Here is a 60,948-nt window from a genome sequence, read left to right as displayed (position 1 = left end):
TTCATTAATCATCCTTCTCCTTTTTGAGTGAAAAATCGATCAGCATTTTGAAGATATATTTTAGAAATAACAGAATACACTGTACTTTACTTCATCAAAATATCAGTTTCTAAAGAAATTTACTATTAAATCTGATAGAATCTTCCAAGTTGGTATATTTGATACTCTTTAAGCTGAACAATAAACATTTGGAATCTCACTAGAAGTACAATATCATGTAAAAATATATCAGTCTAAATAGAGTTGTGAATTACAAATGGAAACTAGGTAGTTCAACTGTACATGTATAAATGATTTAGGGACACATTTGATATTATTCAACGTCAAAAGTGAACAATTCACTTAGATTGAATAGATATGAAATAGAAAGACATTTTTTTTTCTATTGCATATGTGCTGCAGAATATTTTTCCACAAATTATTTTCCATTTTGAAGATTAAGAATAAGTCACATTAAGTACCAGTCGATAGCATGTAGTCATAATATCCAATAGAAGAAAAGGCCACTCACAACCCTAACATTAATGCTGAATTAGAGGCAAGATACACGTAAATGGCGATTGATTTCCAAGATCGAGAAATAATCAATTCAATATCACACTGAGCTTGAATTAATTTCCTTTTTTCCTCCTGAAACTAAGAACTGATTCATCACTGAACTCAGTGTACAATGATGTGTATACTGAAAAAACAATCTTTGTGGTTACTTTATATAAAAAATCTTAAAACCTTTTAAATACAATAGCTTTATATTTCTTCATCTTACAACATACATGTAAGAGCTTATTAAGATAAGATAGGATAAGAAAGGGCCCCTTTTTCCTTCTTGTGCATTTCTGCGGACAATTTTTGCAAAAAAGTCATGGGGCAGTGAGTGTATATGTTGCAACGATATATTATGCCATAGCCTGGTAACTCCAAACTTTACCTTCCCCCCCCCTCCCCAAAAAGTTGTTCTTGAATAATCCTAAGCCGCTAGTTAGGTCTTCTCATGGGTCTCACCACTGACAAGACCTAACTGTATAAGCCTTGCTTGCTAGTCTTTTACATACAAAACAGTTAAAATGAGATTTCATCAATCAAAATCTACAAACACCATGCTTTATGTAATAAATCACATTTACCCATATAGATGTATTACTAGTTATATCTCTCTGCATTTTCCTTATTGTTTTATTATACCACTAATAAATTCTACTTTTGTTCTCAACAAAAAGGAACATTTACCTCAATTTTTTTTGGCCATGTTCTAGCTATTCATCGATTGATATCTCCTACAAACACAAACAGACTTCATGATCATATATACTATTGTTGCTCTATACATACCTTCTACCACATATATACACATAGAATCATGCTACACTATATTTACCTAATAACTGCATAATAAAAGTTTGAATAAATCCATCTCGTCTTCTATAAATATATGAAAAACATGCATTAAACTCTTATCTGTAAGCTTTTCAATAATAGACAAGTAACTTCATATTTGACACAAAGGCTTCTAAAAATATGATCTTAAAGTTTATATTCTCTTCATCCTCAATAGCACAAATGCAATTATCTTAATTTTAACCTTGAAAAACTAAGTCATTGTCCTTTGTATCTATTGGTGAATCATTTGTATACAAGTCTTTAAGATATCGGTAACAAAAATATCTGACGCAACTCTGAAATGTATACAACACTTAATATGTGTGGTAAGTTTCATTATTCAATTTGCATGATTGGATATAATTCTTACAATATTTCAAACCACTCAAATCCTCATTTTATTGATTCCACCTCCAAATATTCAAAGAAACAAACACAACTTTAATACAAAATATACACCCAACAGACAATACGATTATTACACAGATTTACACAGGCATTTAAAAAAAGTAGAAAATATAGTAATGATAAATGTCAGTTTTGCACAATTTATGATTCAGCTTATATAGGTCCCACATCTATAACCCTCATTTTGTTATGACAATGATATGTTCAAATAGAAAAAGATCTCACTACATGTATTCAATATATATTTTGTATATTTCTAGTAATAACACTTCTATTCTCCTCCGATGAGAGCGAGTAGAATTTTCCTGTAGTCACCAGAGGTATCACCCTAAAGGAAGGAAAACAAAGAGAAGGTGTAATAATCAGCATTAGTCTAGAAAACTTGAATTTCCATGGCGACTCCAACAAAAGTTTACAAACTTAGTATTGTTTGAAAATCTCTTTTTCATTCAAATTTTTAATCAGCGAAATAGTATTTTTTCCCAAACCGACCCACAGCATTTACTTTTGGAAATGCACTTCCCATAAACATATTATTTCTCTAAAAGCAAGCCAGAGGGATTCAGTCACGGCAAGGATTTATACTACCTTCTGATTTCTTTTATCAACATTTAGGATTATCTCAACTCCTTAACATTGGACATACATTAGTACATGGTTTTGAATTTTTCTTTGATGTTCATGGCATACTTACAATCTGTGTAGTGTAATTCATGCTTTTATATAAATATATATATCACAGGGGGTGTGAGAGGTCACAAATAAAAAGATCTGAAAAAAGCTTGAAGAGTGTTGAAAAAATCTGAAATAGAAAGAGCTCCCATATTTTTGTACAGAGGAAAACAAAAAATGAGCTGAAATTAAGCTGAAAATCAAAACAAAAAAAATCTGAAATCAGCTAAAAATCTGAACTCTCACACCCCTGATATCAGTGATAGTTTCTTAATATTAAAAAAAAACTCAGATTCTCTCTGCGACCCTCAAGTAATCTCCCTAGGCATAATTGGAGAGAAAACTAACCAAATAAAACATGATTTTGGAATCGGGAGGAGACAAATCGGTATACTGGAGAGAGAGAGAAGGGGGGGGGGTAGTCATTGGAGGAATTGGATGGGTGTGGTAGGGGCATGCAGGGAATAATTTCGCTTTACAAATTTGAATAGCATCTTTGGTCAAAAGAGAACAGCTCTCAACTATGTAATGTACAGTCCTATGTAAAAATATGCTATACAAAAGACTTAATGCATAGCAGTCTTTCAAAAATGTGGAGCAAAATGCGATGCGATACCAGGAAAATTATTCACTGGGCATGGCAATGGCAAGAGTACTATTTCTTACCCTCATAAATCTAACCAAGCACTGGTTACGTACTCTCTAGAATTTTATTTTTAGCATCTATCTGAATATTAGAATTGGGTGTAGAGGTTCATAAAGAGGGTACACTGCAAAAACTCCGGTGTTGATTTAACACCAGCCCGGAATCTATATATGTCCACATCAGAGAAGTATTGAAACAACACCACTTTGGAATCAGACCGATGCTGCTTTAATACTAATTGGTGTTGTATTAGTACCTTTCTAGTGTTAGACCAAAACGAAACTGGTGTTGTTCAACACTTTTCTGGTGTGGACATGTATAGATTCCGGGCTGGTGTTAAATCAACACCGGAGTTTTTGCAGTATAAAAGCATGGGAAGAATGTGATGGATGTGGTAGGACAATGACAAGGGTACCTCTTTCTTACCTTAATAAATCTACCCAGACTCTGGTTATAAGCCTTCTGGAACTCTTGTTTGATCTCAACCATGTCAATCTCCACTCTCGAGATGATCACTCTCATCAACGTATCATCATCGGTACCAAGACCCTAAAGAAAGAACAGAGAGAATACCAGTACAAGGTCAATAACAATAAAAGATATGCAACATGTATCTGAGATTTGACCTTTGAGCTATGGATACCAAGTTCAAACTAGACCTTTATTTTAATGTTACACCTGTATGTTAATTTTTTGTTTTTATTTCTTACATACTATATATAACAATCAATTCATAATCCGTTATAATTTTTAAAGTAAATGAAGATGCGATGAATTAAAGTAGATGATATCTGTGAAGTATGTGCCAATTTTTTAAAACAAACTAGTGGTTGGCAACTAAGATCTCCAGTTCACTACGTCTCCTGCCATGAGACATGTCCAAATAACCCATTTTTATTACTGGTATTATAACAGATTAACCTTAATTTGAGAAGTTTTATGGACATGGCATCAAACAGAGATATTTCTAAAATTTGCAAAAGTCTCTTGGCTGTGTGGTCATGAATACGTAGGCCGTTTATTCCCGTTCAAACTATTAAGAAAAAAAAGATTACCTGATCCGAGCCCATTTGGTATTGAAATAAACATAAGGATAGAATGTATGTATAACAAATACATACAAAAAGGAAGTGGCAGATTTGTAATTTCCTAATAAAGAGTAAAATGTGCCTGATATTTACACAGATGCCAATTCAATATCATGAATATCAACAAGCCATATCTTATAGCAGTGTCATTTTATTTCTATGAAACCTGGCCTAGAAATAGACATCCCTTTTGTGAAATGTAAATACATTAAAAAGTCTATTTTGATTAATATATCACTAGCTTCCGTATGTCACAGGAAGGCATTCAAATATTATCAATACAATCATGTAGAAAATAAAAGATAAGGTATTGTTAGTGATCCACTGAGTAATTCATTGAACATACCTTCATTGACTTGTACAGTTTCTCTGCGAAGTATGCTGGTGTGTTGCGTACACATTGCACTGGAATAGAATAACAGAATGAAAAATTTAATGTATACCATACACATAACGACAATTATGACAAAACTAGATTTAAAACGAACTACTCAAAGACTGATTAAAGGTATTGTTTAACTTTGTGAGCAGCCGATTTAAAAAATTCTCAAACCAAGATGAAACATGTGTACAAGTGCATGTATTAGAACTAATAAACCCTGAAAACAACCATTATTGAGAATGAAAAGCTAAAACTACAAGCCAAACCCCGATTTTGTAAATAGGCGTCTTATAGACGCCTAAATAGTACACATAAGTGTATGGGATGAAATTAAGATGGTGTTTCCGGTCACTTTATATTTCAATTTTTGAAGCACTAAATAATCATTTTTGAACGCAATTTTTTCTGGGCTTCATTTTTGTAACATATCACAGACACAGGTGACAAGTGTGACCTTCTAGCTCAGATTTTTAAAAAGTCAAACCAATGTTAACCAATCACTTTAACTGAATGATGACTGTGTGGAGAATTGCATTCATGTTGTACATAGATTAGAAATGCCATCAAGTGTGGTATTATTTTTTTTGGCAGTTGTTTCTGCATTCATTGGTAATTCGATATAATAACAATAATCATAATGTATATAAATTACAAAAATAATGAATGAATGACAAATTGTGATGATTACATAATAGAGGGATAATTTACATAATAGACATGTAAGCAATAACAAATAAAACAAAATGCAGTGGCCAGCTATCATAAGCAATATGCTTGAGAATAGCAGCCAGGAGGGATGGGGTCCTATTTAAAAAAAAAACAATTTTAGTACTTCTTCATAAAAAGATGATTGAGATTGGCCAAATTGATCACATTTTCAATTTCTAGATTTTCAAGGTTTTAAGACTTATTCAAGTAGGCCTACCAATTAAAATGATGGAATAAGGAGTAGCAAAAAGGAAGGGGAAATTAAGGCAACAATTTTGTAAATAGAGGTTTGATACATGATTTATCACTGAAGGTTGCTGTATTGTATTTTATCTGTACTTGCTGCTCTTTATTCAATTATTTTCTTTGTTCTTGCTATGTTTCGCTTTAAGTTAAAAAAAAAAGAGATAAATTTGAATTTTGTTTTCTTTAGATCAAAGAGGGGCAGTGAAATGTTCAAATGCTGTGAAAATTCTTACCTATCGTAAGCATGCCTTTCTCGAGGTCACCTGACATCTCTCTCTTAATCGATTGTTCCATGGTGTATTTGACCTGCTTGCTGTACTCGTCAAACATCGCCCTCAACTGTGGGTAGCTACGACTGGCCAGGACTGCGTTGAACGTCGACTCGTCCGTCCCCCACCTTGCCTCACCGGCAGTGACTAGAGCCTGTATTGATATATTGAAGACGAATGTTTGCATGTTGGAGATTTTCATTGCCATTGTCAGCAGCATTCAGAGTTTGTTTATCTTACTAATTACACTGTGCATCCCAGAAAAAAGGGAAACCGGGATTCCCATGTCTTTATTCTACAAAGGCAAATGAATTATGATATTTCATTTACATAATCATAATCACTTCACGCATTAATGAGCAAGATAATTTTGAAATTTTAATGTCAAAACAAGGTTGCGCAGAAAAATTGGACAAGATTGGTTCATGATACGACGATCATGCTTACTCAACGACTGGCTGATTAGCATTTCTTTTGTATTCTGTGTTAAGATTCTCTCACTGATCCTGAAATGAGAGTGGATTCAGATTCACACATGAATTTCTGCGCGAATTGTTTCTGATATGTCTCAATATTTATTGTTTGTTATCTGCCATGCGTGAACAATTTGCTAAGCTGTTGGTTTCAAATTTGAGATGAGATTCCAATCTTGCCATGAGTATTCAAATTTATAGTAAAACCAGATTTAATAATTGTGAAATCTATCTCTGAAAACTGGTTTAATTGTTTGTGGGATGCACTATATACCATTTATTTCTTTGTTGGTCACCTGCAATCTTATAAATCTTACAGTGCTGGACATCTTTTTCAAGAGGTATAATATCTCTCCTGCATGTCCACGTGAATACTTTTGAATATTCTCACTCCAAAATTATCCAAACACTTCTTCAAAATCTTCAAAAGTATGTTTTAAACATGATGCGGGATATGTAGTGCATCATTATTGCAGTCAAATCTATTTTTTGCAATAATCCTGTACAAAAAAACACCTGTCTGTAAAGCCCACAGGTTTGGTTGACTCTAAAACATACTTCTTCATGACACATTGTATTACAGGAACCGGTCTGTAAAGACAACCTGCTCATAAAGACCACTTTTCTTGTCTCCCTGGAGTGGTCTTTATATACAGGTCTAGCTCCATAACAGGAACCTTTCTATTGAGACAACCTGCTCATAAAGACCACTTTTCTTGTCTCCCTGGAGTGGTCTTTATATACAGGTCTAGCTCCATAACAGGAACCTTACTATTGAGACCAACTGCTCATAAAGACCGATTTTCTTGTCTCCCTGGAGTGGTCTTTATTTACAAGTCTATATGTAGCTCCATCACAGGAACCTTTCTATCGAGACCAACTGCTTATAAAGACCTGCTTTTCTTGTCTCCATTGTGTGGTCTTTATAAAATCATTCCACTGCATTACAGGAACCTTTCTATAGAGACAACCTGCTCATAAAGACCGCTTTTCTCATCGCCAAGCATTGTAGAGTGCACCTATACTTCAAGCTATGTAGGTGGGGGGTTCTTACAAATTGATGTAGAGGCTCAAAGTTCAAACCTTTATCACGTCTATCGGAAGGTGATGTTAAATATCCGTCTCAGACATAAATAATAATATCTGATTGAAACATGTCTGTAAAAAGCACCATTACACACACTCTCTTGGGTAGTCTCTATAGAGGGGTCCACACAATACAAGTACTGCTTTTAAGTGGATCCCTCCATTTTCTCAGAATTTTATTCTATTTCATAATGTTTATGATATTTTGCTTATACATAATATTCTGTTTTGTTCTAATTTAACTTATAGATAAATATCATACACTGTACATGCCTCAATTTTTTTGTCTGTAAAAGTTCATTGTAATTATTTCGACCACATGTTCTGTTGAAAATTCAATAAAATAAATTGAATTTAATTATATGCAGATTTAATAATACTGACCTTTGCATCTGCTTTGGCCTTTTCTACGTCCACTCTCTGATCTTCTGACCTGGAACCCTGTAGCATGGAGACCAGGAGACGCTTGAAGTGACCCGACGTCTCGGAAATCACGTCCTTCTCAAGGTCTCGGGAGAATTCTGAAAATTCAATCAAATTTAAAAAATAATGATATAGGGTATTAATATTGCGCACATATCCAGGTGCTCAAGGCGCTCCTGCATTACCCGGCTAAGCTAGGCGTTCATAGCGCACACAACTTTTTAAGGAATTACTTCCTACCGGTACCCATTTACCTCACCTGGGTTGAGTGAGTGCGGCACACTGTGGATCAGTTTCTTGCTGAAAGAAATTACGCCATGGCTGGGATTCGCACCCACAACCCTCTGTTTCAAAGTCTGATCCATTGGGCCACGACGCTCCACATGTGCCATTTCATTTGCTTTGTTGTCTGTTTGAAAATGCAATCGACATTTTTGCCCATTTTGTGACAGTGGTTGGAAGTTTGGAACTGTCTTCAATCACGAGACAGGGTCTAGATTAATAACCTGTTTAGATTATTATTATGATCGATATCATATTCAAATATTTGTCCTACCTTTCTTGTAAGCAACTTTGATGGCCTGGATCTCATCGTTGGTTCTCGTACACAGGATTTCAACTAGAGTAGCTTCGTCTGTTCCCAGACCCTACACAGCACCAGAAAAAAGTAACAGTGAGGATACCATAACTTTTATTCATCTAATCGTTTAGAAAGGGTGAGAAAAGGGAGGCCATGAAGGAATATTTTGTTGGCCTTGGTCTTGCCATCGTGAATGCATGCAGAGTCGCTGGAAGGAAAAGAATTCTGTTGGCCTTGCTGTTGGATAGTTTTTTTTTTTTTCAATATCTCTGCACAAGCGGTGGGTGGCTCAGTGGGTAAATTTCTGGACTTTAATTGAACCAAAGGGTATAGGGTTCAAATACTATTGCATCAGGCATTTTCAGTGTAATAATTTGTATCACTCATATCAAACTAGAAATTGTAACAGTAACTATCCTCCTTTGCCACGTATGGCTTTAACTACACAATCTGTTTTTTTTTATTTTGGACACTTGTAATATATCTTTTTATGTCAATGATTTGTATATTTGTATATTTTTAACTGTGGAAATAAATTTGAATTGAATTGAAATAGGAACTCAATAAGAATGAATGAAAGTACAGAATAAAGAGACTCACCTTCATTGCTTTCCTGAGCATATGTGCATCAAACTCTGCGGGTAGGTGGAAGAGATTGAGGACAATTGTCTCAAGTTTTCCTTTGAGTTCTCCCTTTAAGTTCTTCTCAAGATCCTTGCCATACATTGTCTTGAAGTCTAGCGCGATCTGCCGCCTCTGTGCTGCGTTACATGTTGTTACTACTGATATGACTGCTGTCTCATCGCAACCTGCAAGTTGTCATATTCAAATCAAAATTCATTTTGATATTCCAGATCTCTTTTAAAAAGTACAAATTACAATATATTAGATATCAAATGGTTACATAGTAGTAAATTCAACAAACGACAAATAAAGAAATAATACATAAATGATGATATGGATGTGAAGGAGTAGCAACAACCAATTGGCTATCCCAGGTGGGTGTTTCATAAAGCTGTTCGTAAGATAAGAATGACTGGTGAACCGTTCTTTTGGTAAATGGTATACACCATAGCGATGGTTTAGCGCGTAAGAAAGGATCACCAGTCGTTCTTAAAGTTGCTCTTAACTTACGAACAGCTTTATGAAACACCCACTAGTTTCTCTGTGTTAAGACATCCATCACTATAAAGAGATTAGAATATGAACAACTGCTGGCTAAGCTCCAAAATCCGTAACTACTCATGTACTCTAACTGATCATTAAAAGTAATTTTCATTGTTTTAGGAACAATTATTCTTCACATGCAACCAAACAAGACAGAAATGACTCCCAAATTTATTGTTACTAGTGGTGGGAAATGTAGATCATCCATCCAAGGGATAAAAACAGGTCGGTTTTCAAAGGGTGATGGAAATGTCTGATCAAGGATCATTGTATGATATTTCTATTTGAATTGTACAGAAAATTGTTTGAATAAAAACAAATATCAAATAAAAATTAAGAATTTTAAATCTAATTATACTAAACTATCAAAAGTTCCCAAGATTGAAGAATATTGAGAGGATCACATTAGATTGTCCATATTTCCATTTATCAGTGTTAGGTCATAGCTCTTGATTTATGTACCCCTCCCCAACAGTATCTGTGCATTTATTTACTAACCAATTCCTTTCATTGCTTTCCTCAAGATTTCTGCTTCCTTCTGCCCACTGAAGTTTGCCTTGGGTTTCACTGTGCCTGTACCCTGAGAAAGAGAGAGAGAGGAAGAGAGATGGTGAGTAGGGGAAAGAGAAGAAGAGTAACAGAAAGAGATGGAGAGTAAGGGAAATAGACAAAGAGTAAGGGAAAGAGATGGAGAGTAAAGGAGAGAGATGGAGAGTAAGGGAAAGAGGAGAGTAAGGGAAAGAGATGGAGAGTAAGGGAAAGAGACAAAGAGTAAGGGAGAGAGATGGAGAGTGAGGGAAAGTGATGAAGAGTATGGGAGAGTAATGAACAAATCAATTATCACCCAACTCAAGTGAAAAATGGGTAAATGGGTACCTGGCAGGAATTAATTTATTCACATGATTACTTGCTGTAATAGGCTGCCAAACTAAAGTAAGTGTTACTTGTATGATATCCACATTACTTTGAAGCATAGAGACATGATAACACGATATCTGCTGTACAAGGAGTCAAGATCAGAATACCGGTATTATCATTATTATTAATCAATTCATGTACATGTATTTCCTGCAGAGAAATATGACAGGTAGTTAGAAGGAAAAGAATGGTAAAATCTAACAGCAACAGTACAGTGTGAAGAGAAAGAGAAAAAGAGCAAGAGAGAAAATAAGAGAAATAAAGATATGAAAAAATATGAGAAAACATAGGGTTTTAACAAGAGGGGTATCATCAGGACAGTGGGTTCAAGAGGTAGAAATAAAGCATCTAAAATTGTATTTATAACTTTGGATATATAAATATTTTTTTCTATTTTTTTAGCATAAACTTACCCTCACAATAGCTCCTGCTGATAGTGACATACTGGCCATTTGTTGCGTTGGTGCACTGGACTTTGCTACAGCCGGTTCCTGAAAATCAAGATTTTATTAAAAGTAAAATAAGAAATAAAGAATGAAATGATACAATCAAAATACAAAATGGCAGCAATATCTTGTTCAAATTATGATGAATTCCATTTGCAAATTTTGTAAATACTAAAACATATGTGATCCTTAATACCAACACTGCAGAAAATATAATCAGTATCCAATTCAAGTATGTGTATTGTTCCAATTCATATTTCAATACAGCGGTGTATCTCAGATGCTCGACTGTAGTATGCATGAGAGAGTGTCCTTATATTATACATTTCATCAATAGCACAGATGGTTTTAATTAGTATTAAACACAAATCAAATAGCATATGTAAATGTATATTAAACAGGTAATTTCATTACACAGACTTGAAACACAACTGGGTCAACATGAACCTGAATAGTCATTAACTACTGGGTAGTGACTAATAATAGCAATGCTTTATCACCTTCAATTGTTTAATATGGAATGAATGATGTACAATACACATTTTGATTGTATTGAAAACAATAATTTATATCTAAAGTATATTAGCATTAACTATACATGTGGGGACAAAAGTTCAAGAGGCTGTCGTAACTTTTGATTTGAACAGTATTCTAGAAATATTGCAAAGTGGTGAACTTAGACCAAAACTATCTTCAATAACATTTTTTCATATAAATTGTTGATGCTACATCAAAGCTTTGAGATGTATCTTTTCCATTAGTGGTATTGAATTAAACATGATATGAATTAAATTGAAATGAATGAAATTCAATGAAATACATTGAAGGTTTCTAAGGAAACTCAGAAGGCCCATATTCTGAAGTCAGGTTTAATTTACACTTTGGCTTTAAGTTGTGGTTGAACTATGGATAGCCAATAGAGGCATGAATATCTCTAGTAGAATTTCAATGTATCGGCTCATTTTTCGCTACAATCATTCTTAACTGTTTCGTAAGGATAAATAAGATATCGTTCTTCACCATTCATGAGTTAAAAAAGAGCGCAATAAATGTGAAACATACAAAGTACGGAAAACTTTGACATTTTGGCTTTCCATAATTTTAGCTCAGATTTAGACCATGGTCAAAGTTAAACCTGACTTAAGAATACGGGCCTTAAGGTTTGAATAAAATGCATGGGACAACAACCACAAAATAACAAATCCGAAGAATTAAAACAAAAACATAGCAATATATGATAAAGGAAAAAAAACTTATTCTTCAATTTGAAACTAACTATACAATCAATTTAGCACTAAAATTGTAAAGAATTTTGTCTCAAGGGTTACTGAATGTATCACTAATGACACTCAGTATTAAACCATTTCACATAATAACACCCCCCCCCAGATTTGAACTTATCTTGACCTCTATAAGTACATGTACTATGAAAATAATAAAGCAAAATCCATTTTGCAAAGTCCATAAGTTTATAAAAAACATGGGACAGAATAGAACAGGCTCTAAAGGTCACGTATATCATCAGGGTGTTACGAATAAAAAGGATATATGAATTCGGTTTAAAAATAACATACTTTGTACACCTCATATAGAACTAAAACATGATAAAATCTTTACAAGTAGATCTTTTATTACCTTAAAATCTGCTAATATTCAATAAGTATTTAATAGTCAGTAGAAATGGTAATTATGTCCAGATTAAGAAACTGCTTGATGATTACAAGTTTCTACTTCTTAATTTATTTACTTTAAAAAAGTTTGACGTAAACAAGGTATAAGAGCCCAAAAATAAACTTAGATAGAAATCAAAGTCTGAACAAACTAATTTGCTGATTAACAAATAACAAGAGCAAATATATCCTAGTCAAGGGCAGACTTCCTGAGGCCTCTAAAATTAGTTCTTTCTTAATTTGACGTCATGTGAAACTTGACGTTTTTCCTTTATCAGACAGATCTGTAATAAAAGAATTGCATTGCAACAGGACACACCATAATCTAATTGTAATTAACTATATGACAAAGTAGAAACTCTAATCTAAGATTTTAATATATAACTTTATATTGTGATATTGAAAATGCCAAACACTTTTAAAGATGATAATAACCATGATAGTGATTATGAAACTTACTGACGTATATATCAAATAAAAAAACTGACATCCTACACATGTTAATAGGTCAAATTGGTCAATATACAAGTAGGAATTCAATGTATGCCACCATTTTTCACTTTGAAGAGAAAAAAAAAATGATAAAAAAGCTGCAATGCATAGAACTGGAGAATTTTGATTCATAAAAATTTCAACAAAAAAATGACATTACCCTGAAAAATTTGAAAAACTTTCTCACATAAGGTTGTAAATACCAGTTGTGGTAACGATCTCAAAATGAGACTGAATGGAATCCAATGATAACTACCACCAGTGTATGTATGTATAGATAAAAAATACGTGTCAAAAAGCTCTAGAAAAAAATGCATAATTGCTGTGCTGAGAAATCAGCAAAATAAGCATGGAATTTCATCAAATGTTGGGTAGGATATTATTTGAAGCAATATTAATACACTGTCCCACTCCCACATGCATTTCTAAGTTAGTGGTCATCAGAATTATCGATTTTGAGGTAAGATTTCATGATTTTACAAAGATAAGTTTTATTAATGATAATGAACCAGATCTAGATGTATTTTTTGACAATTATCCTTAATCTAAAAGATTTTCTCACTACATAATTGCTTGCTACAACAACTGACTTTTACGTTTAATATCCATATATGATACAAGATCACTGGCACAATGTAAAAACGCAAAAGGTTTGACTTCTACATCCTAAAATCACCAAGAACAGAGAGGCCTTTCAAAAGTTTTGTTATTTTCCTGGCAGAAAATAAATACATTGTAACAAGAAAATCGTTTTACTACTACAGCCTGCAACCTTAAATCACAAAATAAAAACAAAGAGAAGACAGGCAAAAGTTTCTTTTTTACAAATACCAACTACAATGTAGAAGAAAACTGGTTTGATTTCTTTACCTTATCACCAAAAAAAAACCCAGCAGAAAGGACATTTAAAACTTTCTTCTCTAGTACCTCTGTGCGGAACAGACTCACTTTACGATAATTGAGATCGACATCTATTCCCAACTTACAAGCAATAACCCATCTCAATAAGATCACAACTATGACTGGACACCTGTACAAGGAAAGAGGAACAACTTCTCCCAATTTCCTCAAATCCCCTCCTTCAACATATCACAGGCAAGATCTTTACACCCAAAGAAACCAAGTATTCTGCTTTCAGTAAGATATCACATCATCGAGGGAAGGTATATATTACCGATAAAAAACCACAACTACAAACAAGCAACTTTCCCCTCACCTGGCTCATGATCTGCCAAAAATCTTTATATCTCAGATCCTAAACAAGATGGCAACTATATGAGGATACCTCTAATTAAAGAACTCCTTTCAAAGTCTTTCTTTCTTGCACTCCAAATCTTGATATGAAGCTGAAAGTCTCGAATGTCCCAGAAAATATGATCGCTTTTGCCGAACTTGGTTTCCTCCAAAACAATCGAAAATACAACCACCCCTCGGCTGGACTGATAACGAGCTGCGAGTTGACTGCTGTATTTATATTCGGGGAGATCGTGGAAATCTTGGCATGTGACTCAAATGGCAGGTCCCTGCACACCCGATGACGTACAAACATGCAACTCCTGTGACGTCGAATGAGCGCGATTCCTCGCAAATTTGTTGGAACAGGATGGTGCGATTCCGAGTGCTAGCCGGTGATTCATGCAGACCCGAGTCATAACATTGAAAGGATGTCTATTAATAGATAGTGATGTAATGGAAATAACCTAATTCATCCTTAATGTTCCCAATAGTATCTTGGTAATACTAGACAATTGATGGATGTGGTCCATTTCCTATACTGTGTCAGAAACCAAACTACACTACATTTATTGTTAATTTTACGATTTAAAAAATCTATGGATAAATAAATCAATATTCACTCTTTGCACGTGTTATAAATATCAAGAGTCCAATCTAGTGCAAAAAAGTATTAATGCTGAAGACAGTAGAGTATGATACAGACTTCTGATATCAAAAGTAAGTATTATGTGTTACATGTTTTAAGCAAGTGTAATTTGAAAAAAAAACCTTGAATGAATACTATCATAAAAAGATCAACCATTTTTCTTTTCAATCATCAGTTTTCTTCACTCTTATTTTCTTTCTCCTCCTTCTGTCTTCCTTTTTTTTAAGGAAAAGAACAGTTTCCTTTCAGAAGATAGGTTACCCATATTTCTAAACAAACAATTCCCTTTTAATAATACTCCTCCCTTTAAAAACTTACTTTTCCTTGTATTGATAACTGACTTTCTATCCTCTCACTATATACTATTCCTCACATGTTTAAGAAGATGCCCACAAGAATCTACATTTATACTCAAGTTCCAAAAGAAAACAGACAACAAAACAGAATTCCATTTCCAATATATTGGACAGGATTTTAGTAAAAAAAAATATTGGAGAGAATGATTTTGCAATTTCCTGACAGAGACAAATCTGCCCATGGATGTCAACATTTCTACGAATCCCAAATCCCACAAAAGCTCAGAAACAAAGGATTTGTAACTGTAATTGCAGCATGTATATTATAAACTTCCACTAATGTTTAGTCAGGGATAGTTATGCAACACCTGGTTTAGTGATGCAACATAATTATACACCTTTGTATTTTTCTTTAGAATTATCATAAAAAGTAATAATCCTTATGCTTCACTTCAGTTGTGAATCTAGACACATAAGTGACACAGAGATGCCAAGTTAAAAAAATGTTATGCGTGAGATTTTCATGACTCGGCGTATCTGCGCGCGCGCAGCCAGTACTTAAACTTGTACGTTTCAAAAATTGATGATATCGATCCATACTACAAAACCATGCGATGCACGCATGCGATTCATCGTACTACATGTAGCTGTGTGCTGACTGCACTCTCGATTCATCTCACGTGCCGGGGTAGACACGACGGTCGGCCAGTGCATATAATCTAGCGAATAATGCAACTTTTTCTCTTTTTTTTCTGTCGGGTCCCGATGCTTGAGAAAAATGGGTGCCATGCGTGAGATCGTGAGACGGACCCTGGATGCGTGTGTCTCACGCTCAATGCATGAGACTTGGTAGCTCTGCTGACAGCGTATGTATGGAGAGGAATGTAGAAAGTTAACGCTTATTTTTGACATGAAAAAGAGTGTTTATCGTCTGCAGCACAAGCAACAGATACATTCCATTGTGTGTTTAACCACAAATTTCTGTTCCTGAATGACTTTAAGGTTCAAATAAGGCCATTGCTGGTCTGTCCTTTTTTCTGACGACCACAATCAATGGTTTGTCAAAACCACAGCGTTTGTCAGAATAAATCCATATTTGAACTATTTACAAAGGATTATAATTCATCAATTCAAAAGTCCTATTCATAAACATGACATACATGTAGCATGTTTCTATGTGAAAGAGAGAGTCCAATCTAGGGACCGTTTCATCAACATTTTTGTCCGACAAGTTGTCAGATCTGACATCTTTCCTTGATTCTGATTGGCTGAGAGGCACTGTTACGTTAGTAACTGTCGGATAAAATGGGACTTGTCGGATCAAACGTCCGACAAGTCCTTTCATGAAACGATCCCCTGATTCATAAAGTTGGTTTGAAAGAAAAAAAAACAGAAAAAAAATTATACCATCAAGAATCGTACATGAAAAAACACCAAAGAATATATTCAGAGAACTACTTGTAATATTATAGCATCACATGCAAGCAGCCAATGTCATTTCATAAAATCAACATTTAAAAAAAAATATTAAAGTGATGCTTTAAAGGTCAAGTCCACCCCAGAAAAATGTAGACTTGAATGAATAGAGAAAAATCCAACTAGCAAAATGCTGAAAATTTCATCAAAATCGGATGTAAAATAAGAAAGTTATGGCATTTTCAAGTTTTGCTTACGGTATTTTTCATAAAACAGTGATATGCACAAATCCAATGAGACACTCCATGTCCCTCACTCACTATTTCTTTTGTTTTTTATTGTTTGAATTATATAATATTTCATTTCATATAGATTAGACAATATGGACCAACTTGACTGAATCATATAGTAGTAAACAATGCTCATTCCATATGTTCAGGGAGTAATTAATCGTTGTTTCACTTGACAATGAGGAGAAAAATAGAATATTTTATTTATAATTTTTTTTATTAAAATTATTTTTTTATAATAGAATATTAGGGGAGACCGGGGTTAGTTGGAACATGGGGTAAGTTGAAACATTGTAATTTTATCTAAAGCCTGTAAAATAAATTTATGCAATACTGCCCTCAATTTATTGCAATAATAATTCAACAATGTTGTAATATTAATTAGATAACATTACAATGTTTCAACTTACCCCATGTTCCAACTAACCCCGGTCTCCCCTACAATAAAATACGAAAGAAATAGTGAGTGGATGACATCATCAATCTCATTTGCATACCCACCTGGATGTGCACATAAATGTTTTGTGAAATATCAAGGAGAACTTTAAAATGCCATAATTTTCTTGTTTTACGTCCGATTCTGATGAAATTTTCAGTGTAATGCTTGTTGGATATTTTCATTCAAATCAAACTTTTGTTGGTTTGGACTTGTCCCACATTGTTTCAAACAATCTTCTTAGAAAAAAAGTTATTAAATCATCAAAATCCCTCATACATATTTAGCTACTCATAAATACAGGATAATGATTTAGTATTGCTCCGTTATTACTATTTTTTTTATTTGTCAGGTTAAACATGCTGTCGGGGTAGACTTCTCCTTAAAAAAATTCTGCTACATGTAATAGGAGGAGAACACAGCAAGAAAAGTGACATTGAATAAAAAGGAAGGAAAAAATAAGCAGAACTGTAGCAAAGAAGAAAAGACTATAGACTTGTAGAATATAATGTGCACCTTTTAATCATAAAAAAATACAAGCACACTTACAGTGTACATAACATTCAAGTCAGTATTTATGGTTAAAATATACTACAGATTATTATTCTTCATTGTTTTTCCCTATTAAGCACATTTTTTTTGTCCTACATGTACCATAATTATTTCACCATGAGATAATACTCTGCTATATATATAACCTGCATGATGATCCAGCCATATGTCCCTTAATTTATAAATGTAATCATAAACAATAGAGGATGAAAGGTTTAGCAGCGCCAGTGTTACATTGGCATATTAATAACTTCATATCCAAATCAGGTAAAAAACAACAAGCAAACTTTTTTGTAAATATTAACATGCTGTGAAGAAAAGTATTGAAACTACAGCAAGTAATTCCTTGAGAATTTATTTTTCTGAATTTCAATGTATTTACTGTGTGAATACAAATTCTTTATTAATCTTTTTTTACAGAGTAACACTGTACTTGTATAGAGTACAGTGGAGTACCACCTTTTGAAATGCACTCATGGATGACTGAGAGCTATTTCCCACCAAATGAATTCCACTACTTTTCTTTGGCCGCTTTGCTCTCGTTAGCATGAGTGAATTACATTCAGCAATGGACTTCATTCACAATTTAGGCAATACTGTATGTGGATCAAAGATGTGCATTGGATGATACAGTTATCACAATCTATTCAAATCCAAATTGGCAACTTCTTCCTTTTTTCTTTATACTGCTTAATACTATTGTCATTAAAAAATATAAATGAATATTATTTTTTATAGATGAATGCAGGATGAACTTCACAAGGAAGCTCAGAGAAATATGGCAAAGCACATTATTGAAAAATCAATTTTTAGTCATGCAAAAATGTTGAAGCAGATCTTTTGTTTAAATCTCACTGATTATAACATATGTACTGAAACTGTAAGTCTAAGTGCAAATACACATGTACACTGTACAGAAACAATTCAATTCAATTCAAAATTTATTTGAATCAATCAATCAATCATAAAAATAGAGGTATATACAAATTAGGTAAAAACATGGGATTGGGAGCCCCTAGAAGTTTTCTTTAAAAAAAACCTTGTGGGTGGGGCACCACCATGATACAATTATTAATATAACACACACATAAATAGTGAACAACAAATAACATTGAAATACAATATAAAAAAAAACAAAAAAAAAACAATGGGCTAATATAGGGGAAATGAACAAACGATAAAGAATTAAACAAGGGATATGATCTAGAAAACCATATTTCCATCTTGGACATACATGAATATAAATCTTTTTTTTTCATTTATGTTTTTTATTGATAAATCATCAACATACAAATCATTTAAATATAAATCTTTATTTTGTGAGTCAAACTAGAGAAAGTAATTGCAAACCTTTTGGTATACTCACAGTTACAGGTTTCTGCTGGGGCGGAGCTTGTGCGGGCCGGGCCTGTGCGGGTGGGGCTTGTGCGGGGATGGCCGCTGCTGCTGCATGGGCTGCCTGAGGAGTAGGCATGCCCGGTCCACCAGGGACGGGGGCGGCTTGGGCAGAGGGTGGTCTGAAGGCTGTGGCTGCCATAGCTGCACCCTGGTGATAAAAAAAAATATGTACTCACATGTATTACAAAGCAATAGGGCTATTAGGACTAAATTGAATTCTAAAGGAGAATTATATTCATATATTTTGTGGCAAGGTCTTTCAAATAAAAAAAGATAATGCAAATAATATTGAATTAGGAAAAAATGGTTGTGGATACATCTGTTGAAAGAAATAAGATTGTGGATAAAGTGTGGTTTATACAAATTGCATAAATTAACATTGTCTATACATGTACATGTAAGGAATGATTCAAACAATTTCAGTATGGGAGAACTGGAAATTATTAATCCATGCCACGGTCCATCATTGCAAGATGCAGTATCTGTTATAAAATGAGTTAACATACTTTGCTCTGTGAATAAAATCAATTAATTGCACGATACTATTAATATTAGAATAACACTTTTTACCCATATTTTCATGAACCAAAGTATACTGTACATACATTTCTTTCACATAGTAAATGGCCCAATGATGTCCTATGTACACACTACGCAAGTTTATACATGTAGTTCTATTTATAGCTATGATTGTGAAACTTGAAACTGGAAATTGTGCCTTGCAGTATGAGAAGAAATACAATCCAGGGAGCTGTTTCCAACAGAAATTTTGACTTAAAATGAAAGTTGAAATTGATCTGTAAATCCCAGTTGTAAAGACATCACCTTATTCATCAGAATATGAGTTAATAAATGATCTTAAGCACTAAGAATAAATGTAATAAAAAAAATTTTATTGCATGATCGTGCCAACCAATCACACTCTAAATTTCAGGGATATGGAATAAATCCTGATAAGCTGTGCTTAATGACTACCATGCTATTCATTAAATTTTTATTTAATTCTTAAAGATTTGATTTAAATAATTTGCAATCTACATCTAGGAATACATTTATTAAAATTTATTAAAACCCTGTAATTTTGAACTAATACCAACAATAGGAGCCGGAGCAGAGGATTATCTTTTGTGTTTGGGGGACGCATCAATAGCCGTCCCCCCCCCAAACACAAAAGATAATCCGCTGCTCCGCCACCAATAAAACTGACTATATCCAGTCATCCACTCAATATGCAAACATGCTTAAAAATAAACAGGAGACCTTAAAAAAAATTTCAATGCCACTTCAATCCCCTTAATGGAGCAAACATATTGTATGTGCCAAATTTTTAAAATGAACAATTGCACTGACATTCAAACAACGAAAAAATCTCTTATTTGGGGGGGGCAATGACACACTAAAAGCATACTGTACATGTACATACCTTAAAATATCTTTTTTTTGCTTTTATTTTGCCATTGCAAATGAAAAAAAATCTGACTGAATCTGATAAAATATTAAGGCCCTGTCACGTTGCTCCATGAAGGCCTTGTGGGTAATTACTATTGCTACCCGCAGGTCATCCACATTGACAGTATCTGACAAGCAGTTGCCTTAAAGGACAAGTCCACCCCAACAAAAAATCGATTTGAATAAAAAGAGAAAAATCCAACAAACATAACACTGAAAATTTCATCAAAATCGGATGTAAAAAAGAAAGTTATGACATTTTAAAGTTTTGCTTAATTTCATTAAACAGTTTATACACACCCTGAACGGTATGCAAATGAGGAGACAGATGACATCATCCTCTCACTATTTATTTTGTATTTTATTGTATGAAATATGAAATATTCTAATTTTCTCCTGACTGTCAAGTGAAACAACAATTTATTCCCCCTTGAACATGTGGAATAAGAATTGTTCAATACTACATGGTTCAGTCATGTCGGTTCTTATTGTGAAATCTGTAAAAATGAAATATTTTATTATTCAAACAATAAAAAACAAAAGAAAGAGTGAGTGAGGGACATCATCGACTGTGTCATTTGGATGTCACCGAGTTGTGCATCTATGTTTTGTGAAAAATAAAAAACTTTAGAATATCATAACTTTCTTATTTTACATCAGATTTTGATGACATTTTCAGTGTTATGCCAGTTTGATTTTTCTCTATTTTAATATTCAAATCAATATTTTTCTGGGGTGGACTTGATCTTTAAGAAGCACACACTAGTCTGATTTGCTTGAATTAAAGTTTTGAACATGCTCAAAACTTTGTTGCATGGCCTGTAAGGAATGATGTGACAGACCCTTCACTGATTGGTGGTATGACATATGAAATCAACATTATAATTGGAATTTTGAGAACTGAAGTCTAGAGTATCCTACAGTAGTATCATCTATAAACCGGTATGTTAAAATATTTCCATATACAGCTGGTTTATTGCAATTTTACAAATAATTAAAATATTTACAGGTTATTAACAAATATCTTATCCTTAACTCTGATTTTGATTCAATTATGCTTGGTTTTATGGATATGTTCTATGAGTAAAATCAATCATTCCATTCTTTGTTTTATGCTAATATGTCTATTAATATTTATGTCTTTACACTGTAAAACACAGAGAGCCTTTTCGTTTCGTCATTATTATCTATTATAGAAAATTATGGTCTGAAAATGCTCTAGGGGTGATTCAGGCACACTAAAAACAAACAAAGACTATAAACAAAAAACAAACAACTAAACATTAGGCAATCAAGCATCAGCCAACAATTTATAAAATAAATGCAACTTGAGTCCACTACGAGTCCATCCCCACCACGGCAAAAAGACATTGGTCAGGAGATGTACAGGGAGGGAATCAGCATACGCTACAGAGATAGTTAAGATAGAGAAAGATGAATCTAGATAGAGGATCGGCAGATAAATTGATAGATAAATTAGATAGATGGATGGATAGATGATAGAGAGATGGATGGATAGACAGACAGACGGACGGATGGACGGACAGAAAGATTAGATTAGATAGATAGATAGAGAGATAGATAGATAAATAGATAGATAGATAGATGGATAGGTGGATGGATGGATGGATTGATGGATAGATAGACAGGTAGATGCATAACTGGTGTACATACAAAGAAAGTGGTAGGAGGGGCAATAGAAAAATACAGGTTGAATTGATAAATAGGAATATGACAGATAAAAGTATCAAAGTAAAATCTTGAACAATATGGCTCAAGAACGAATAATTATTAGACACAACTGCAACTTATCAGATTCAATAAATCATATTCTGTTAGGACATTCCATGGCATACAGAGGGGTGGTTAGAAGACGTGCAGGGAGGGACTCAGCATACAGAGGAAAGTAAAATTGTTACAAACCGTTGGATAAGGAGCAACCTGGGTTGATACATGGGGGAAAGAAAGATGAATAAAATCATGAATATTGAAACAAGAAGGAATAAAAAAAATCTTGTGGGAATTTAGAAACCGAAATCAGACTGCAACATTCACCAAAAGAAGGTTCATGTATGATGTAGGGATTTGTGAAATTTAAATTTGAAAACACATTAAAATGAAACAAAATGTGAGAAAGGTTTTAGAAGTTTAGAAATCTACATCATACAGTTCAATGTTTACTTTAAAAATATATGCAGATGACTGCAACTATATCAAACAACTTCTACAAAGCATGCATTATAGTGGTACATTTAAATCTAAGATCATTCAATAGAAAGTTAGAATTCACTGTCACACTGTCAGGCAGAATGAAAGATACATGTTGTGCAAAAGATAAAATTTCAAATCTAGTATTCACAATCAAAATTTTCAACAAAAAAATCAGATTATTGAACATTTAATACTGCAGTTTCACTTAAAAATTCCAATAATTCATTCATCACAAACATGACAAACGTAATTACATTTAGGCCTTCATGAAAGCCAATGTGTCTTCTTTATTCATTTTATACAAAAATATCTCAGTTTAACTTAGTTGTACAGGTACAAACCACATGGAGAACATGAGTTGTTTAAAGTCTGGTATTGCCTTGTTTGAGGACTCGTTATGAATAAATAAACTATTTCAATAATATGGACATTTGTAATGCACTAGTATCCATCCATCATGAGAAAATGCATTTCAACTTCAAGCAAATAAATAAAACAAGAGTACACATATCGCTCATGACCTACATGTACAAGGACTGCCCCCCCCCCCCCCCCCGGTACAATCCAAAGTGTGCAACTCTGAAAACCAAAACAACACCCCCACCCCTCAAAAAAATAATAATAACAATAAATAAGAATAAAATGGAAATAATACAAAAACAAAAATAAATAAATAATACTATTAAAAAACTATTTCTGCTTATAATTATGTAAAGTGGCTATCCTGTAACAACAGGTTTGGTTAGGTTTTTCCTTAAAAAATTATCACCGTCTGCATTGTTAAAAGGTGCAGAACAACATGTTTTTACTATTAATAACTAATGTCTGTCTTCTTATTTTATTCTGTAGCCTACTGCTTACTTATGAAACGAAAATGCATATTTTAAATGATCCTCTTACCAATCTCTAACATACTACCAAGAACAAGGAAATATTGTCATGTTCAACAGACTATTTTCTGTATCATGTTACAAACACAAAATACTTATTATTGCTGTATCGTGCTCATTTCTGATAACTTTCATTGTTCTGGCATCTCCCCCAAATACCATGCATTTCCCAGAAAACATTCTGGCCCATGCAGAAAAACTAAAATGTTTCATTTTCAATACAGAGGAAGAAGAGGAGAGGATGGACGAGGGAGAGGGGGGAAGAGGTGCAGATTTGCAGTGAGGGGGGGGGGGGCTCAGGCTCTGAAAAGACAAACAGCATACAAGATAGGAAAAGAGATAATAAATACACACCATTGGATAAGGAAAATCCTATATTGTGAAGGAAAAAGAATTCATGAAATAAGATAGAGAGAAGCAATATAGATATGTGCATGCACATACTGTTTAAGGACAGGATAATAAAGTATATTATGGATTCAAATATACATGTACTGTACATGTACTATGTGTACATCCATGCAGTATTGTCCTTTTTGAAATGTACAGGTAAAAGGATAAACAAAAGCAAATTGTGTGATAAAATATGTCATTTTCAAATGTGCCTACATCCGTACTGCATGTTCAATTTTTTTATTGCAAGGTCAGATCAACCTTAAACAAGGTCGACGAACTTCCACATCCCACATTTTCTCCTTAATAAATGTACAAGGAAGCAAGGATACTGGTAAGCTGTTCACACTTGCCTCAGTCGTATGTGCCTTATTGCAATACCACCAGTGAAAACCACTATTGTGTGAATGGGGCATAGAGTAAACTTGACAAGGGACATTGGATACAGACGATTGAATGAGAAGGTATCAAGCTCACTGCTAGGCATATGGTACTGTCATTATAAGGCACATGCCAGATTTTCCTTCATGACATGATGATTAGCACGACTTCAGTATGGACAAGGAGTTGGTAACATCTTGGTATGGGTGAAATTAAAATTCTGTGCTACTCAAAACCGTGACAATATTCAGGCATACTGTTGTAAATGTGCTTGCTAGCAAAGACTTCTTCAAATTTTGAAAAAAATGCTATCAAAAATATTTTTCAGGTAATTAATCAACAATGACACCTGATTTCCTGATGAATTTGCAATTTAGCACTAGAACCCAATTGTTCAATATTTAATTGATTATATTTAGAGATTTTAGATTGAACTATAAGCAAATAATCAATTTTTCACTGGGGGGGGGCTTGCTTTTATAACACTTCTTTTTTTTTAGACTGAGGCAGTCATGGGAATAACATTGTCATATATACAAAGTGATTTTAGAGTATACATGTAGGCCTATACAAATAACCATTTTTTTTCCGGTGGGGGTGAACTTTTTTAACACTTAAAGTTTTTCTTTTTTGTCAGACTGAGGCAGTCATATTCTGATTTTATATGAGCACTTCTCAATGCTTTACCTATATATGTACCCCACTCATTATTAGCTTCTAGCTTGCTACATGTAGCACACACTGTATACAAATTCACAACTCCCAGAGGACTAGTATTCTAATACAAGGCTTAATAATCGAATATGACCATGCATGCAAATGAAGACAGTGTGAAGCGTATGTCTGTATAGTATATCAACAAATTTTCATAATGATTGGGTAAATTACCCTTTTTATCCTGAATTTGACAATAAATCCAAACTATGCACATGGGCATGGAGAAGCTAATTTCCTCTTATTGCCAGTCCAAAATGACATGTTAAAAAGCTGGATCAACATTTTGATGTTTACACAGCATACTTTTCATCTAGCAAATTTGGACATTGTACTACTGTAGGTTTATTTCCACAGCAATTAGTGATCCATTTACCATTGGATATTCAAGTGTAACCATGAAAACTAAGTGTATTACATGTATAACCAGTTGTTGGGTGTCCGGACAGGTTGTGTATCCGGACAGTTGATTTTAAACAGCCAATTGAAAAAGTTCACAATTCAAATCTCTTAAATGTTTTAGCACAAATGTTAGACAATATTATACAGAACAAATATTGATGATGATTAGCACTAATCAATGCACAGCTTTTGTGTAATCCAAAGACAAAAAAAGAAGGCTTCATATTTGTTACGTGTTCGGACACCCAACCCCCCATCCTACGTTGTAAAAAAAAAATATTACAAATTACCGTCCATTGTTCTTGATATATTTCACCTTTATTAAGATAATCAGATTAATTTCATTTCCACCACAATTTGTTAAATCATTATTTGATAAGGAATATAACATTTATCCATGTATAATTTACTATGATTTTTTGGTATTATTCTATTTTGATGTGGAAAACAATAACAGGATACAAAATGAAATGAAGACGGACAGTCAACCTGCTCGAAACGTCGAGTTGCCTCTCTTTACTTCATCCTGCTACTACTCAAACCATCGCTACTCAAGCCATATTCAGCTCATCTCATCTGGTTTACAGCCCTTTTCAGGACTTCACTCACTTTCAAGAAAAGAATACTTCTAATTTCCTCTTTTTATCCTATCTCGTCTTTCCATTTCAATCTTTCTGCCTGTGTTTCCTTCTCTTCTTCATATTACACATGGTGAACCGTAAAACCTTCTCCACATTATAAACTCCACCATGCAAACCTACAAAGATGATCTAATGAAATTCTATTATAAGTAGCTTCTTGTCAGTACGGAACCAGTTCACCCTGCCCCCATTGTTAACAATGTATAAGAGGTCCCATATTGCAGCATTATTTATGACTTGACACTGCGTAAGCAACAATCAATGTCGTTAGTAATGTACAGGTGTACATTGTTTGATTAAAAATGCATTAGCTTACATGTATTTGCATACTGAGACACACAGAACATACTAATTGACTGTGACACAATCACAACCACATGTGTGTTCCATATGTATGCATTGCATGTACAAGTAGAGTAAGTATCTACTGTCCTTCATCATCAAAAGAAATTAATTCTCCACTTACATAAAAATATACAGCATAACAAAAAATAAAAATCAGTGAATATAACAATATGAACATACATGCGTGTACATGTATGTGTTATAAATACAGGTATGACAATGTACATAGAGAAGACAAAGTGAACAAAATTTAAATGAAGAAAATAATGTTTGAATAAAATCTTGCTTCAAAAACTGATTTTTTAAAAATTATTATTATTGTTGCTGTTATTATAATCATTATCATAATCATTATTCATTACCATTACTATCATTTTAATAATCATTACCATTACTATCATTAGAGAAAAATGCATCAAACATATACATATAAAGGTATTCAAAATACATCTCTAGAATGTTAAGAGGTACAATAACAGATAGGCCTACATGTACATGATAAGATTAAGCATGTATTCAACTTACTGCAAATCCCATGCTTGGTTGAGCAGCATATGGTAAACCTCCTCCTCCTGGCATAGAACCATAGTCTGAACTAGGCATTGGCATTCCAGGCTAGAAATAAATAGTAAAAGGTAAGTTGTATTAGGGTTGCTTGAAATAATTACTTCCTTGCATATTAAACTAGATCACCCTTGGGGTCACGTTTTAAAAATTGAGCTACATGTATAAAAAGAATAATGGAAGTAGGTGGTATTAATTAAAGACATATCCTGAGAAATAAGAAATAACAGCAATTTAAAAACAAAATCTGAATTCTATTTTACTTAAGGTCAAGTCCACCTCAGAAAAATATTGATTTGAATCAATAGAGAAAAATCAGACAAGCACAATGCTGAAAATTTCATCAAAATCGGATGTAAAATAAGAAAGTTATGACATTTCAAAGTTTCGCTTATTTTTAACATAATAGTTATATGAACGAGCCAGTTACATCCAAATGAGAAAGTCAATGATGTCACTCACTCACTATTTCTTTTGTTTTCTATTGTTTGAATTATACAATATTTCAATTTTTACGAATTTGATGATTAGGACCTCCTTGCCTGAAGCACAAAATGTTAAAATAATGGAATTCCACGTGTTCAGGGAGGAATGAAACTTCATTTCACATGACAATGACGAGAAAATCAAAATTTTTCATATTTCATATAATAAAATACAAAAGAAATAGTGAGTGAGTGATGTCATCAGTTCCCTAATTTGCATACTGACCGAGATGTGCATATAACTGTTTTGCGAAATGAAGCAAAACTTTAAAATGTCATAACTTTCTTATTTTACATCCGATTTTGATGAAATTTTCAGTGTTATGCTTGTCGGATTATACTTTTTTTATTCAAATCAAGTTTTTGTTGGGGTGGACTTGTCCTTTAAGAGATGTAAATTGGAACTGAATGATGCAATGTCATTATGGGAGAAGATTTCTCTTATAAATTTGCTAAACAACATTGGAACTGCCCCCCCCCCCCCCCGTAAAAAAAAAAAAATCAAGATTATTTGAACTTTTAGTAGACTCGGGAGTTGGGACCCTGAAAGAAAATCATTTCTTGAATTTAAAGTGAAGTGTCATTATTAATATTATCAAGAGTGTCAAGAGTGAAACTTCCATTCATTTCAGAATCTCAAATTCCATAAAGCAAGGTTATACTACCATCAGACTATTTCATACCAATGTAATTGTGAACAAATGCTAATTAAAAAAAAGAAATCTTAGGGAATATCAAAGAATGAAAGCAACTTAAATTTAAAATGAATTTCAAAATAAAAATGAATTTAATAAGTGGTGATGAGACAGGAATATCAACACATTTCATATAAATGCATATTATGATGGAATGTAATTTTCGTAAAATTACAGTTTGGGAAATCAAAAACTTAAAGGAACGCCAAAAAGTTTTGAACCATTAAATGAATACTTTTATAAAAAACTCTAACATTAAATTTCTATCACATTTCATGACTGAATGAGTATGATTGACCTACCTGTGCATGTGGCTGAGCGGGGTAACCAGGCTGTTGAGGGGGGTAACCTGGTTGTGCTGCTGGCGGATAAGACGGTTGCTGAGGGGGGTAACCACCCCCTGGAGCCGGTGGGTAACCTCCAGCAGGTGCAGGGGCGGGTGGGTAGCCCCCTGCTCCACCAGCGGGTGGGTAGCCTCCTCCTGCTGCTGGTGGATAACCACCTATGGTGGAAAAGGAAAATCAGAAGACAATTAGACAATTTAAAAGTGAAAGAGATGAACATTTTAGTCAAACTTTATATTATTTACTTTGTTATATATAAGCCTTGCCTAATTGATTTTCCTGACCTGTGCTCTACTTTCAAATATTGTCTCTGTCAGAATTATTTATATTAAATGTATTTTTAAATGTACTATGCATGCCTATCTGGTTTGAAATAAAAAAATAGAATATTAATAAACTATATCTTTCTTGACATTCAGTCTCCAACTATAGAAAACTAAAGAAAATAGAAAACTGATTCTTTGCAATTTGAATAAAGAAAATGTATTAGAATTTCTAGATTTTATCTTTTAAAGCTTATATCATTTTGGCCTTTTCCATGACAAAGTTGATATACCATAACATCATTTTTCCTCTTTCTCCATTCCAGGATAATTTGAGGGCAAAATTAAATAAATGTATGCTTGAAAACTTTATTCATTTTTTAAATCAAAATATCAAACTATTAAAGAATAATGGATAACTATAAATTTCTTTGGTATTCAATCTCACCTGCTGCAGGAGGGTAGCCACCCTGTGGGGGATAACCCCCAGGAGCTGGGGCTGGAGGGTAGCCCCCTGCCTGGGGTGGATAACCGCCCCCTTGCTGGGGATAGGGTGCCTGTCCGGTTGGATAAGGGTAGCTCATCTTCCGTGTGTAGTAGACAAAAATCAGTCGGCAAATTTAAGATGCTTCTTATGTGCTTGATAAACCTGTGTCATAGAAAATTGAGAAACTGTCATACAGAACCTCATTTAAAAAATCAATATTACTCTTACGATATGGCTAGACACTTTTGATTGCTGAGGTGGTAATTTTACTTTGTATCTTTAAATGAGGGGTAAAAACACATTGTTAAAATAAATTGCCTTTATTTTTGAGTAAAGGCCAAATTAGTTTCAAATCGTAGCCAATCATACGACTGCTACAATGTATGACGTCATTACAACTAGATATTAAATTCGTTTTTAATCTAAGGATGATAGCATAGTCACAGATTCAAACATGGGTATTCGTACGATGATTTACATGTACATGTAGAACATAAACAGTAAGATATTCCAAGTCTCAATTTAAGCATCAAATTCTACTACATTTTATTCTGATATTGGGCCGCAGACCAATCGTAAGGTGTGCGGTCGCCTTTAGACCAATAACCATGATGGTTTTAAATGATCTGAGAATTACTTGGAAGCCCAGTGGATACAACCTTCCAGGATTCATTACAGAGTAAACACACCATTTTCACCACAAATCAACAGCTTCCTGCATTGGAGAGGTATTGAGATCTGATTGCCCACCTGTCATGTCTTCATATTACACCTGACTCATTCTATTTGGATCGCTATCAGATCTTACAAGATTCAGAATGTTGACAGGTACAAAGTCAAACTGTTTCCAACTTTCCATAAAATTTAGAAAATTCAACATTTGATACTACCCATGAAATAACTGTGTGCATGACATTACTGGTACTGACTAATTACACGTATTCTGATTATCAATTTATCACTATTTATAGAAAGATAAATCTGATGCTTTATTCTGCATCTGGAGCAAGTTTCATAAAGAGTTAAAACCACATATGGCAATTTTTTTTTCATTAAATGGCAATTACCAAGGTAACAGTGCTCAGCAGCCAATCAAGGTCAAGGTTTCCAATGATGGCAAAGCTACCTTCTTCTTCTGTTGATTTCCTCTAGTCCTGGAGAACTGCGAGATCCAGTGGATACGCAGATAAAAGTGGTTTGATAAATATGTTTATCATACCATAGTTATCTCTTAATGAAATTGGGTCCAGGATGATTAATGCTACACCTCTAACAAGTAGGTGTGAGTTGTTTTTTTTAAAGTACCCTTTCCAAAATATCAAATCATTGAAAATCTACATAGATGTTCAGCCTCAGGCACACAAACTAAAAATTATTTTGTATGCATGCTGTACCTGTAAGTGAACATATGAAGGAAAATTTTGAAGAAAAAAAATATCTCCTAACATAGTAATAAAGTAATGAGAAAAGAGTCATGGAAATAGGTATCTCCTGAAAAAATAAAGTAGATCATCCCCTTTAAATCATTTATAAATCATCACATAAAGAAAATCCCCCAAATATTGTTTTCTTGCTTCACATCTGTTAAATTCACTCATTCTGCATGGGATGGATCAAAGGGGGTGGGGGAAATGGCAGATCCAGGGGCAGGGCAACCCTGCCGCCAAAATAACTACATCTTTTTTTTTTGCAGTAGTATTGACATTGTTCGGGGAAAGGTTCAAAATCTTGATACAGGGAAAAATAAAAAGGTAAAATCAGGCAACCATACTTCTCACACGACATCGAAGATGGTTGATTGCTCGACTTCCATGACTTCAGATTGAATTACGAGCAACCATTATAACCCACAACAAACATGACAAAACGAGAATGAGTGATAATCCGTCCATGCCCATGGTATTTGACATTTTTGTGCGATAGTCTTGATTTTAGCCCAGCCAATGCCAGCAAGACGAAAAAAGGTAGACCTATCCTATGGCTATACTGCAAGATTGGTGATAATTGATACAATTCAGAATAATTTTTAAATGAATTGGTTTAGTATATTACACGGGGGGAAACTGCACTTAACGTCAGATACTTATCTACTAAAGAATAAGAGTAGGACAAATCGTAACTTAACCAAGGGAGCTCTGGCTCCGACTCCTGACATCGAGGCACAAACTGGACCCTCAAAAAAAGGAAAAGTTAGACGTCTATGTCGCGTTCATTTTGGTATCAATTGGTCATTTTGTTTTCAATTTTGACAGGAGAACAAACGAGACAGAACTTTTCCTTTTTTTGAGGGTCAAATTAAGTTTGTGCCTCGTTTGATGACGATGATGTCTGTTTGTCAGGATCCCGTTTAGTGTGTCACGACACACCTAGTACCAATGAGGTCCAAACATTAACATGTATGGACCTCATAGGCGACATTACCCAAAAATATGGGTTAGACAATGCTGTTCTGATTTCCAACCCAAGACTTTGGTAAATGTACGCCTTAATACAAATTGGAGTTACGTGATATGACTTTCATTTGTTGGGGAGACATTAAAAGTATTAATTAAGTAGTTCAAATTAAAATATATTATCATTAAACTTACATTTCAGGCCCTTTTTGTTGATTTTCGGTGAGCGTTCCACACAGCTGCGACGAGTGATCAACTCCGAAGTGATACGTGAACTGGTCAGCTGATCGGTCAGGTGATCGGTAGATTATCTTTTTGTCAGACGTTCATAATTTATGTAAAGCGTATCAATCTTCAGTATCTTGATTCCAAAGTATCAGTATTGCAGATAAATGTCATTATTGATTGGAATCAGTGGCGGATCGGGGGGGGGGGGGGGGGGGGGGGTGGGGGTGGGGGTGAGCATTTCTGCCCGATCCCCCTATTGAGATTTGTAGTAAATATTTTGGAATTAAATACGTTGTTCATACTAGTTATGCGACCCCTCCTTTATGATGATCACAGCATTATTTGTAATGGGGATATTTCGTTCATAATTATTCTTGTCTCTTCTTTCTCCTTTTTAGCCTTTTTTTTGCTTGTTAAAACCTTTTTTCCTTTTTTTTTTGGGGGGGGGGCTCGCCAAATTTTACGTGGGTCAAAATTACCTTCATTTTTTTAGTGACAATCTTTTTTTCATTTGTCCAGTTCTACGCGAGACAAAATTACCTTCGATCATTATTATAGTTAAAAACTTTTTTTTATTTTTTATTTATTTATTTTTTTTGGGGGGGGAGGTTGCCAAATATCACGCGAACGTTTGTCAGCTTTTACTGTTTTATTCGACTTATAATCAAATATTAAATGGGGCTTACCACAGTTTTTTTTAAAGTCAATTCATAAGAATATTCCTCCTCGGGATTTGAGCTTTCTTTCATGAAATATCAATTTTTTTCATGATTACCAAAAATACTTAAAATTTTTTATCGGTGTATGCCTATAAACCTTTAGCTCATGCGTTGCGCCTGCCATATTTTAATGCTGATCAACTTTATGCTTTTAATGAATTCCTAAAAACAATAAATTCTCAGATCATCAATTTTGTCGCAATCGAATAATTCGATTGCGTCTCTCTATCAGTTTTGAATATTCATAAAAAATATCAGCTCGTGCTTTTTGCTCATAATATTTTGATTAGTAAATTCTTCTCTTATATAATCGAGTCGGATAGATAGATAGATAACTAGAGAGAGAGAGTTGGGGGGGGGGGTCCCTCAGCTACTTGTCCTCGCTTATTTGTTATTATTTGTTATTATGCTCATGTTGTGAGAGCTTTGTGTTTTCACATTTTTTTCTTTTTCAACCTTTTTATTGTCTCGGAGCTTCCCTCTATTTCTTTACACTATATTATAATGTAGTCCTGTTTCAATCATTGGCGGCGGAAGCCCCAAATTTTAGGAGGGGACAACCTAACAAATTTTGACAAGCAAAAAAAAAGGCTCTCAACCCAAACATTTTAGGGGGGACGTAGGAAAATAAATTGACAAGCAAAAAAAAAAGGGTCAACAACAAATTTAGGGGGGAACGTCCCCGCTTCCGCCGCCTATGGTTTCAATTCTTTTTTTGTTCTCATTTCAATGAAAACATCATTATTAAACTGACGTACATGTAGAAGACTTTATTACGAAATTTTGACATTGTTTTGTTTCATTTGTTTGGCTTTCTTTTTTTCTTCTCCTCATCTTCTTTTTCTTCTTACTTTTTCCCTTTCCTTATTTTCTCTTCAGTATTTCATTCAGGTATCCGCCAATTTATACAACACCAAGCATATAGAGGCGGATAATCAGTGAGGGAGCATGACGGTGTGCCGCTCTAAAAAAAAGGAGGAATATTGGAAGAAAAAAAAAGAAGAAGGGATGGGGAAAAAATAAAGAAAAAAAAAAGATGATGATGGCAATGACGATGATGAAAATTATCTTGGTGATGATGATGGTTGTGGTGACGGTTGTGGTGATGATGATGGTGATGCTAATGATAGTGGTGATGATGATGATGACGAGATGTAATTTTGTTATTTTGTCTTTGAAAAAATTAAGTAGTGCAAAGTTGAATTCATTTAAAGTTTATTATGAAAATAGCAGAAAAAAATTGGTATGCGTTCGAGGAAAATCCATCCCCCACCAATCTTTTTCAAAGGTAAGATTTTTTTTTGCCCGGGGGGGGGGCACTTCCATTCACGAGTGGATACCATGCGCGACCATGGGGTCTCGAAAAGCACCCTAAACACGTAATTTCCATATTCTGAAAATGCACCCCTTAACAAGTATTGGCGTGTGAAACCCTACCCTTAACAAGTATTGGAAACAAAACGATACTCTTGGCAAATATTCCCTGAAATGAACCCCTAAACAATTACAGGAATGTTTTATTGTTACGGGTCCTTCGGTCGTCGGCTTTACCTTATTTGGTTTAGTACGACCCCACCTTCTACACCTCGCGCAAATCGGACTCTAAACACGAAGTGTTGGAGCAAAAAGGACATCCTTTATAAAACATTTTGATTTTGTTTTATCATCCCCGCAAATTAGACCCTAAACACGACGGTTTTCCTAGCGAATTAATAGATACCCTTTTTTCGTTATTTTTGTGTTTTTGACACCCTTATCACGTTACGTAGGTAACGTGCCCTATCGTGAAAAGGACATCCTTTTTACGTTTTTTTTTGGTCGCGCATGGTATCCACTCGTCAATGTAAGTGCCCCCCCCCCGGCCCCCCGGGTTTTTTTGTGACGGCGTAGGCCTTTGCAAGCAGCTATTATTATGGTAAAAAAGTAAATGAAATGTCAAGAAATACATGATAATGATTTTTATGGTACATTTTAGTAGGCCTATATCAATTCACACTTGTTATCAAAAAGAAAAAAGTGGGTAGTTACGGACCATTAAAAATGGGAAATTTGGGCATTTTATATTTAGGATAGAGCAACTGCTCGTTATAGACGTCACAATAAATCAAGCATTCTAAATTCTATCAACTCCATTTTTTGTCAAATAACACCTTCATCGATATTTTGAAATGATTTTTCTCATATTTTCATCATCTTTTTATCAGGGTGAAATTCCCCTTTAATTTACAAAACAGATTCGCAAACAATATCAAGAGTAGTGGGAGGCAAGGGTGGAAATCTAAGGTAGGGGACCAGGGGCTGGAAAACAGGCAAAAAAAAAACAAAAACAAACTAACAAAAAAAAAAAGGAAGGTTTATCACCCCCAAAAGAAGGTCGTCTCGTCCAAAATACATGTTTTACTTCGATTTAAATGATGTAGGCCTATTTCTTTCCATCATATATAAAAGAACAAAAATAGTAGGGGGACATTTGATAATGTGCCCCTACTATTTTGGGTTAGGGGGAAGTGTCCCCCTGGGATTTGCGCCCATGTGGGTGGGGGGTGCTGCACCTCCTTTCGGAATCATTATGGAACAGTGTGAATAGTCGCTGTGATTTCGATCTCATACCTATAAAAAAATAGAACAAAAGAACGCCTTGACCACAGGCCAAAATGCCTAACAATTTTTTCCGCGGCATTAACAACTCTCGTAAGGGGCGCTCCATTTATAAATAGAGTTGCATGTGTAGCTGTCTATGGCAACAGAATCCATCGCAGAATTGAAGCCAGAAGCGTGGGAATTTGGCAGAAAATTCAAGAAAAGAACCGGTGAGTACCGATTTAAGAGTAATTATATATTCATTAACATTTATTGAATCATAAGAATAAAGATTTTTTACGGAAAGAAAGCTTAGTTCTAAGCTAGGGCTGCCCAAATGCGCGTGAGTGGAGTCTCAGTTTCTTAACACGGGTAAGTATTGCGGTGTCGCCTAGAGTGTGTCACGATAGACCTGGCTTCAAAACAAGTCAAAAGGCTTCATGATTCATCCATTAGGCATTACAATCGAGGTAAGTCAGTGCATAATTTATTTTTTCCCCTTTTATTTGGAGAGCTATTGCGACCACATTCTACCCCATTTTGGAGAGTATATGTTTGACTAGTATTACACGGACGAGTCCTGATCCTGGGCTCCGGCCGCCTCAGCTCCGGCCCGCTTCGTAGTCGCAGTCATTGACATTGGTTTGCTACGCGCTTGCGGCAGTGAAACTTACACAAATACAGGTATGTGGGACAACAGTAGAGGAATTGCAGCATAAATATGGGTGGAGCACAGTGTATAAAACGATAAAATGAATTATTAATACATACCGCGTCTAACAATATATAGATGCTGTAAGATCCTTGAGAGAGAAGAAACAGTGACTTCGAAAATTACTCTTTATTCCAAAATATGATCGCAAAATCGAAGAAGCATACGCTTTCGTCGCTTGTCGAATTGCTGAAATGCTTCGGTGCGTAACGCGCGTGCGCTAATGGAAGATTTTGTTGGAGTTTGTTATCAATATGACTCATCTGAAAATAATAAAAAAGAAGGGAGTTTGACGTCATACAACTCTATTACTCAGTAGTACTACCAGAAAAGTTGAAATGATTTGACGTCATACTTGACTTTTGTGGTGTTTTCTGTCTTTGAATCTAACATATTGACATTCTTTTTTATTTATTTGGGAAATATATTTGGCATGGAGGTAATGGAAAGAATGGAAAATACCTTAATTTAGATTTGTAATTATGAAATGAGCTACCTATAAAAGCGATAATGGATCATCGAAACATGATATGATTGATAAAATTACAATTTTATATTCATTCTTGATAATTGGGGGATAATAACTTCTAAGAAATGCTGTTGCCTTTGCAAATAATATTTTTACTGTTTTGAGTCCACAGATGTATAGGCCATTATCAGGCTGCATAATTTTTCACAGCTTTATTTTTGTCAGAAAAATATCAAAATCATGCAGACCGAGATATAAGGAGAATATGATCTGCGATGTTGGGGATGGTTCGTACAAACATTCTTGCTGATCGTCATGCAGGGCACAATCAGGGGCGTCGCGATATACTGAGACCTGAAGAATAAAACCCGGAACAAGTGGGCTTATGTGTGGAAAGGGAAAAATCAGAGAATAAGATCAAATAAAGTTTGAGAAAATCGAACAAAATAATGAGAAAGTTGTTTGAATATTTCGATCACTGACAATGCGACAGATATGTGTGATGTCACATGTGAACAATTTTCCCTTTGATGGACTATAGAATATCCCCAAAATGTCTCTTTTTGCTCTTTCTTATGGTGATACAAACTCTTTATCATTAATATATTCTTTGAAAATCTGTATTACAAGCCCTCCCATAGAAATAATCAATGGTGATAAAAGTGATATATATACAAAAGCAATAGGAAAGTTGTTCACATGTGATATCACACATCTTTGTCGCATTGCCAATACGAGGATCTACAGTGTATATTACAATAAAGATCTAAATTTCAAGTGCTCATAACTTTCTTATATTATTCTTTCATTTTTTCTCAAACTGTCATTGATCTGTTTCTTTAATGTTTTCACACATACTATCACGTTCCAAAGGTTTCATTTTTCTTTAAGTAAAAATACCAGATTCAGAAGGGTTCACTTGCCCCCCCCCCCAAAAAAAAAAAACCTGATGCTATGGCGGTGGCTAATACATCTCTCTATATTTCCTTCATTAATTTCCTTGGGGCAGACCTATTTTTATAAATACATGTTTGCCCCCTCCCCATCCAAAGTCCTTGATCCTCTCTTAACTGAATGACCTACTGATCACTGTAGGGGCTGCGGAACGGTTTATGAAAGTGCCGGGGGGGGGGGCTGACTCTGACCATGCAAAAAATCACAATAAGACTTTATTTTCACGTTTTTGTACACGGTTTTAGAAGAAAAGTGTATGTGTGGAGGGGGGGGGGCTGAAGCCGGGGCCCCAGTCACTGACATATTTATGATACTGTTGAATTAGCTCCCAGCCATTCACTTTTATCAATTCAACCGTTCTGTTCCAGTGAGCATTCTTTTATTACACTTTAATTCATCTGTCCTATATATAGGCCTGCCTTTTAAGTTTACTCAGATTTAACTCAGTTTGTTTCTTTAACCTTATCTTTATTTCATTTTATACAAATATATGAAATATTTTGGGGGTATAATGAAGTAATAGGCACAACGCATTTTTATCTGATGCGCAAGACTTTTTTTTGGGGGGGGTGGCTTATCAATATACAGGGGTAGAGAATTATGCGGCCTACCCTTTTCATGAACTTCTTTATTCTCTCTTCCTTTTCTAACTAATGTTTTTTTCTCTCTCCCCCTTTTTATTACTTGGAATATCATATCATAGGGTCAGTCTAAACGCGGATTCAGACACCCCCTCCCCCCGCAGCAGGCGACGGCCGTGCTGAAATAAGTGATCAAGAACAACCCAGAAATCGCAAGTTGGCGCTATATATATTGAAATACACCACGTTCGGAATCATTACAAGGATTACCTAACGATAAGTTTTTGCAAAAATAGCAAAAAATAAAATAATAAAACACTGGTGAAGATTTGAGGAAAATCTATCATAGATTGAAAAATTGTTAGAATTTATTTTTTTTTTGCCATATGATAATTTATACGGTTTGATGTGTAGTATTTATATTCGAGCACCGCTTTTGTTTTCTCACAACAGGAGTCTCTCTTGACAAGTGAAATTAGCTTTTAGTGACCCACCCCCCACATCTTGTATTATTATGAACATTTATCATAATTTGATGTATGTGGAAATAAATGAATGAATGAATAAATAAATAAATACATGAAATAATAAATCTCTCGATTTGCGACGTCATAATGCCAGCAGCCTATAGCCATTTATCGTTTTTGTCATTTTCTAAAAAAAAAAAATGTTTTTTATTCTACCTTCATTGTATCAATAGACACATTATTTCACAACTGCTCTCAGGGGCGGAAATCTCTAAATCTCTTGACAAAAAAAAGGTTATCATCCAAAAAGTAAGGTCATCTCGTCCTAAAATACATGTTTTGTTTCGATTTTGAATGATGAATTTCTTACCATCATAAAAGACCAGAAATAGTATATAGGGAGACATTTGAAATTGTGTCCCCCTACTTTTTTGAGTAGGGGGACACGTCCCCCCCCCCCTGCCCCCCCCCCCTGGGATTTCCGCCAATGACTGTTCCTAAATAATGAAAATTATGTAAAATGCATAAGATATGGGGCAGCTGTTCGTATATCGGATGTCACAAATCAAAAACTTAAATTCTAATAACATTTTGATGGATTTTCCTCACACTTTCACCAATATTTTGTATTGTATTATTCTTCTATTTGTAAAATAAATCTTTTGTCACAGTTCATGTCCCTCTGTCACGCATGGGGGGGGGCATTGGGGAAACAATGTCTTTGACGATATAAACAAAAAATAAGACAAAGTTTGGTAAAATCTCCATTAAGACCCGGCACAAAAATGTTCTGGTAAAAAACATTCGAACTTTTGTTGTTCAAACTTGTTTTGAAACTCTTTTTTATAGTATCGATTCCAATTATGAAACCATTGTTTCAGGGTAGCCTGGCATTTTCCTTCCTGTTATTTGTTGTGTTTGTCCTTGAACATTCCCCTGAATGTTGCTCTTCTTTCTTATTTTAGTATTTTTTTTTTGGTTTCGTTATTAAACTATACATTAATTAAAACAAGCAAGAAAATCATCTCATTTCCTTGTTTAAAACTGTCTAACTAACCCCATCGCTCTACAGTGCGTATCAAAAAAAATTACACTTTCAAAAAGCCTTGAGAATTAAAAAACATACAACTTGTGGACAATTTTTTTTACATATAATCTTGGGTTTGGGTCTGATCTATCCAATGAAATTAAAAGTTTAGACAGAATGTTTCACTTGAGCGAGCACTGTCCATTTTTGGAAAGCTCGCAGAAATCTGTTTGCGCAGAAATGCTCGTTTTTTTCGCTTTGTCAAGGGGAAAGGGCGAAATCTATAACTTACCTGCGAAACATTTCTCCTATACATTTCCCTTGCACTTTTAGTCAGTTGAAATAAAACGGATACATTCAAGCATTTTTTTACAATTTTGCCACCCAAACTGAAATTTCAACACATTTTTGCCAGCTGGATCTGGGGACATAACAGTTACTGAATCCAAACAAAAAATTATATCAGACATCTCTAGCATTTTTCAACTAAGTTTTTTATCATTTAAAGTGGGTTTACATTTATTTTAATACTTGTTTTTCCACACTTTTCCCAAGCTTGAAAATGATTAACAAAATGAAAATCAAACCTAAGCCATTTCATGTAAATCACAGCTCAGTGTGAAGCAAATATCGTCACGATGCCTTGGTGTGTGGCAGTGTTGTAGTGCCTTGATGCTTGGTCTTGGCCTTAAGGCGCCTTAATGCCTACTTTTTCAAAGCCTTGGCCTTGAACATTCAAGCCTTGGCCTTGAGAGCCAGGGCCTTGTGTGGGGAGTGGGGTGGGCCCAATGCACTCTTCGAAGTGTTTTGGACAAGGAAACAGGTTAAAAATGGGAAAAATATCTTCAAATCAATTTTACTAGCTATATTTCATGTGATTAATTATAATTAATGTCTACGTTTATTCGCATAACTATTTCAAAGTTCTGCGCAAATCATTTTTTACTAACTTTCCAAAAGTAAGTGGTGTTCACTCAAGCGGAAATATTTTGCGACAGTTATATCGTCATTTGCTTAAATGGATCTGCACCAATGTTAAAATGTGGAAAAAAATCTTCAGGATATTACATGTGTATAATTTTACAGGATTTATTTCTAAGTGTAAACTGTTTTTTGATACGCACTGTATATATCATAATTTTACCCTCTTAAAATGGCTTTATCCAAAGTGAATGAGGATTTATCCGTCATTACCCATAATTCGCCTTTTTTCGCAATAATAATTCGCAAAATCTCTGATGGGTTGGTCGGGCAGACTTCAATATTCCTCTGTTTTAAGTGTGTTCATTAATTTTCTCTTTTTAAAGTACATTTTGTGCTGGTTATACCGGTACAATTATAATCATATAATAACCGGTTTGGTGACATCAAACTTTTTAAGTAGGCCTATACGAAAATCGAAGTTACATGTTATAGTTTAATATGAACATTCATGGTAAATGTGTTGTAAGTGTTGATTTGTCTAGCAACAACAGGCGTACAGATTTTTTTTTTTTTTTTTTTTTTTTTGGGGGGGCTCTTGGGGCCATTAACCCCCTCCCAAAAATAATAATAACAATGGCCAAAAAAATTGAAAATGGTTGAAATATGACATCATTTTTTTTTACCAAAATGGCAATTTTTTCTCGCTCGCTTTGCTTCTCTCTCTCTCTCTCTCACTGATTTATATTTTGATATAACTTTGCCCTTTCGCCATTTTTGACCCCCTCAATTTGTTTGGCTCATAATACGTCATTGCATGTTCATCACAGTTTATTGATTCGAAAGTCAATTAAGATTCCGGGTTCTCATTTCGCAAAATATGCGCTTAATGATTTTATGGAAAATATTTCTAGATAAAGTCATCGATAGACCAATCAATATTGTGGAGCGTTGTGGCCCAGTGGATAAGTCTTCTGACTTTGAAACAGAGGGTTGCGGGTTCGAATCCCAGCCATGGCGTAATTTCCTTCAGCAAGAAATTTATCCACATTGTGCTGCACTCGACCCAGGTGAGGTGAATGGGTACCCGGCAGGATTAATTCCTTGCATGCATGAGCGCTGAGAGGCAGCTCGAGCTAAAGCAGGGGTAATAATAATAATAACAACGCGCCTCGGAATAGAATATTTATAGATAGATGGCGCTATATAAATGCCTATTATTATTATTATTATCTTGAATTTCAGTTCGCTTAATTCATACAGACTTAATCTTGAAGAAGAAGGGGGAGAAACTCAGCGAAAATGGTTTGTGTTGCAGTGTACCTTCTTGTGGTGTTGCTTTCAAAAGAGGCCAATTCATTGACCAGTGACAGTATCGTTGCCAATATTGGTGACAATGTCAGATTACTTTGTGATGGTCCAGGGGCATCAGAGGTACGTAGAGCGGAATACTGGGTGAAATACACATGGTATAAATATGATAGCGGTGAGAGAGTTCATCTTGGATATGTTTGGTCCAGTGGAACAAAAAATATACCGCAAGCTGCAGCTAACATATCTCCAGGACCGTCTCAGCTGTACATCTATAATGCCAGTGCAGGGAAGACCACATACACATGCATGTGGGAATATAGAAAAAGTTATAAAAAACGATATAGAAAAGAAAAGGACCCAAAGAAAACCACTACACATGAATTCATCGTTAATGTGATAGTATGTTCATCGTGCTCTGTGAATCCATCGTCGCCAAACAGAACTAAATGGCCCATAATGAATGTCAACTGCTACATAAACTACTTTTCTGGTGGAGAATTGATTGGACATATTACAATGAACGAGACACAGAATAAGGCAATTATTAGGAACAATACTCTGAGCTTCAATACAACCAGGATGCATTATGGGGGTTTCCAGCAGGTAGAGTTTAATCCCGACGGCACTGGTTTTAAGGGGAGTATCAGATGTAACGTTCCAGGCCTTCAAGTCGACAATGCAACTGACGTGTCTGATGGACTGACAACCTCTCGAGGACCACAAAGTTCCATGGATTTTGGTTCTACAACAGTTCCAGACTCACTTCAGCCACCTTTCACCACATCATCAAGGAAACTTCCCCCAGTCATAATCATTATCGCCATCACGGGTTACGTCGGGTTGGTAACGCTTCTCGTGTTGATCATCATAGTTCTTTGCCTTCGACTGAAACAATTGCGAGAAGGAATGCAATTTCATGGCCCTGAATCAAATGGTATTGGCAATGAAGCTACGGCAGCGGAAGGTGTTGCTTCTAATTATGAATCTCTTGGTGGAGATCATGGCGGTATTTCCCCGTATACTGGACTCAACCTTCCAGAGAAGACAGAAGATCCAGATGAAGAAGGTTCGGAATCCCATAAGAGACCAACACCGGCCATTGAAGGACCGATATACGAAGATGTTCGGTAGATCATAATTGTTGATGGACGGAATTATATAGAAACTCGGAAATTTTGGCATAATTGGGTGTTGAGAGGATATACACTGTTAGAAAATTTATCCTTAAATTAAAAGAAGTTCCTGCAGCAGAGTCTCAAGAACACCTGTAATCTTACCAGATTGCGTAATCTTACAGGAAATTGGTATTTGGTGTATGGAACCTTACAAATTTCCTTTAATAAAACACACTTTTCCCCCTTTTTAAACAGAACTGTTCTGTTAAATTGCAGAAAAATTCCTGTTTTATGAATTTACAGAATGATTCTGTTATTGCTTTTTGCAAATTTTTCTTTCTTTTTCTGTAAAATCAGGGTTTTTTTAACAGTGTAGAATTTCTATGAACTGACGAATTTACCTTGCATGCTCAGGGAAAATCTGGGCTAAGTCCAACAAACAGTTATTCAGTTCAATCTCCAATTTCGTTTGATCTGACATTGAGCAATAAGTTGAGGGGATTTCAGATCAATCGCAATTTGAGTTCGATTTCAATCTCTATGTCGTAACTCTTTATGAGACGGGATCCTGGTAGATACAATTCATTATTTAAGTATTTTTGTGCTCTTAATGTTTTCAAACGCAAAAACCTATAGATAATCGTGAACAGGAATGCAACAAATTAGAGGAACAACCCGGTCGCCGAGAAAATATTAAGAAAGAAAATTAAAATCACTATGTTCGTTCTATTTCTTCAAAAGGGACTTACAACCAAACATTTCTATTTGAATACTGTTTTTTCTGATTTCATGAACAAATAGTTACATAACATTTCAAATCACATATAATACTTTACATTTCATATTCTCACTTTTTTCACTAACTTAATATAATCATGAATCATATATCTTTAAAGAAAACGATGACATCAGTTTTTATAAAAATGCTTAAAACACCAAACTCCCCCCTCCCCCTCTCTCCCCACACATCACACACACTTTTTTTTAAACAAGTGCACACCTAGTTACCAATAATGCATATAGCATTTCCATTTATTTGAAAGCAGGATAAAAGAGCAATGTAGATTAAATAATAATAATAATGCTCAATTCTTGTATAGCGCATCACACATAGCATAGCATGTCCCTATGCGCTTGAAGAAGAAATAGTGAAGGTAAGAATAAAGTAATCAAGATATTTAGATTGGATCATTGCTTCAAAGTTGGTATTTTATGCATTGACAAGATATGTTTTGAGGGATCTCCTGAATGTACATAAATCACTTTGATATCTCATTGAATTAGGTAAAGCATTCCAGAGGACAGCAGAGGCTTGAGTTTAATTGGTAATCCTGAAAGGAGACTATTGCAGAAATCAATGTGACATAAAACAAAAGCATGTACCAATTTTTCAGTGGTGGGTTTGTCCAAGAATTCACGAAGTTTACCAATTTTGTATAAGGCATATGATGCAGAGCGACATTTTTGGGATATAAATTCATCGAATGTCAATTTATCATCAAATATAACTCCTAGATTTTATCATCAAATATAACTCCTAGATTTCTACAAGAAGTACTTGCGCGTATGTCCATTCCACCAAGTTTTAATATTGGATTGATTCTGTTTCTCGAAAACGTGAGGAAATGTGTAAAAACTCTGTTTTTTCACCGTTTAGTTTGAGGCTATTGATCTGTGACCATTCTTTAATCTCTTGAATACATTGTGTAATTTCAGCAGTGGGGTCAGAATCCTTAAACTTTTTAAGGGTAACATACAGTTGTGTATCATCCGCATAAAACATTTTTTGTATATTGAACTTATCAATTATTGACTCAAGTGGGGAAGTGTACAGTTTGAATAAGATCGGCCCCAGTACAGATCCCTGAGGAACACCTTGAGTTAAAGAGTGGAAAGTTGATTTCTCACTCCCAATGACGACACGATGGCTTCGACCTAAAAGATATGAATGAAACCATTGTAGAAAATAGAGCAAGATCACGTATCCCAAATCTATACTCTAAACGTTTCAGGAGAATGTCGTGTTTAATGGTGTCAAAAGCTGACGAAAAGTCTAGTAATATAAGAATAACTTCTTCACCCCTGTCTAATGATATCAAAATATCGTTTGTTACCCTAAGAAGAGCCGTTTGTACACCATAGTATTGGCGATAACCTGATTGAAATTTGGCATGTAAATTATATTTGTTAAGATAAGCTTGTAATTGAGAAGCAGCTAATTTTTCCAAGATCTTGGCAAAGAATCTTAGATTTTAAATAGGGCGATAGTTTTTAAGCTCTTCCTTGTCCAGAGAATTTCCTTTTAATTTGGGAATGATGTCAGCACACTTAAATTTACTAGAGAAGCCACCAGATATAAATGATTCATTTATAATTTCTGTCATTTCTAAATGCCTTGCTCACGGGCATAGGTGCCGCGGCCGGGGATCGAACTCCGGACTTTCCATGTATAGCCAGGCGCCTTAGACCACTCGGCCACGGCACCTCCACACGCACCCTCACACACACATACCCACTAATCGGTAATTGAATAAATTATGTTACTTATAACATTAGTGGAACCTTTAATGAGTGTGTTTATGCCTTATTTTTCTTCTACTTTGTATAATAATCATTGCAATTTTGTAATGTGAAGTGGTTTATACGAAGGAATCATTTATAAGATATTAATATCATTTTGATGTGTTTTTACCACTTTTACCCCCAAAAACAGATAAAAGGAAGGTTTTTACAAGTCTAAGCAATGACATTTATTCACAATCAGGTTTAAAAACGAATATGAATACCGGAAGGGTATATAGGAATTAATTAATCAAACATTTTCTGACAACTTAAAAAGGGAAAGGTCAAAGATCATCGCATTACCGGAAGTACTTTCCCGACAAATTGTCGACAAAGCATATAATTTTCGTGTCATGGTTCTGTCATGCAGCTGGGTGCATTCTGCCCCCCTTCCTCCTCCCCTTACACGATTCGCCTCCTCGATCGGGTATACTCGAGTCGGGGTACATCAGAATTATTCAATTACCAGCTCGTTTACTATCATTTGGTCTACCATCAGTTCAACCACTATACATAATGGTCTAATATTTGTCATTTCGTCCCCTCACCATTTTTTTTTTAACAACCAGTTGATCCAATAGCCATCTAGTAAATATACCCTTTGGCCTAATAACTCTACGGTTTTGAAAGTGTGATGGGGGGGGGGGGCTGACCATGCAGAAACTCACAATCAGGGGCCCGTTGCATAAAACTTTTTACCTGAGAAAACTCAGGTTGTTTTTACCGGAGTTTTTGTGTGTTAAAGTCAATGGCAGAAATCAGACAAACCTTAGTTTTCAGTTTTTACCAGAGTTTTCTCAGGTAAAAGGTTTTATGTAACAGGCCCCAGGTGGTAGTTTTTATGTTTTTGTTCACGGTTTTTTAAAATAATGGGGGAGGGGCTGAATCCCGCCCAGCCTCCTCCGGTTCTACGGCCAATACCATTTCCTTTCTAAACTACATCCTCTCTTGCAATTACTTGAGTTGAAACTGATAGTGTGAAATTTTTAGTATATTTTGTATTGATTGGTGAACAGACATACTCGTACAAGCATTGTTTAATTCAAGGAAGTAACTACGTATTTAATAAAGAAAGAAAATGCATAAAACTCAGTCGCTCATGTACATTAGGCATAGGGCCGTAGTAATAGAAAAAAAGTAATGTGAAGAAAAAACTAATCCACTTACTATCCAAATAGGCCTAATCTAAATTCATAAAGCAATAAATAATTATAGTTTTTAGGCCTATTGAAATCGATATTATTTAGGATACCATTAATACAATGACAAGAGAAGGCATTTAGCAGTACAAAAAAAAGCCACAGCTATATTACAACGGACAGGGCAATGAAAATTAAGGGATATTAAAATAAATATCACGATAGGAATTTTTTCGGATACATCATAGGATGTATATCGGTAGACGTATATATTGGTGATATACTTCTTTTCAAATCTGATTGTTAAGCTTGTATAAGCTTGTATAAGCACGCAGCCGGAGGACCGTAGGTTTATGGTCCTCGCCGAGGGACCTTGTCAATAAGGATAAAGGGCCAATGCCCGTTAGCGCACTAAGTGGGAATCGAACCCGGGTCTCCGGAATCCGAAATCCCCGCTCTTCCAACCAAGCTATCACCCCTTCTACATACTAACTCGCCTGAAACTTCTTACATTAGTAAGATTGTCGCAATAGGAACAGAAAGTAAATTGAGCTGGTAATAAAGAAAACAAGAACGACGTTAAAATAAACCAGAAAGTTTTAGGCCTTATGGAATTTTCCAACACCCTTAACTTCCGCCCCTCCCCCCTCTCTCTCTTATCTCCCCTATATATTTCATTCCTTTCTCCGTTTTTTAAACAATATAGCCTATACATTCATACAAAGCAAAAACAACATTGGACACACCTTTTTTTTGTATTTCACATTTATTAAGAAATATTTATTGACAATGTCGAAGGACCATCACGTTACAGACGTATGGTGGTCTATACCAAACTGTCCCAAACAGAATGAGGGATAGGAGACTGAGAATGGCAGGACACTATGCGCGAAATCCAGAATTGTTGGCAGAAAAAAAATCTGGGTAAAAGGTAATCTGCAGGCACAGACCATCAACACAATGGCCCGTATTCTGAAGTCAGATTTAACTTAAACTCAGGCTTAAAGTTGTGGTTTAAGTATGGATAGCCAATTGTCACATAAATCATTAACAGTACAGACATCATAATTTCAGCTCATTTGGCTCTTAAATCATTCATATTTGTCTAGGAGGTATAAATTGATGATTGTTTTCACCATCGATGAATCAGGAAAGAGCACAGTAAACATAAGAAACATACAACTTAATAAAAAATTTGACACTTTAGGCTTCCCATACTGAACCACAACTTTAAACCTGAGTTTAAATTAAACCCGACTTCAGAATACGGGCCATAAAGAGAGACTAGAGGCTAGCGCGCGGAAGAGGAAGGGTTCTCGCCGAGCTCTTCCTTTCCTTCCTTTTGGTTTTGGTTTTCTTTATCAGAATTGCTATTTTTCATAAAGCCGCATATTTTACGGATAATTTCGGACCAATATTTGGATTTCTTCTGCAAAGAGAAAGCAAAGGTAAGCAGGATTTGTTGGCCTTTAACTGTTTTCCATTCCGCACACACTAACGCATAGGCTAACACGTAATTTAAAAAAACCCCGCCCTGTAGCGGCGGACCAATCATGGCAGAGGGTCACGCGAAAACGGGACCGCCATTGCAAGATACAACTGACCAGGCCCCCGAAGCTACCGCCATTTTGTTTAATCCATTAGAAGCTAAAATAAGCCCCCATTAATATTAATTTCGTAAGATGCTCCCTCGTCAACTGTGGTTTTGTACGTGTATTAGACAATACGTACACCAGCGCAATGACAAAGGTCAACTTGGCAAATTTATTAATGTATTCATTTTGTTACGCGCTCGTGACGCGAAGGATTCAGCGAATCAAGCAAGCGCAAATCTGAGACGATACGTTGCGCTTTATAAAGTATCGATATCACAAGCGCGATATCACTTAAAAACAAAACAATGTTTGTATTGCGTCTTATAGGCCTATGCTAATTCTAAAAGGGAAGATGAAACGAGTAGATCAAGTCGTGATAAGGTAAAAAGGTCTCTAGTGCTCTTGCCATCCTCAAATTTTCACATGTTAAGATATGCAGCAATCTTAGTTTTTAACAAATGTAAATAAACTGACTCTAAATAGCCGGCAGAGGCCGCGGAATGTACTGACCCAAAAGTTTTGTTTTCTTTTTTTTATTAGGAGGGGGGGGGGGGGGGGGGCAAAACATGGTTATTACAATGATGGTATTCATTTTCACTGGTTGAGTATGAATACTGAAAAAAATAACTTTCACCACTAAGAGTCATTTCTTGTTACAAACAAATTTCGAGAAGCAAAAAAAAAAAAAAAAAAAAAATCTTCATGGATTCCCGTGCCTGCTTTCTTCATCTGGCGTCCGTTTCATTAAAATCCAGCTATTTAAACATCGCTATTATTGTGATAACCGTGGGAATCTTGATTATGATTGGTATTCGTATAGTTACCATACTTGTAACTCATGATGAAACGGGCCCCAGTTTATCATGTTCAATATGTTTCCTGTCCCCTTTATTCTCCAGCATTTCTTACTCATTTTCCCCCATTTAATCATTTTCCCACTCAAGTTCTTTTGTGCCGCCTTTCTCCTACACATGAAGAGCTCATTTTTAAAATGGGTTAGGTCCATTTTTCATCAAGTTTGATTTTTATGTCTTAATTGATTTTTAGTAGCTCTATAAGATGATACCATAGAAAAGTTGAAATTCCTATAAAAAAAAGTGAACTAAAAAAAGAAAATTCACCTTCTTTTCAAAAGGGGTTAAGTCAATTTCAGTTTAGTTGCAAAAGGGGTGAGGTCCATACATAATTTTTTCTGGAAAATTATATCTTAAAAAATATGAAGATAAGTAGATTTCTTTTATACCCAATTTTAAATTTCTCATGGTAGGGTACCATGAAAATTTATTTTTGCATAAGAATATTGCAATATTGGAGAATAAAAAAAATTATTTTCTTGGAGTGGCCCTAGCCCCTTTTGCCACTTAACTCTTCATATATTTCCTTCTTCTTTTCCCACTTGTTATCTGTCTCCTGGTTTCCATAAATCTCGTCTTATTTCTCTTCCACCCCTTTTGTTTCTACTTCCAACATCAGCTCCCTTACCACCCCCTCTAAATTATCTCTTCACATGTGCCCCTCCATTTCTTTCTCATCTCTTTTCAACCCACTTCTCATCACTATTTCCCTCTCTCGATCTCCATCCCAGTTTGAAATTTGCCAATTCCAAATCCCTTTCATTTTAGCTTTGTACAAATACTATATGAACACAAATGAAAGACATGTAGGCATTCTCTGGTTAGTGGTGAATTTTATTAATTATCCAGAAAAAAATATCATATTATCAGAGGATTAATCTTTACCTTTTTCTTAAGGGAGTGTCAATACTTTGAACCAAAATAAAATGTTTTTTTTTGTATGCTGGGGGGGGGGGGGGGGCACAGTTCCCCCTAATTTTTGAAGCACTGAAAAGTGCCTTTTTATGCAAGTAAAATCCCCCCTCACGAACGTGTACTGTGTCCCTTTCATCAGATGAGAACCTGTTTTAGGTGTTACCAATTAGTGCTCTCCCTTATATGCAATTTTTTACCCCAAAATGCCCTCCAATCGTGTTCTGTGCCCTTCCATTTGAGGACCCGTTTCATGTGTTACAAAATGCCCCCTCGCCTTCTTGTAAGTGCCCTTTCTTGAATCACTGCCCATTTTACCCAAGAAAAGTGCTCCTAAAGAACTTGTTCTGTGCCCGTTTCACCTGAGAAGGTGCCCTTTGAAACATCAAAACAATATTTTCATTTCTATAATATACTTATGAAGAAAATCCTTTGTGCATTAAATTTAATAATTCATGAGTGGGGGTATATAAGCATTTCATACAGATGGAGGGGGGGGGGGCTTGAAGGACTCTTGCCCATAGGCGGCGGGATGGGCAGACCTGTCCCCCCCCCTAAATTTGAGGTGGGGGACAGTCCCCCCCCCAAAATTTTTGCTGAGAATCTTTTTTTTTTGCTAGTCAATTTTTTTCCTGCGTCCCCCCTAAATTCAGGTGGACCCCCCCTTAAAATTGTTGTGCCCCCTAAAATTGTGGTTGACAACCTTTTTTCTTTGCTGGAAATCTTTGTGGTCCCTTCTAAGATTTAGGTTGATAAATTCAGGTGGACCCCCTAAATGTTTTGCCTTCCGCCGCCAATGCTCTTGCCCCCCCCCCTCCAAAAAATCACGACCAAGAAAAAAAAAGAAAAGCAAAGCAAAGGGTGAAATACATCATTCTGAATATTTTGTCAAAGGCAAAATCAATCACAAATTTTTTTTTAAAATGTCAAAATTTAGCTCGCTCGCAACTTAAAACTTGTCACATAAAACAGCATTTTCCCTGTGCCCCCCCCCCCCCCCCCACTTTCAACTTCAATTCGTCGCTCCTATTTGTATGTTTATAGCTTCTCTTTTTGCAACCAGTTTTAATGAAAATGAACAAGAAATTTAATGAATTTGGGTTGTGATAATATTTTTTTTTTAAATTGGAATTGGAAAAAAAACCTTTTCCATCTTCATCATGTGGTTCCTAAGTCTTCAATGTTGAACTGTTGGATTTCTTGAATGAAAACATCTGTTACACTAGTCCTGCAGATTGAGAAAATACAGAAAGAAAATCAATTAATTTAAATTAAAATTGTCATGATTTATAAAACATAAATGTTTTAAGAAAAGTGAGACTATGCATATATGTTTCTTCAACACATAACATAGGAAATTTTACTTCTACTAATTAAAAACTTGTACTTCTATAAAGCATATCACTTAAACCTGTTCTATGCAGTGTACATACTACTCTCCATTATAACTACATGTACTCTATGAAAAAATGTCAGAGACTTCTCGTAAATATGAATATATGAATTAACATATGTAAATTATATAAATAGTCAGAATTAAAGTTGATATGGTTTGTTGCACAGAATATTTTGATCTGTAATTAAAAACGACACTAACTATAATCTAAAAACAAAATTGAAATGGGTTTTTTAAAGGCAGGTCTATTTGTTGCCAAAAAAATGTGAACAACCTCCATTATAAAAAATAATCACTAACTAACTCACTCACTCACTCATATAACTGCTGTAGTTTGTATTTCTCTTTGTGGTCCAGTCGCTGTTTTATTAGGCCTACTTCACCAATTATTTATCATCATCAATCACCTCCATGGAAATTGTCAAACTGCATCATCCTATTAGACAAAATGTAAAACAAGATTTTTTAAAAAATCGTACATCTACAAATATGAATATCACACTAAAGAATGAATAAAATGAATTTTATAAAATACGAAACATGAAATATGAATATTTATAAACAAATAGGAAATAAAAAGGCCATTTAATTACTAGTAGATAAAGGACATGACCTTATTTTATAAATTTTCCCAAGGTACATAACTTTTGACATTGGTTCAACTTTAGACTCGAGAGCCTGTATATTTAAGAAGTGTATATTCATTACAGATCCTTCCTCTTTGTGGCTCAGGTTATTTTTATTTGATGTAAACATGGTTAATATTCAATGCATGTAATGTATCTGTAATTTTGAATGGGTAAGTTTAACTTTTATACCTGGATGAGAATCTGCAAAATGATGCATGCACTTATGATCATCATCTTGAACCATATAGGTAGACCTCTATACTGTTTTTCTTGTTCTTTAAACTCAACCTGTTTGTGAAAGAAAAGAGATTACAATAGTAAGAAGTGATCTTTTTCATGGCCGCATGTATAGGGGAGGGATTTGGGTAAGTGCTGAAATGTGAAAACCTTCATCAAAAAAAGAATTGCATGACATCCTTCAATTTTACTTTAGAAAATGCACATAACTGCCCTAGGTAATATTGGTCACTTCTGGCCCTCGCATTCTGAATTTTAGGTTTCTCTAAAATTTTTCATGTGTCTGCCCCCCCCCCCCCAAAAAAAAAAGAATCTGCATCTTTTTATTTCCGAATCTTATTTCATTTGACTTTAACATAATCACATCTCATGCACTAGGTCTAGATCTATTTGTAAGAAAGTATAGATCTAGTCCGAGACTCAGAGCTGTGCAACAGCATTCGCGTATCTAAATTACTCGTAGGTCTAGATCTAGATAGTAACGATGGACTCTCGATCTATCTAGACCTAGAAAGTAATGCTTTGGTTCTAAACCGAGATCGATTTGATGTCTGACTTTTATTCCTGGCTAAAAGTTTAAACTTCATTGCCATTATTGACCAAGAGTAGATCTAGATCTAGTCCTTGGTCCGCTGACAGTCATACTCGTACATGTAAATCACTAAATGGAGTCGTTTAGACCTAGATCTAGGCCTAAATTACAGACCTAGGCCTAACGTTAGATCATAAACCCTGGGGGTAAGCGTCGAGTTGGGAAAATATAAGTTAGATGACTAGATTTTAATTAGGTCGGCCTAGAAAGCATCCATGAATAAAAGTAAAGTAGGCCTAAGTCTAATGACATAGGAAGCCACACTAGATCCTCTGTTAACCAAGTTAGAAATTACATGTAGATCTAACATTAGGCCTATTTAGATCTATTGACAATAAGACAAACATGCAGAGCAGCCTGTTAATTTCCTAGACAGGAATAACCATTGTTTTGGGGGATTTATTCAACAATTTCAGACATTTTACTATGTGAGTGAGCCAATGCAGTTCAGCGGAACAACCAAAAAACAGAGACTGAAGCTTTTGGTCTGTTAGTTATTTCTAAGACAGAGTCTAACTACATTTATAAATAACAGAAGGGCCTAAGTTAAAATGGATGGGGGCTAAATGCAGAAGCCTGAAGTTATGCAAAATAAATTTGATATCCCAAGTGAGGATTGACATAGCCATGGGGCCTTGCCATAGGGCCTAGATCCTAATCAATGACAGTATCTTCATCCACACTCCACTTCACAGTTTATATTCCTGAGTCTCGATCTACTGAAGATAGATGCAGATCTCCCTCCATCTCCCTCTACTAGATCTAACGTTACAGTGTACAAAAAAGCTTCATTCTTCCTGTTTTAACCAATCGTGGGTTAGTCCTTGTTAATTGGAGGTGAACCAAACCGGCCGAATTTCTCTCGATGCCCAACCGGCTAGCAGCCCGTACAAAATACATGTAGTTAACACAGCGGCATAACCACAACACTGCAAACAACATACCGGTACCGTACAGGCTGCACAGGGCGACGATGACAATTTAACTTCAATTTCAAAGACCAAATTCTGCTTTCCTTTAACAGAAGAATGATAACAAACTTTCTAATTTGGCAGAGAAATAACTTAAGATCAGAAAATACAGTGTGAAATTTGTAAATAGTCCACTGAATTTATGTGGTTATATCAATTTATACGTACTCACCGGAGTGTTCGTAGGTCCATTTTTTGTGTGGAAAGAAAAGTTTCAGAATGAATAAATTAGATGACGTAATGAGGTCAAATGAATAATTAATTCTGTAACACGATACCACTAGTATCGATGACAAAGAATCGGGAAATCGCGTATTAATGACGCTCTTAGCCAATGACAAGGCCGGAATATGAATATATTTACGCTCATGAATGTCAATGGGGCTTATTTTTGTCTTCAAATGATCGCGGTAGGCGGAGTCTAATCTCATTTGTTTTGTGCTGAACGCGCGCGCAGCTTTCGGTCTAGTAATATATTATAAGGTCTTTGCCACTGACGATGAATTCCGGACTGTCACGTACGCACGATCACCTAAAATCAAATTTCGCGGCAAACGAAGACGTGAAGGAAGCTTGGACGTGGAAAATATCACGCCCAGGGCGGAATCTTCGTCAGATAGTACAAGCAACACAACTTTTACGATACATAGCACCCCATCCACAAACAGAAGGGCCAATTTTACTCTGTATATTAGCCCAATAGAAAAAAACAAGAATTTCAATAACGTAAATCCCATAGAAATAGCAAGAGCAATTAAAAGCACTTGTCCCAATCCAATTGACAATATTATCTCTCTCCCTCACAGCATTATTGTCAAGTGCAAAAACCAAAAGCAAATGACCGCTATTCAACAAATAACCCAAATTGGCAACATCCCAGTACTATAGAAGAAAAGCGAGCCGGTGTGAAGGGTGTTATTTATGGGGTTTCTACAGCTATCTCAGAAGAGGAAATCAAGCAGGAGCTAAAGACCCATGGAGTTTCTTTTGCAAAGAGAATTACTAAGAAAGCAAAACAAAATGAAAATGGTCACATCGAAGAGGTACCCCTCAAAAGTGTAATTTTGACATTCAATAAAACAAATCTCCCCCAACAAGTAAACTTATGTTTTCAAATTTTCCCAGTTAAGGTCTTTGTACCCCGTGCTTCAAGATGCTTCAAATGTCAACGTTTTGGCCACGGCATAGCCCAATGCAGAGCAAAGATACGTTGTGTTAGGTGCGGAGAAGCACATACCTTTGAGGAATGTCAAAAGAAAGAAGATAGGAAGTGTATCAATTGCGGGGGTAGACATTCTGCAGCATACAACGGCTGTGCCGTGGCAAAAAAGGCACAGAAAATACAGCACATAAAAGTAACTAAGAACACAACTTATGCTAACGCCGCAAAAATGCTCGCTAATGAAGAAAAAACAACAGAAAATAACTTGACCACGCCTCATAATGTAGACTCAACCAACAAGCACCAAATTGATCCCCGTGTAGCTCAAACTAAATCCGCCCCTTCAGTGGTCCGTCCAAAAGAACCCCTCCCCAAAAGACGGCACCACAAACAGAAGTACCAATGGATTTTAATTATGAACAAACAAGAAAAGAAGAACATAGATACGAGCCTCAAACGAAAAGTAATTTTTTAACAACAGCAGACAATGAACAGGTTATAAATTTTATTACTTATCTTATATTCATTTTTGCGGAAGGAAAAACAAAGAATGAAATTTTAGCTCTGGTCGAATCGGTAACTGGACGATTGCTTAAAAGTGGATCCACCCCTACCCCACAGGCAGAAGGAGGTAGCTAGTTTTTTTCTTATGGCGTCCCTAGCAATATTGCAGTGGAACGCACAGGGCCTACACTGCCATGGCAGTGAACTTATAAGATACCTAAGTAACCCTCACAATTTATTCTATCACATTATTTGCATACAAGAAACTTGGTTTGGGGAAGATCATATTTTTAACATTCCCAATTATACATGTATACCCAGGAACCGTATAAATCAAAATAGAGGAGGGTGTGCATTTTACATCCACAACACAGTCCACTATTTAACCCCTCATTTTGATGAAGAACATGAAATCCAACATATTAAAGTGTATTTTGGCGAGTCCCATATTGGAATAGTCAACTTTTACAATCCATGTCAAAAATTAAATGAAAATATTTTAAATAAATTACTGAGTATAGCCTGTGATACTGATAGGTTTCTCATACTAGGAGACTTTAATTCCCACAACAGCCTTTGGGGCAGTGCAAAAAATGATCATAACGGTCTTATCATAGAAGATTTCATTAATAAACACAATTTAGTTATATTAAACGATCTTTCAGGAACAAGACTTGATCCTCTCTCTGGAAAATTGTCTAATTTGGATCTTACTTTAACTTCCCCAGCTTTATCAAACCGATGCTCCTGGGAGGTCCTCAATTATTCCTTTGGCAGTGATCATTTTCCTATATCGATAGAGCTTTTTATGGATATCTCTAAAGACACCGCTCCTCAAAAAGATGATTCTAGTCGTATGAAATTGTGGTCTTTCAAAAATACAAAATGGGCTGATTTCGCTAAGAAGTGTGAAGAATTGATGGATGAATTCATAAATTTTGAAAGTCCTCAAGAATTTTATACTTTTTTCATAAAAAGTCTTACAGATATTATTCTTAAGACAGTTCCTTCTAACACAAAAAGTCAGCATAACCCTATACCTTGGTGGACTCCCGAATGTACCAAAAGCATCAAAGCGAGGAATAGAGCTAAAAATAAATTAACAAGACATATATCTGTAGAAAATCTTGCCTCTTTTAAGGAAAAAAAGGCAGAAGCACAAAAAATTCTACGCAAAACGAAAAAGGAATATTGGGATTTATTCTGTAAGAAACTCAACCGTTTCGTCCCCGAAGGCAAAATATGGGCAACAATCAAACGGATGAACGGCTTAACTAGCAAGAAATCTAACAGAATGTCGGCACTTATTGAAAAGGATAAGGTAATAACAAAAGATCCAGACAAATCAGAATTATTAGGTACCCATTTTCAGGAAATAGGATCATCTACCTTTCCAACAAAAAACCTACTACCCAACCTTGAATTGGAGATACTTCAGGCACAATCTGAAGGTTTAGATCATAAATGAATCTTTTACAATTTTGGAACTAGAAAAGGTTCTCAAAACCTGCAAAAATTCAGCCCCAGGTAAAGACAACATACCTTATATTGTTTATCAAAATCTTCCTCTTAAATCTAAAAAAGTAATGTTGAAAATAATGAACAAAATTTGGGACTCGGGAAATATACCCCATGAAATGAAACATTCTACTCTCGTTCCGATTCTTAAGGAAAAGAAAGATCCTAAACTTGTCTCTTCATATAGACCTATAGCTCTTTCTTCGTGCTTTTCCAAAATATTTGAACGCATGGTTAAAGGAAGACTTGAATGGTACATTGAAAAACATAAAGTTTTGCCTCCCATAATCAGCGGCTTCCGAAAAAACCATAACACCACTGATAGTATTGTTGATTTGGAAAACACTATTAAAAAAACTATTAATAATGGTGAACATACTTTGGCTCTATTTTTAGACGTCGAAAAGGCGTACGATAGATTGTGGATAAAAGGTCTAATTTACAAATTACTGCAGTGTGGTATAAAGGGTAAAATGCTAACTTTTCTCTACAACTACCTTTCAAATAGAACATTCCAAGTTACAATTGGAAAGAGTGAATCAAAAATTTATGTAATGCAAAACGGACTCCCACAAGGAAGTACTCTTAGTCCAATATTGTATAATATCATGATGAGGGACATCCCTATCATCAATCCAGTCACCACATCTATATATGCAGATGATATAGCAGTCTGGATGTCTGGTAATCAATTAGATGTAACCTCAAAAAATATTCAAGAATATCTTAATAATTTACACGAATGGTTTAATAAATGGGGCTTTCGTCTTTCCTCTCATAAAACCGCTCTGGTATTATTTAAAACTAGGAGAAAATAGTTTAACTTTCAACTCTGTTAAAGGGGAAGTTCACCCTGACAAAAAGTTTATTGTAAAAATAGCGGAAAAAATAATGAAAAATATTGCCGAAGGTTTGAGAAAAATATATCAAGTAATTAAAAAGTTATTAGAATTTCAATTATTTGATTTGTGACGTCATATGCGAGCAGCAATCCTACATAGCGAATGGTAAAAAAACAATGAAATGTCATTTTCTCAGAAAATTGAAAATGGTTTTCACTGAACCTTTTGTATATCAATTTCACACCCGATCATGAATAGAAAACAAAATTAAGTCATCAGGAACCATACAAAATTTTAAATTCATGCATTTTGTATTAGATAACACATGGGGCAGCTGCTCGTTTATGACGTCACAAATCCAAAACTTTGAACTCTAATAACTTTCTTACTCTTTAATGGATTTTCCTCAAACCTTCACCAATATTTTTTACTATTTTTTCTGCTTTTTTTACAACAAAGTTTTCTTCAGGGTGAACTTCCCCTTTAAAAAGTTTTTAGGTGTCACTTTTGATCACCGACTTACATGGCATACCCATATCGAGGATATAGTGACAAGGTGTAAAAGGAAACTTAACATTCTCAGAAGCCTTACTGGAACTTCATTTGGAAGCTCCTCCAAATCCCTCCTCATTGTTTATAGGGCAATAATATTATCGCTAATGGATTATGGGTGCGAGGCCTATGATAGTGCATCCCAAACAATGAAAGCAAAATTAGATGCAATTCAATATCAAGCATTAAGGATATGTGTTGGAGGGCCCCCTCTTACCTCACTAGAAGCCCTGCAGGCTGAACTCGGGGAAATGCCCCTCGACCTGAGAAGAAGAGTACTCACAGATAAGTTCAGAACAAAGATTGAAACACATGAAGACCATCCAATTTTGCTTAATATAAAACCGTGCTGGCAATTCGATTTATCCAAAACTCAAAAAAATAATAAACCTTTTGGAATCAGAGCGGAAAAAATAAACTACTCTGTAGAATCATATAAATACGCTTTTCCTCCTTGGCTTTTTCAACGCCCGAAGGTTTCAGTAGAACTGAACAAGGAATTAAATAAACATGACCATCCTTTATACCAAAAACAAAAGAGCCTCGATCTTATTAACTCAAAATGGTCAAATCAACTCCATATTTACACAGATGGATCCAAAGAACCCGTCACTGGAGCCTGTGCTTCCTCCTTTTACGTTCCAGCTTTCCATTACTCCCAGTCTAAACGCCTCACTGATTATACTTTATCATATAGAGCTGAATTAGCAGCAATTATCTTAGCCCTCAACTGGTTAGAAAATATTGATGTATATGTAGGAGTAGTAATATTTAGTGACTCATTAAGCTCCCTCGTAGCAATATCAGAACAAAAAGAAGTACCTTTTGTCTCAGAAATTCTTACCCTATTAACAAATTTAACATATTTAGGCATAGATATAAACTTTGAATGGATCCCCAGCCACTGCGGTATTAGTGGAAACGAGATGGCGGACATGAAAGCAAAAAATGCATTGCAGAAAAAAATTGAAATCAACAACAAATTATCTTTAACAGAAATAAAACATCTCATTTTCAAAAGATACAATCTAGAATGGCAAAAAAGATGGAATGAATCCCACAGCCTCCTCAAATTATACCATCCCACTGTTAATTCTCCCTTTTTTTGTTCCCTAATTAGATTCCACGAAACCATTATCCACAGACTCCGTTTTGGTGTAATAGGATTGAACTACGATTTAAAAAGACTTAATATACACCCCACGGGACTTTGTGATACATGTAGGCCTAACAAATTTGAAACAGTTGAGCATTTCTTAATCGAATGTCCCAAATATATAATAGAGAGGGCCATGCTACTTACAGAAACAAATCTTTCAACCTCCCAAAAAATAATGGATCTCTTAAAGAGTACTAAAGTAGAAACCCAATCTGCACTGGTCCGTTTCGTTCTCAGAACGAAACGACTATATAAAGTCTGAATAAAGAGGAAGAAAGGAGACTTTTCTCCTTCTTTCTTACCCTTGGCTGATTATCCGAGTTTTTTTTTTCAATTTGGCGATTCGCCAGGGGGACAGAAAGGAGATAAGGATGAAGAGAGAATTTTCGTTGTTAATTTGTTGGTTTGTTTAGTTCTATTTTCAATTTTTTTTTTTGCACTGCACTTTGCACTTTCATCCAATACTTTAGTTTCGGTTTCCCGAAACCTGGAGTTTTATCAGGCCACAAATCCAGTTTACTTTTGCTTTTTCTGTTGCAGCTTACTGTAGCAGAAGAAAGTCAAACGTGTTGCAAGAATCAGAACGTAATCAAAAGAAAAATAAATTAATCTTTTTAAAAAAGGAAGGGAAACAAAAAAGAAATAAAAGAAAAAAGAGAAAAGAAAAGAAAAGAGAAAAAGAATTCATAAAAAGAAAAAAAAAGAAGAAATATAAGAAGAAAAGCAAAGAAAACGGAAGAAAGAAAAAAAGAAAAGAAAAAAAAGAAGAAAAAAAGAAAAGAGGAGACAAAAAGAAAAGAAAAAAAAATAGAATGAAAAAGAAAAGAAAAAAGAGAAAAAAAGACAAAGAAAATAACAGAAAAGAAAAGGAAGAAAAAAAAGAAAAAAAAGAATTAGAGAGAGAAGGAAAAAAGGAATGGAAAAAAATGTATAATAAGCTACTGAAAATGAACAAAAGCTGTGGCAAAAATAGTCAATCCTGACTGGTTGCCAACCAAGGAAAGAAGAAGAAGAAGCCACACAAGTCATTGTAGGCTGTGCATTCAGACCACTTAACTCGAGTGAGGGGTTTATACAGCAGGCAATAAACACGACTTGACTGCTTTTTTTAAATTCATGATTATTTTAATTAAGAAAAACAAATGATGGGAATATGGGAGGCAACGGGGGGGGGGGGGGGGTGATTCGAAATCGATGGGGGCATGAAACATACTGGCCAAAGGGTCTCACAGTTCCTCAAACACAAACAATAATGTGAT

At 35.1% G+C, this 60,948-nt stretch overlaps 1 protein-coding gene across 3 annotated transcripts; it reads right to left on the bottom strand.

Annotated features, from left to right (window-relative positions):
• Window positions 1-832: 832 nt before the first annotated feature.
• Window positions 833-36,438, bottom strand: LOC121431675 (annexin-B12-like). 3 transcript variants are annotated; one of them, XM_041629323.1, is made up of 15 exons: window positions 36,277-36,438; window positions 29,547-29,747; window positions 28,794-28,993; window positions 27,273-27,362; window positions 22,694-22,711; window positions 19,290-19,469; window positions 10,857-10,934; window positions 10,024-10,105; window positions 8,959-9,167; window positions 8,335-8,425; window positions 7,740-7,876; window positions 5,761-5,950; window positions 4,538-4,596; window positions 3,530-3,652; window positions 833-2,113 (listed from the first exon to the last, which is right to left on the bottom strand). In XM_041629323.1, exons 2-15 carry the CDS (start codon window positions 29,680-29,682, stop codon window positions 2,057-2,059), a joined length of 1,650 nt encoding a protein of 549 aa, XP_041485257.1. In that variant the 5' UTR covers window positions 29,683-29,747; window positions 36,277-36,438; the 3' UTR covers window positions 833-2,056. The 3 variants fall into 3 exon arrangements, with proteins under 3 accessions (XP_041485257.1, XP_041485258.1, XP_041485259.1); XM_041629324.1 differs by lacking the exon at window positions 36,277-36,438 and adding an exon at window positions 30,653-30,747; XM_041629325.1 differs by lacking the exon at window positions 22,694-22,711.
• Window positions 36,439-60,948: the final 24,510 nt, after the last annotated feature.

This window comes from Lytechinus variegatus, chromosome 18 (genome assembly GCF_018143015.1).
Source record: "Lytechinus variegatus isolate NC3 chromosome 18, Lvar_3.0, whole genome shotgun sequence".
NCBI lineage: Eukaryota > Metazoa > Echinodermata > Echinoidea > Temnopleuroida > Toxopneustidae > Lytechinus > Lytechinus variegatus.
This window is presented reverse-complemented; position numbering and strand designations above follow the sequence as displayed.

What these genes read in the sequence shown, in the direction of transcription:
- LOC121431675 (XM_041629323.1), bottom strand. Translation starts at nt 29,682, where the DNA reads ATGAGCTACCCTTATCCAACCGGACAGGCACCCTATCCCCAGCAAGGG. An exon ending in CCGCTCAGCCACATGCACAG is followed by an intron (nt 27,363 to 28,793) that starts GTAGGTCAATCA and finishes ATTTATTTCTAG; the next exon opens with CCTGGAATGCCAATGCCTAG. An exon ending in TGCTCAGGAAAGCAATGAAG is followed by an intron (nt 8,426 to 8,958) that starts GTGAGTCTCTTT and finishes GGTGCTGTGTAG; the next exon opens with GGTCTGGGAACAGACGAAGC.